Source organism: Apteryx mantelli, chromosome 34 (genome assembly GCF_036417845.1).
Source record: "Apteryx mantelli isolate bAptMan1 chromosome 34, bAptMan1.hap1, whole genome shotgun sequence".
Lineage (NCBI taxonomy): Eukaryota > Metazoa > Chordata > Aves > Apterygiformes > Apterygidae > Apteryx > Apteryx mantelli.
The window spans coordinates 1,036,180-1,106,272 of NC_090011.1; the positions used below are offsets into that span (position 1 = coordinate 1,036,180).

At 49.5% G+C, this 70,093-nt stretch overlaps 1 protein-coding gene across 1 annotated transcript; it reads left to right on the forward strand.

The window, feature by feature from the left end:
- The first annotated feature begins 21,463 nt into the window (after positions 1 to 21,463).
- Positions 21,464 to 49,325, forward strand: LOC136994871 (E3 ubiquitin-protein ligase TRIM39-like). Its single transcript, XM_067314266.1, has 13 exons — positions 21,464 to 21,515; positions 22,282 to 22,572; positions 34,937 to 34,957; positions 35,627 to 35,647; positions 36,564 to 36,584; positions 37,257 to 37,277; positions 41,735 to 41,755; positions 42,470 to 42,490; positions 43,404 to 43,424; positions 44,096 to 44,116; positions 45,803 to 45,823; positions 46,522 to 46,542; positions 48,757 to 49,325. The coding sequence occupies exons 1-13, from the start codon at positions 21,464 to 21,466 to the stop codon at positions 49,323 to 49,325; spliced, it is 1,122 nt and encodes a 373-aa protein (XP_067170367.1).
- Positions 49,326 to 70,093: the final 20,768 nt, after the last annotated feature.

The following is a 70,093-nucleotide window of genomic DNA, read 5'->3' on the forward strand; positions in this document are numbered from 1 at the left end:
AAGAAACTGAGATTGGGAGCACTCTGAATTCTCCAGTGAGTACCACTGAGCTCGTGTGGGCTCTCTGCCTCAGCTAGGGCCTTCGTTTAGCTGTGTGAGCCCAGGTGCCAGGGGTCTTCCCCGGCCAGGGCTGCACAGCAGCACAGTGCTGGACTAGTTGCTGAAGGCTGCCGCCTTCTCCCGAGAATCATAACCCTACCAGGGTACTCCTGAGCGCTTTGTGCAATCCCTCCCCCTGCAGTTTGTAATGGCCTTTCTTCTTTCTTTTGCAGGGCAACTGCAAGCACAGCTAGGTGAGTGCTTCCTGGCATGTGAGAGAGGCTCCTTGTTGCTGGAGGGGAAGGTGGGAATGTGGAGCACTGTGTGTCCGTGGGGCCAGTGCTTCACCCTGCCAGCCATGAAGGAAGCCTGCTGCTTGCATCCCAAGCTGTCCCTTGCCCTCCTGCACTCCACTGCCATGGCAGCCCTGGCAACGTGGGCTGAGCAGGTAGCAGGGGGTGCAGACGAACTGCTGGAAGAACACAGCACGTGACCTTTCTCTTCCAATACTTCTTTGGCAACTGTGAACTGCTGAGACCTCCTTGGGGCACCTGCTCATCTCAGGAAAGTCTCCTGGCCTCACCCAGTTGTGTAGGGACACATGGTGTTGTGATAACGAAGGCCCTGTAGAAAGGGAAGGCCATTACGTCAAAGGATCTCCTTGGGCCCAAGGCTGAGAGGTTGCTCCTGGAGTCCCCGGGGTGCAGAACCCGGACCGGGAAGAGAGCTGCAAGAAGGCGAAGGGAGAAGTCAGCAAAGGCCTGGGTGGGGAGCCGTGGTGGGGTCTGAGGCACGCCTTGTCTTTTCCAAGAGCCTTTTCCCTTCCTTTTGTAGCTCAGGTGAAAGAAGAAAAAGGTAAGTGGTCTGCGCTGCCTGGGACATGGGCCTTGTGGAGAGGTCCTGTGGCGAGAGGGAGTTGCTGGTGTCCAAAGCCGCGGGGCTTCTTGGGGCAGGCAAGGAGCCCATCGTTATGAGCAGGAGTGGAGCTGCTGCCCCTGTGCAGGCTGCCCAGCGGAGGTCTTCATCTTCATCTGGAGCCTGCCCACCAGGCTTGCCTGAGGAACAGGAGCATGTGGGAAGGAGGTAGAGAGGGCCAGAAGGCAGAACTGGAATGAGGGGTGAGCGAAGGAAGGAAGGAAGGTGAGGAGAGGAGAGGAGGAAGCGATAAGCAGGGCCAGAAGGAGGGAAGGAAGCCATTAAGGCTGAGTGGAAGAGAAGGGAAGGGTGGAGGTGTGGCAGGGCATCAGGGCATGAGGAAGGGCTTGCAGAAGGCAGGCTGGAGGGAGGGAAGGAAAGGTGAAAGGAAGGACGTCAGGAAGGAAGGGCTGCCAGAAGGCTTTGGCTGTCTTGAGGGAAGTCAGGAGCAGAGGCTAGAAGGGGTAAAGATGGGAATGAGAGAAGGTAGACACGTAGTGTGGGAGGAGGAATGAAGGAAGGAAGGAAGGAAGGAAGGGAGGAAAATAACATGAAGGAAGGATGGATTTATACAAGTTTTGGGTGGATTGAAGGAAGGCAGGAGAAGAGGCTAGAAGGGGTCAAGATGGGAATGAGAGACAGGAGAAACTGAGAGCGGGAGCACTGTGAATTCTCCTGTGAGCACCCTTGAGCTCGTTTGGGCTCTCTGCCTCAGCTAGGGCATGCACAGCGGTGGCTTTGTTTAGGTGTGTGAGCCCAGGTGCCAAGGGTCTTCTCAGGTCAGTGCTGGACAGCAGCACAGTGCTGGACTAGTTGTCGAAGACTACTGCCTTCTCCCGAGAACTGTACCCCTAGCAGGGTCCTTGCCCAGCGCTTTGTGTAATCCCTCCCCCAGCAGTTTGTAACAGCCATTATGCTTTCTTTTGCAGGGCGACTGAATGGAAGGCTAGGCGAGTGCTTCCTGGCGTGTGAGAGAGGCTCCTTGTTGCTGGAGGGGAAGGTGGGAATGGGGAGCGCTGTGTGTCCGTGGGGCCAGACCTTGGCCCTGCCAGCCACGAATGAAGCCTGCTGCTTGGCTCCCAAGGTGTCCCTTGCCCTCCTCTGCCATGGCAGCCCTGGCAACGTGGGCTGAGCAGGTAGCAGGGGGTGCAGACAAACTGCTGGAAGAACACAGTAAGTGGCCTTTCCTTTCTGATACTTCTTTGGCGACCAGGAACTGCTGGGATGTCTTGGGGCACCTGCTGAGCTCAGGAAAGCCTCCTGGCCTCACCCAGTTGTGCAGGGACACATCATGCTGTGATCATCAAGGCCCTGTAGAAAGGGAAGGCCATTACGTCAAAGGATCTCCTTGGGCCCAAGGCTGAGAGGTTGCTCCTGGAGTCCCCGGGGTGCAGAACCCGGACCGGGAAGAGAGCTGCAAGAAGGCGAAGGGAGAAGTCAGCAAAGGCCTGTGTGGGGAGCCGTGGTGGGCTCTGAGCGCAGTGGCCTGTCTTTGCTAAGTGCCTTTTCCCTTCCTTTTGTAGCTCAGGTGAAAGAAGAAAACAGTAAGTGGTCTGCGCTGCCTGGGACATGGCCCTTGTGGAGAGGTCGCGTGGTGAGAGGGAGTTGCTGGCGTCCAAAGCCGCGGGGCTTCTTGGGGCAGGCAAGGAGCCCCTTGTTGTGAGCAGGAGTGGAGCTGCTGCCCCTGTGCAGGCTGCCCAGCGGAGGTCTTCCTCTTTAGCTGCAGCCTGCCCACCAGGCTTGCCTGTGGAACGGGAGCATGTGGGAGGCAGGCAGAGAGGGCCAGAAGGCAGACCTGGAATGAGGGGTGAGGGAAGGAAGGAAGAAGGTGAGGAGAGGAGGAAGCGATAAGCAGAGCCAGAAGGAGGGAAGGAAGCCATTAAGGCTGAGTGGAAGGGAAGGGAAGGGTGGACGCGTGGCAGGGCATGAGGGCTTGGGGAAGGGCTTGCAGAAGGCAGGCTGGAGGGAGGGACGGAAGGGTGGAAGGAAAGAAGGCAGGAAGGAAGGGCTGCCAGAAGGCTTTAGATGGCTTGAGGGAAGGCGGAAGCAGAGGCTAGAAGGGATAAAGAGGGAAAGGAGAGAAGGGAGACACATAGTGTGGGAGGCTGAAGGAAGGAAGGAAGAATTTAAAGAAGGTTTTGGCTGGATTGAAGGAAGGCAGGAGAAGAGGATAGAAGGGGTAAAGATGGGAATGAGAGACAGGAGAGACTGAGAGTGGGAGCACTCTGAATTCTCCTGTGAACACCACTGAGCTCGTGTGGGCTCTCTGCCTCAGCTAGGGCATGCACAGCGCTGGCCTTTGTTTAGGTGTGTGAGCCCAGGTGCCAAGGGTCTTCCCAGGGCAGGGCTGCACAGCAGCACAGTGCTGGACTAGTTGCCGAAGGCTGCTGCCTTCTCCCAAGAATCGTAACCCGACAAGGGTACTTGCTCAGAGCACTTTGTGCATGCAATGCCTCCCCCTGCAGTTTGTAATGGCCCTTCTGCTTTCTTTTGCAGGGCGACTGCAAGCACAGCTAGGTGAGTGCTTCCTGGCGTGTGAGAGAGGCTCCTTGTTGCTGGAGGGGTAGGTGGGAATGGGGAGCACTGTGTGTCCGTGGGGCCAGCCCTTTGCTCTGCCACCAAGGAAGAGCACCGGCTGCTTGCCTCCCAAGTTGTCCCTTGTCCTCGTGCCCTCTGCTGCCGCGATTGCTGTGGTGGGCTGGAGTGAGCAGGCAGCAGGAAAGGAGGAGGGAAGGAAATGTACGAGGTGGAATGGCAGGGCAGGGCAGGGCTGAGGAGTAGAAGTGAGGAACAGTAGGATGGAAGGAAGCCAGTAAGGTGATGGCTTAATGGAAGGGAGGGGGGAAGGGAGGGGGGAAGGAAAGAAGTAAGGAAAGAAGGGCAGAGTGAAGGACGGGAAGTATGAAGGGAAAGAAGGAGGGGAGAGGTCAAGGAGGTGTGAAGGAAGGGAGGAACAGAGGGTGATAGAAGTGAGGAAGTTGGGAAGGAGAGAATGGAGGAAGGGAGGGCGGTGGGAATATGAACTTTGCTATGAAGAAAAGCCAGCCCGTGTGAGCTCTCTTAGGGGGTCTCTACAGCGGTGTCCTTTGCCTGGCTGTGTGAACCCAGTCACCAAGGGGTTTTGCAGGGCAGGCCTTGGTGTCAGCACAGTCCTGCACTAGTCGATGGAGGCGGTTGTCTTCTCAGGGCAATCAAAACCTTATCACAGTGCCCACTGCAGAGCTCCATGCAATCCATCCCCAGGCAGGCTGTGAGCACACTTCTCCTTTGTTTTGCAGGGCAAGCTGAGGAGAAGATAGGTGAGTGCTCTCTGGCGTGTGAGAGGCTCCTTGTGCCTAGAAGAAAAAAAGACAGGAATGGGGTGCGCTCTGTGTCCGTGGCGCTAGCCTTTGGCTCTGCCACGCAGCAAGAGAGCTGGCTGCTTGCCTCCAAACACGTCCCTTGCCCTCCTGCCCTCCGCTGCCACGGCAGCCCTGGCAAGGTGGAATGAGCAGGCAGCAGTGGCTGGAAGCCGTAAGAGCTGCCATTCTTCAGAAGGCTCTCTTGCCAAAAGACTCACACCTCTCTCTCTCCTTTCCACTTCCCTTTGCCTTTTACAGACCGACTGCTGAAAGAACACAGTAAGTGACCTTTGCTTTCTGGTACTTCTTTGGCAACCGTGACCTGCTGAGACCTCCTTGGGGTACCTGCTCAGCTCAGGAAAGCCTCCTGGCCACAAACAGTTCTGTAGGGACACATGGTGTTGTGATCATCACGGCCCTGTAGAAAGGGAAGGCCATGATGTCAAAGGATCTCCTTGGGCCCAAGGCTGAGAAGTTGCTCCTGGGCCCAAGGCTGAGAGGTTGCTCCTGGGGTCCCCTTGGTGCAGAGCCCGGACCAGGAAGAGAGCTGCAACAAGGGGAAGGGAGAAGTCACCAAACACCTGGGTGGGGAGCCGTGGTGGGCTCTGAGCGCAGTGGCCTGTCTTTGCTAAGTGCCTTTTCCCTTCCTTTTGTAGCTCAGGTGAAAGAAGAAAACGGTAAGTGGTCTGCGCTGCCTGGGACATGGGCCTTGTGGAGAGGTCGCGTGGCGGGAGGGAGTTGCTGGTGTCCAAAGCCGCGGGGCTTCTTGGGGCAGGCAAGGAGCCCCTTGTTGTGAGCAGGAGTGGAGCTGCTGCCCCTGTGCAGGCTGCCCAGCGGAGGTCTTCCTCTTTAGCTGCAGCCTGCCCGGCGGGCTTGCCTGAGGAAGAAGAGCATGTGGGAGGCAGGCAGAGAGGGACAGAAGGCAGACCTGGAATGAGGGGTAAGTGAAGGAAGGAAGAAGGTGAGGAGAGCAGGTAGTGATAAACAGGGAGATGGGATGAAGGGAAAAGGTGATACGAAGGAGAGGAAATAGATGAAAGGTCGTGAAGGTTTGAACGAAGGAAGAGAAGATGGAAGGCAGAAACATGGAGTTTAGAGAAAGTGAAAGTGTGGGCTATGTCAATATTCACATTCCTGCAAAGAAAAGTCAGCCCGTGTGAGCTGTCTTCGGCTTGGGTGGGTCTCCACATTGTTTTCCTTTGCTTCGCTGCATGACTCCTGCTGACAAGAGGTTTTTGCAGTGTAGGTCTTGGCTTCAGCAGAGTCCTGGACTAGTTGATGGAGGCTGTCATCTTTCTAGACTAATAGAAAGCTTTGCAGAGTGCTCCCCCAGTGCTTCATGTGGTCCATCTACCAGCAGTTTGTTTCCACACTTCCCCTTTGCTTTGCAGGTCAACTTCACAGAGAGATAAGTGAGTGCTCTCCAGTGTACAAGAGGCTCCACATTCCTTGAACTTAGAGTGGGAATGTGGAGAAACAGGAGTGTTAAGGAGCTTTGTAGTTAATTAGATGAAGGGATCTCATTGGGCATGTGGATGAGTTGTCAATACTGAGTCCTCAAGTCACTGTTGTCCTTCAGAGGACAACATCTTTGCAGCAATAATTGTTTCTTGAGCCTTCCCTTCTTCACGTGCTGCCCAAGACCCCTCACAAGCCTGTGTTATAGCAGCTGGCATTCCAAGCAGCATTATGTCTTCTCAGAAGAAAAGACAGGTTTTAGGAAGAATGAGAGGCTCATTTCAGGGAGGTCAGCTGGAACATTTCTACTGGATCTGTTGCTGAGCATTCCTTGCTGAGCAGTGCACAGCTGAGGATGGGCAGGGATCAGCAGCTGGCACTCTGCTGCCTGCAAAGGCTGATTCAAGAAGTATCCCAGCAGCCCCCTGGCCTGCTTAGGCCATGCAGGCTTCGCCAGCCTGACTTATCCCCAAACTCATGCAAACAGCTGATGTGATTCTGGTTTTGCGCAAAGAGGTTGTGTGTGCGGAGGCATGGTTCTTTTGCTCAGCTCACCTCTGCAGAGTCTCAGTGATGAAGGAAAAGGCTAGCAATCCCCTTACATTCCTTCTTGGTACTACTTGCATTTCCAGCAGAGTGTCTCTGAGTAGCCATGTGTTTGATGCATGCTGGCTGCCCTCTCAGCACAACATAGACGAGAGCAAGGGACATGAGAGATCTGGGAGGGCAATGTTTGGAGGTGTCCTGTAACAGGAGGCCAAGTAGGGAGCATGGAAGAGGAGGCAGAGGAAGGGCAAGGGAAGAGGCATGTGGGGACACAGGGTCAAAAGTTTCAGAAAAGCAGCCCTCATGGTTTTTGATACTGAAGGAATGACTTGGTCTTTGCAGTGGATGTCTCCCTGGATGCTGACACAGCTCATCCAAGGCTGGAGGTGTCTCCAGATGGGAAGAGTGTGAAAGATACTGGCACTGCCAGAAATGTGCCCAGGACAGAGAAGAGATTTGACTCCCACACTTTCCTTTTGGCAAAGGAAGGCTACACATCTGGGAAATGCTATTGGGAAGTGGATGTTGGAAAGAGAAGAAACTGGGACGTGGGTGTTGCCCGGGAGCCTGTGACTCGCAAAGGGACACTGACTGTGTCCCCAGAGAAGGGCTTCTGGGTCATAGGGTTAGCAGATGGGCAAGACTATTGGGCCCGCACAGAGCCTTGGACCCGTTTGGTTGTGAGTGGGAAACCCAGAAAGACTGGGATCTTCCTGGATGTCTCAGCCAAGAAGCTGTCATTCTTTAATGCCAACAATGGAACACATTTGCACACTTTCACCCTTGGTGGAGACAGCAGCCAGGGAGGGAAGTTCTTTCCCTTCTTCTCAACAGGGTCCACTTCTGCAAAGCTTGACACTGAGCCACTGAAAATAGTCCTGGGGTTTGAGGAGAACCATGATGATGAGTAAATGGATTACTGAGAGGGAGATGCAGGAGGAGACTGCACTCCTGTCAGGCAGCCCCCACATTTGTGTCACTTGTCTAATGCTCCCCTTTTTGATTCAGCACTCAGCACTGAACCTGGACACTGACTCTACAAAGTGAACCACTTAATGGGCTGTGAGAGGGAAACCAAGCAAGACTGCAGCGCATTTGCACGCATCCACAAGAACACTGTCACTTGGCAAACGCCATGCAAAGTCTCCCTCGCACAGTTTTCCAAAGAGTCTCTGGCAGAATGAGATTGTCTTTCCCTCCCTCTCCGTTGGGGGTGACTGCTGCACTGGGACACCAGCTCCCAGTGTGCTGGCAGTATGGCAATCAACAGAGGAGGCACCGGACACACAGTCAGATTCTTGGCAGAAAAAGCTGGCAGAGTGAGATCCATTTCATTAACCTCTTATTTTATAGTGAAAGGCAGCTGTAGCCCAGCATGCTCTCTAGCAAGCTCTGGTTGGCATGATAAAGCAACTGGCACAGAGACATCAGACGAAGTATGAAACTCTGTTCTCCTTTCTGATTTTGCTAATGCTGATTGTCAAAAATCCAGCTGTAATAATTATACTAAGTGCATCCATGTAACCGGGATTATAAACAGCAATGGATGTGGGAATTTTGTTGTTGTTTTTCTTTGACAACTTCTCCAGGTCCTTTAATTCTGAAGCAACTAAAGCACTCAGAATCAGCTGTAGCTGTCATACAGATGAGGAAGCCAAGCAGGGGCCAGCTCCTCTCATCCCCGTGATCCAGAGTGCAGGATGCAGTGGAGCTGGGTTCCCATCCACTTACCACATCCAGCCGAGGAAGACTTTATGGGGTGTATTTACAAGCCCTACAGAGACATCTGCAAGACCTGATCAGCAGTCTTTTTCTAGAGTCATCTTCCCAAGAGCGGGTCAAGGAGATGTTGAGGGATGGAAGCCTTTCTCCTTGAAAACTCCATGACTAAATCAACAAAGGCAGATCATGAAGCTGAGTTTTGAAGCAAATAGCAAATCGCAAAGCATTATGTCATGTAACCTGCTGAATTTTAAAAGGCTGGGCTTTTTTTTTTTTAATCCATTTCCCTTCATTGGCTTTCTAATACACAGGCATGCAGGGCATGGCAGCTTCCTCAGGGCACCTGGCAGCTTCCACACCCTCCCTGGTAACACCCCTGAAGGTCTTGGCAGCAGGGCTTCACCCTCTCTTGACCTTCCCATTAAGAGTGGTAGTCAGGGTCTTATGCAAGGTGTCCCTGAGGCTGTGGGGAGCAGGGTCAAGAATATCTTGAGGCCTTCCCTCTGCTCTGGTGTGGAAGCTTACTGCCCCATACACACTGCTGTGCTGGTGGTCCCTGCAGAAGGTGACCTGAAATGATCTTCAGACTACATATCAATGGACTGTCTTAAGATGGTGGATATGAGGAAATACAGAATTTGGTGTGAAGTTACTTGGCTCTCATCTGCTTCTGCAGGGGTGATGCTTCTAATGCAGTAGAATTAGCCTAGTTGAACTACGTGAGTTTGCAAGTCATATATACATTGTATGAATTCTTCCATCATTCCGCCATTGACTTTGGTCATCTGAGCAGGAGATCCATGAGGTAGCAGGGTGGCAGGCCAGCAGCGCACCAAGCGATAACCTGTAGGCATCAGGCAGAAATGGCAACACCGACAGTTGTGTGTGAGAGAGATGTATGAGTGTTCAGAACCTGTTGCAGGATGGGACTGGGGAGGACTTTGCCCTGCCACTTAAGTTGGCAGAGTTCTTCCCAGCTGGTAGCTTTGTTTACTTTTTTCTGATTCAAAGTGGCAACAATCAATATTAAAAAATGTCTTTTAATTTTCAGTGTGACCCTTTTTAATGAGACTGTAAGTTGTCGCAAGATGACCAACTACCTTACAGTCCCGGACTGTGTGGGTTTCGTGTGGCGCAAGGGAGGGTAGGAGGGGGAGAAGGAGATTTACTGCATGACTCCACAACTTGTTTCAAAGACCAAAATTAACAGAAACTTAGCTCAACTAGAATACTTATTTCTAATTACACTAAAAGTTATGCTAACAGTAACTACTTAGTAAACAGAAAAGGATAGCTAATTTATACTAACTGTAAATACCCAAATGAATGAACTAGGCAAACCAATTATGATTGATCTTACCCATGCATTGCCTCAGCAGCCAATGTACACTCAATCCCAGGGAAGTAACTGCGGGAGGGCGTCCCTGTCCCGAGGGGTTCCGCAAGTTGGCAGACCCGCTGTCACCCACAAAGAGCCAAAGACAGCCTCCAGGGCCAACCTATTTATACCCTTCAGGGGAAGGTGGAGGTGGAGTCACTAGGCCAGTCAGAGTTCTCTTCTCGCAGGCGCAGTCCCTAGCTCTTGGCTGCTACAGGGTTCAACTCTCCTCCATCATTATTATGGTGATCGCACCCACGGTCATGGGATGGGGGGGGGGTGCAGCTGAACACCCCCAATGGCAGGCTAGCTGCCTTGCGCACTCTTCAGCACTGAAGAAAGGAGTTTGAGTGACTGTGAATGACTGCTTTACTCTTGCAGTGGGGGTCTCAAGGAGACATCCCATAGCTGGGGTAAGAAGGAGTTAATTCCAGTCCGCAGTGGGGCCCCAGCTGTGAAAGCAGGTGTTATCTCTCAAGGTCCTGATGAGGAGGAGACAGTCCTGACCACTGCAATTAACACTGCCCCAGCAGTGAGAGGAGGCTTTTGTTTCTCAAGGTCCTGGGGCCCAAGCAGGCCTTATCTCAAAGTCTTGACATCCTCCCTTTTGGAGTGTAAAACACAGGAATTCAGGCTACTTGTAACTGGCACCAAATGTGTGTGTGTGGGAAGCTGGGAGCATCCCGCCACATAACTGTTCCTTTCTCTTTACAAATCAGCCCTCAATAAGCATGTTTAAAGATGTGGGCTCATTCCGTCTGGCACTCTGCACTAGGATGGAGTGGGTTGTTTCCCATCCACTGTGGGAGCACAGGGAAGTTGTTTATGCTAATGTGGCATTTTAAGGTTACCTGAAACTGGTAAATAGGTCAGGTGTAATCCCTAGAAGAGAGGGTAAAACTTTGGGAAGAAAGGCAATTTCTGAAGTCTCCATGAGACTTCCTTCAGACAAGCTGCAAGCACTGTTAGAAAGGGGGGAAGTTTTAGACTGTTAGTGACCAGTTTTGGTGGATAACTCGGGTCAGATGCATAAGAGAGGACATGAGTGAAGAGGCTTTCACAAAGAAGCATCCATGAAGGATTCAGGGGCGTTCTTCAGGGATTAAAGTAACATCTGGTTACCCAATATAAAGGTCTCTATATATGTTCTTTTTTCCTAATCAAGAAAATCAGTGAGCATGATTACTGATCATATGCTATTCAACAGAGGCGCACTGAGAAAGTAAATTCTTTCCATGTTCTTCTTACTGCTCATTTTATCAGGTTTCTCCAGTGCCAAGGTCTGTGCTGATTGTCAGAAGACCAGGTGCCATTCTGTGAGGAAATAAACAAAGTCCACAAACTGAGACTAAACCCTGTTCAAAGAATTGCCATAGATGTCACATTAGGACAAAGAGAAAAAGACTGAAAAGGGCAGGAAGGAAGGAAGCAAGCAAGGTAGGGAGAGAGGAAGGAAGGGAGAAAGAGAATGAGAGAGGGGAGGAAGGGATGAAAGGAAGCAATAAGAGAAGGAAGTCAGGGAAGTGACCTCTCTCAAGAAGTGAGCTCTCTTTGGCTTGCCTAGGTATCCCTGGAGACTGCTTTTCTTCTGCTGTGAGACACCATCCCCAGTGAGGTTTCCTAGGGCAGGGCTTGGCATCAGCACAGACTTGGCCTAGTCAATGGAATCTGTCCTCTTCTGAGGAGAATCAAGACTCTAGAGGAGTAAGCATACAGAGCTTCGTGCAACACATCCACCAGCAGTTTGTAACCACAGTTATCCTTTGTTTTGCAGGGAATCCAGAAGGGAAGTTAGGCGAGTGCTCTCCAGAGTGTGGGAGAGGCTCCTTGTCCCTGTCAGATTGCACATAGCTCTGGACTAGCCATGCTGCATGCTGGTGCTTAGACATAGTTAATTGGCATAACTATATTTTTGTCATGTTAGTCTAATAGATTGACTGTCTTTAGTTGGCAAAATGTCCTCTTTTGCCTTGTGTTTACCCTAAGAAACGAGACCTTCAGGAAAAGAAATGTCACATGCAGAAACCAGAACTAGAAATAAAATGATTACAGTAGTGATTAACAGGAACATCTAACATGAAAAACTGTGAGAAAGAAGCAGGTCTGCACTCAGACACATCAATCTTGCCAAAAAGGAGAACAGGAGTCATATTCCCTATGGGTACATAGTATAGAATCCAAAGGCAGATGAGAAGAAAAGGGACTAGAGGTTACCCTGAAGAATACTGGACAGAGAACAAAACATCACAGTTTATCTCCTATTATGACAAATGTGCTGGTAATTTGTGCTAGTATCAAAATTTGGCTGAATAATCTTGAAAAAAAAAAAAGTTGATTAGAAACTGGGAAATCCTGAGTATTTCTGGTACTGGTTGACTTTCTTACTCTAATGTATCCACCTGCCTGGGTGAAATCAACAGCAAATGACTGAAAAGCCTTCTCATCATTAACTTTCTCAAACGGTCAACATTTCTGTGGCTTACAAATGTCATTTTAAATTGACAGAAAGCTTAAATAGCCTAGAAATAAATGAATAAATAAAAGGTCCATCAGCAAGATGGTGCATTTCCTTCATCTTCATTAAGTCGTGAATGCTTTTAGACATTAAAAAAAAAACAACCTCTAATTCTTGAAGTCAAAGCCTTACTTTCCGACATAAACCATTTTCATTCAGCCTCCCCTTTAATTCCCAAAATAAGCCTGTAGACGTTCCACATTAGACACAATTTTAAATGTTTGTTCTCACATCTCTATATTCCAAGTTACATCTCTATATTCCAGTTACAAATGCGTATTTTATTCAAACTTACAGGGGTATGGGCCCTATCAGTGCCACATGCAGAGCATGCTGGTGCTTTCTGCAGTACTAATGACTTCAGACTTCCACAAAGTTTCACGTTTGCCCTCCTGCCCATCAGGATTCGTAACCTGCTCCATGCAGTTGAAGAAATGCACCTGACAGCTTTTTCAGACTTCATGAGGTATATCATCCACATTTTGTGTCAGATTGAAAGTGACTTTTCATTCCTCCTGTGACATAGAAGTGTGCCATATGCATATCACTTCCATGACCCTTTTAAAAGTGCATTGAAGTCAAGACATATAAAGGGCTCAGAATTTGCAAGGCAAATTCCACATTTCAAAGATTTCTCTGCCAAGCTGATCAAGAAAAAAGGCTTAACTACACATAGAAGTGAAACTCAAAAGTTTGTCTCTGATGGAGATAAGTGTCGGAAGAAAAAGGAGGAAGGACATTAAATTCCATTCTTCTCATGGGCAAATGTAGGAAATGAGCAGGGAGAAATATTTTGTGTCTGCACAAACACGACAGGCAGGTGATGTGCCACCAGGGAAGGGGAGAGACAGAGCTGGCACAGTGTAGACATGAGGCACAGCTGGCTGTGACATGAAGGATGTGTCCAGGGGGTTAGCTCTCAAGCCACCTTCAATATTTGGGTTTTCCCAGCCTGCAATGTGACCAAGCCATCAGAAACTACACAGAGGTACTTGATATTGTTTTTTTTTTAACTTCCCTTTTCAGTGACTGACATGACACAAATACTCAAGCCATCATTGATTTACAATGTATGCAACACTGTGCAACCAAAACAGTATTTCCCATCAGGTAAGAGCAATTGGACTGTCATACCCCATTCCTTCAGACTGTGAAAAACCTGATCAGCAGTGACCTTTATTTAACATTCCTAATGCATGAGGGCATTGTTAGGAAATGGGGAAGAGAAGGCAGAAGAAATAAACGGATCTTGATTTCTACTTACGTTTACAGGGGGTGACATGGTACAAAAACTCAGGCCTGCCATGATTCTTGATGAATGCAGTAGTGCACTACCAAGCCAGTATTTGCCATCAGGTAAGGGTAATGTACATTTTGACATTCCTTGGGCAATCCCAATACTGCAAGTGTGGAAAGGTTAGTCTATCTGGGGTAAGCATGAGTGTGTGAGCAGAGTGTATGGATGGGAGTTGAAGCACAGTGTTGAAGGAAACCAGCACATTCGTGGCAAGAAGAGGGGTGGAGGGGAGGGAAAGGGGCACTCCCGGTGACTTGGTTTCTTGGATGGAAGTCATGCTGGAGATTTGGGTTACGTGCAGAAAGAAGCGAGGAGATTGTCTTGGAATGAGGCAGTGCATGAGTTCATGGGACAGAAGTGAGAGGCTGTGATGAGCACCCAGGGAGCCAGTTTGAGTGTCTGCGTGTTTCCCTGACTGCAACATGACCAGGCCAGGAAGAGCTGCTCAGCAGGCCTTCACACTCTGTTCATTTCCACTTCCATTTCCAGTGGGTGACGTGGTAGAAAAACTGATGTTCTCAGTGATTCTTGATGCATGCAGTAGTGCGCTACCAAACCAGTACTTTCCATCAGGTAAGGGCAACTCTGCTGCCAGACCATTTCCCACGGGTGTGCCAAAGCATCTAGTTTCAAGGTCTGAGTGGACATAGGCATTGTTAGGAGAAGGGGAAGAGAAGAGTTAAGAAAATGAAGTTGTTAGGGGCAAAGTTGTTAGGGGCACTCTTTGCTCAAAGAGTAAGAGTGGAGAGTTAGCTCACCAGCCACATCATTGACTCTCTGGGGCTTGCCCTGCCTACCGGGTGACCAGCCCATGAAAAGCCATAAGGTCGTCCTTTTCTTTGCCTTCACTTTTACTCCCATTTTCAGTGACTGACTTGGCACAAAAACTCCGTCCCTTGGTCATTTATGAAGATTGGAGCGGTGTGCTAAAAAGAACCCTTTTCCCATCAGGTAAGGGCACTTACACTGCCAAGCCATGTTCCCTTGAATTGCCAAAGAGCTGATCAGCAGCCCCCTGTCAATTGCTGAGGGGCCAGGGGCTTTGCTGGGAGAAGTCATGCTAGTGAGCATGATCGTGTGAGCAGATTGTGTGCATGGGGGAAAAGAAGGGGCTGATGTAAACCACGGCATTCATGACAAGATCCGTGATGCTCCCAGGGGCTTGGTTCTTAGATAAAAATGGTGCTGGAGACCAGTTTTTTTTTCTCAGAAAGAGCAGAGGGGATGTTTCTAGGATAGGAGGAGTGGGTGAGTTCCAGGGTTGAAAGTGGGAATCTCCACTGAGAACCAAGCATTGAAGGGGTTTTGAGGCTGAAGCATCATGTGTGGATTCAGGAGTGAGGAGGAGATGGAGCAGGGAAACTCCATTCCAGATGATGACCCCAACAGGGTACTTGAGTTCTAATGGAGACAGCAGCATTTGGATGAGAGGTGCTTTTGCCGGAGAGGCAGCTCTTGTCCTTCCCTGAGTTTTAGTGTCTCCTGCTTGGCCTCAAGCAGATGCTTCACAAGGGAGGCTAGTAGGTGGTTCACCTGTGGGTCCTGTGTCTTTTTGGAATACTCCATGTTGATTTCTCATGTCTTAGGAGTAATTTGAGCATAGACAGGATGCAGTGCCAGGTCTTGGTCTTAAGGATGTGTCTGGGGGATTAGCTCTCAAGCCACATTGAACCTCCGGGTGTTTCCCTGCTTCTGTTCATTTGTACTTCCCTTTTCAGTGACTAAAATGGCAGATAAACTTGTGACCTCAGGGACTGATTATCTGCTCAGACGCGGACTACTACATCAGTTTTTCCCATCAGGTAATCTTAATTTGACTGCCAAACTATTTTCCTTTGTTCTTCCAAAGACTTGATCAGCATCGTCCTTTGTGGAGGACATGGGCATTGCTGGGAGAATGAGAAGAGAAGGGAGAAGATACAGAGGGAGGTTTGTGGGGGGCAGCTGTAAGCAATCACTGAAGTGACAGGACTGTGAAGGACCTTCTCCACGGGCATTTAAAAGCCACTGTTAGAAAGGTGCTGGTGAGTGACAGCGTATGGCTGCGAGTTGCAGTATAAATTTTCTCCTTTCCCCTGTATGAGCATGTATTGCAGTGAAATCTGTGTCAAGAGAGTCAGTTTAATCAAGAATCTATGATCTAGGAGTCCCAGTAAGGGAGAAATACAAGAACTGAATTGGAGTACAGCTCCTTTATCAGCAGGACAAGGGGAATAAAAATGGCCCTAGGCAGTTAAATGTACACAACTCAATTGAGTATCTATTGCACACCTTCACTTAAAATGAATTGTCTTCATCTGCAGGTTAAATCCCACCTACGGTGCCTACAATGACACTGTCTCCATTTTAAGTGGGTGTCTAAGCTCCCAAGAGAATCAACATAGATGTAGAGCAGGAGTCAGCTGACACTGCTCTCTCATAAGATTTCTCTCCTATTTGCCATCTCCACGCAATTAATTTGAATATCCTATGTGTTGAACATCTTCGAAAATGCAGATTTTATATCCATTGACAATTAAAACAGAAGTAAAATATCTGAGAGTGGTATTACTCAGCTTTAGTCCCAGAATTTTTTTTTTTTTTTTTACTTTTTTAGAAGTCCAGTTGGAGAATGGTTAAGTTTCTTATTTATTCAGTATTGTGAATATCACATACAGCAACTTCTCTCTGGATCAGCTAGTGCAGTTCCCTCTGAATCCACTTCCTCTCAGGCAATTTGATGTTTACATGGTGAAAGTAATGGAAATAATAACTTTTTTTGTTGCCAGTGGAGCGAGAGAATTAATAAAAAAGATGCACAGAACCATTCCTATAAATGTCTGATCACAACAAGGACAAAAAATACAGCACAAGAAAAAGTTCTCTCTAAACTGTTTCAAGGGGATGGAGGGTTATGGTAATTGATAATGGGGCCACTCTGCACAACACAAGCTGTACAAAACATGTAAAATGGATATTTGTATGGAAGTTGCTCTTTCCTGAGCTTATTTTGGAATTCTGCTATCACAAATTGTCTCCAGACTGTATGCTAGAATCTAGAAATAAGATCCTCTGATGGAAATTCCGGCTTTAATTCTGGGGACCACTAAAGAGTAGCAGCTGCCTACTCCAGGGAATTTCCTTTTCCTCCTTTGAATGCTTGTCCAAACAGGTATTGACTGGAGTGCTGAGCTCACCACTGATTAACTCACATGGAGGTAAACGATTGCCAGCAGGTGTCTGAGCACATTCCTGATAATCTCCCTAGATGTCATCAGGTGTGTTTATTACTGGCTTACACCAGCATCTCTGGTAGTTATATATGCTTTGGAGAAGGAGAGAATATAGGGAGGTTTTCCAGGAAACAAAATCTTCACATGCCTTGTGCTCTACTTGCCCATATCCATTAAGATGAATGGCCCCCACGTACACCTGACCATCTTTTCCCATGTCTATGTTAGTCTTTTACCTGAGTCAGGAAATTAAACCTCTCTCGGCTCTCCTGAGGCACTTCTGCAGCGAGATTGGAGCCCAGTACCCCATGCCCAGGGAGTCACAAACTCATCATTTTCTTCTCTCTTACAGATTATGACCAACTGAAGACTGAATTAGGTAAGAGGAACAGATTTCTGACTCCTGAAGTCAGGACCAATCCCCTCAGACAACCTTGTCTGTGGCCAGAATCTGTGTCCCTAAAATTATCTTTCAGGCCTCTGGGTCTGGGAGCAGAACATGCAATTATGAAAGAAGTATCTCAGCCTCCCATTGGCCACAGCAAGAACTGGAGCCTGAGAAAACTTGGGGTGGGGGATGGGAGCGGGTTTCCTAGGGCAGCCCTTTGGAGAGTTCTGTTCACATCCTGCTCCACTCTCTATTAAGGGAAAGATCCGCAAAAAGACTCAGAAGCCAAAAAGTGTAACGGGCCGTGAGCAGATTTTAAGGCACACTAGAAGAATTGCACTGGAGAAGAAGGTCCAAGTGCTACTAGGTGATATCAGGGAAGAGGCTGGGCTCCTGGTGAGGAAAGTGCATCCCTATCTGCACATGGGCCCAGGAGTGTAGTCCTGGGTGAGAAAGAGCACTGCAGCTCAAACTCCATTCCTCCCGCTCAGGACAAACCAGAGGTGTTTCCCTCTGGCAAACTGGTTTCCCGTGTTCCCCATTCCTCTCTCCTCTCACTGACCTTAAGCTCTTCCCTCTTCTGTTCAGAAATTCCTAGCTTAATTTCAGGTTGGGTTAGAGACCTTGCTAAAAGCATGCTGCTGGCAACATGGGCTGCAGGTTAGCACCTTGGGGAGCAGGTCTCCTTGACACACCTACTTACTGCCTGCTTTGTTGCTTTTCCTACAGAGTTTGTGAAACTGCAGCGCTACAAAGGTGAGAGTAAAACACCTGCAGACTGAGTTCTTCAGTCCTAAATGCAACTCAGGAAAATGTATCTGCCCTATTCAGAGAGCAGTTCAGACAACATCTCCTTCAGAGGAAAGATTGTTTCTTACTACTAACAAGCCTGGGTTACAGCTAAGGGGATTTAAATTTGCATTTCTTTCTCCTTAGGAGGTCATAGTTTCTGAAATCCTTAACAGGAATTACTGGCTTGTTTCAGAGACTTCAGTTGGAGCAACTCCACTGAGTCTGTTCTTTATCACTTCTTGCTGACCAGTGCATACCTGAGTATCGTCAGGCATCTCCAGTTGAGTTTCAGCTCCCTGTTCTGTTCATGTCATATGGTGCTTTCTTTGGCCGTGATGATTTGATCCCTGCACTCATAAAAAAGGTTGCTGTGATTTTGGTTTACCAAAGGAGGAGGTGCTCAGCTGAGACCTCGTTCTTTTCCTCAGGTCACCTTTGCAGAGTTTCAAAGACGAAGAAACAAGGTCATAAGTCCTCATGCTCCTTCTCTGTGCTGCACATTGGAGTCACAGCAGCATCTGTTAGGTGCCTTGCATTTGGTGCATGCTGGCTCATCTCTGTCTGTCAGCAGCCCCAAGTTGGGAGACATGGGAAGCATGAAAGTGCAAAAGCTGGAGGTAGCCTGGGGCAGAAGGTTGCCTACTGCACATCACAAGAGAGGTGGGGGGATGACAAGTGAAGGAGTCTATGGCAACACAGATAGAAAATCTCCCAAAAGAAGATTTCATGTTTACTATTACTTATGGCATGACTTGATTGTTGCAGTTGATGTCACCCTGGATGCTGACACAGCTCATCCAAGGCTGGAACTCTCTCAAGATGGGAAGAGTGTGAAAGATACTGGCACTGCCAGAAATGTGCCCAGGACAGAGAAGAGATTTGATTCCCACACTTTTCTTTTGGCAAAGGAAGGCTACACATCTGGGAAACGCTATTGGGAAGTGGATGTTGGAAAGAGAAGAAACTGGGACGTGGGCATTGCCCAGGAGCCTGTGACTCGCAAAGGGACACTGACTGTGTCCCCAGAGAAGGGCTTCTGGGTCATAGGGTTAGCAGATGGGCAAGACTATTGGGCCCGCACAGAGCCTTGGACCCGTTTGGTTGTGAGTGGGAATCCCAGAAAGATTGGGATCTTCCTGGATGTCTCAGCCAAGAAGCTGTCATTTTATAATGTCAGCAAGAAAACAGCTGTGTACACTTTCACCCTTGGTGGAGACAGCAGCCAGGAAGGGAAGTTCTTTCCCTTCTTCTCAACAGGCAGAGAGAACCTTCAGTTGTATTTAAACACTTAGGCAAGGAGTGAAGTGTCTCCTCAGGGCAGGAAGTGAATGGACTTGTTTTAATAGTGCAGAGCACCTTTCATCTTGAGTTTAGAGACCCAGCTCACATGTAGAAATATACATTCAGACACCTACATCTAGAGGTCTTACTCTTGAAATGATCCCTTCTCCTTAAATGCAGCCATTTAGAGTAGGGGGTCTCAACCTGTAAGCTGAATCCTCCTTGAGGTTAATCACAATTAAGCCATCTTCAGGATTCTGCTTCCAATCAGGATGTGGTCCACCTGATGCTGCTTGATATTTCCATGGTGAGTAGTGGTTAGAACAGCCCTTGAGCTTCAAGAGGTTCAGTGTCCGGCTCAGGGAGTTGGGAGCTGAATGAGCTCTTCTCTAGGGAATGGCTATTGCACAACTATCATGGGGCTGCCTCCTATGAGAATGCTGGTGACCTCTCCTCTTGACGTGGGACATCCTGGAAGTGATTTGGGACCATTACTTTAAAAAGAAGGGAGTCTGTCAGTTGGAATAAAGAGTAGGATTTATCTCACCTACCTTCACATGTCAGAGCTAACTGTTTATACCCACATTAGGATTATGGGATAGAAATGGGCACTTCTAAGACAAGGTTGACCTCTCCTGTTTCCAGCACCTACTTTATGACGTGATGATACGTTCGACAGAGGGGCCTGCTTCTTTCCATTGGCTGCAGAAAGGGTGTAGGTGAATAACTCTGAGGAAGTTTTCTGTAGCACAGGAACCAAAGGTCCCATGAAATCACTCTTTCTGAAGTCACAGGCATTACTTTGTTCCTTAGGATTAAACAAAGAAATAAAACACTGTTCCTTGTGGGCAGGTGACCTGAATGCAATGGTCAAGAGCCATGCTGTAATGAATCACAAGGAAGGTTGTCTCCAAAAGTCTTCAGAAGATGAATTACAAGGGCCTTCTTCCAGTCTGGTAACCCAACATGAAAGGCTGACTCAGAGTCAGACCACCATTGGCCAACCGATTTCACAAAAAGCAGAAAAAAACAAGGAAACATTGGTCAAACTAGACCTCACCAACAGCAGTAAGCAACAAGAACTTGAAAAGCCTCTGAAAATGGAACTGCCAGTGTCACAAATAAAAGAGCTGTATTGGTCAGAGGAAGAAGCAAAAAAAAAGGAAACTTAGGTAAAGGGAAACATCGACGTGATTGATATGGTTTTGGTTGCCCCTTTCTTCCTTTTCTTTTTTTTAATGTAAGAAAAATGCCTATGGTAGAAAATGGGTGCATAAGGGCTGGATGCCCTATTTTGTATTAAGATCTTCTTAGATAATGAATAGAAAGGAACATGAAATGTTGACTGGTATGGTGAAGGCATTTCTTGAGGTGAAAAATACATGGACTTTGAGCCTCTGGGGACAGTATCACAGCACAATAGTAGCCCTAGTGTTTTCCTTGGAAATGCATACTTGTGGTCTGAAATGAGATATTCCTACAAGCGCCGCGAAGTGGCTTTTCTTTTGTATCCGGTATAAAAGAAGGCATGAATTCCTGGTGTAAAACTTTCCCTTCTCAAAGATGAATCTGGAAATCACTTGTTTAGAACTGGAATTGTCACAGAGATCATTTAAGGAAGACAAAACATAGGCTTTGGGGGAATGTGTATGTCAAAAATTCAGAGTGTTCAAATCTGATACAGGGCCTACAAAATGCAGCTTTGCTGAATGCAGAGGAAAAGCTTTTGAGATCAGTGTATTATCACAGAGCATTGTTTCACTTTTTAATTTTTATTTCAATAAGAATAGAGAGAAACAAAGTAACCTAGTTCCTTTCTTCTTCTTGTTTATCTGTCACAAAGAATAAAATGCAACTAACTGGAAGTTGAAATGGTGGCGGCAAAACTAAGCACATAGAAATGGTAGCACACTTCAGTCATAAGGGTGAAAGCAGCATCTGCATGTGAATGTAGTTTTGAGCTAGACATACTTGATTATTTGAATGATCATCTGGTGACTATTTCTTTGCATGTTAATTTGGTGGTGTTTGGCTTGCAATTGCAATTGCTTGCATTTGTTAACCTGTTCTGTTTCCAAGAGTAAATCATATTTGCTAAGAACTTGTGAAGCATTTAGCTCTCCAACCCCTTGAATTCATTAAGTGAGAGCTAGAATAATCCATCTTCAGAGGGACAGAAAACAGTTTGCTGACCTAGTGAAAACTGAGGAATTCAGCTAGATTTTTTTTAAATTATTAGGGGGAGAAAATTAAAAAAAAAAAACTCTTTAAGTATTATGCAAGTATATGAAGCAAGATGGTTTCTTCTTCTTCTCTTCCCCCCTGGGAAACAAAAGCACCTCTTCTCTGACATGTAAAATTAGCAGAAGAAATTTAATATGTTGTTTTTTCAATGTTAGAAATTAATAATTAATGTGGAAGAACACATGAAGCAGCTGATCAGATTGAGTGAGATGGAGATAAAGACTTTATTGAATCAGAAGATAGAAAGTGTCCAAAAGTATTGAACAACTGAGCTGCAAAATGAGCTGCAACAGTTGGAATTGCTTCTGGAAAACAAACTTCATGGGATGCAGACTATGGCAGAAATCAGCATCTTGGAGAGGAAACTGGAATATCTTGCAAACCAGGGTAAGGACAGCATTTCAATATTTCTCTACAGCATTTGTGTGCATGGGAGGAATAGCAGCAGGTTGTGCTTTCTGAACTTGTATGAAAACCACCATTCATTTGGAAAGAGACTGGGGAAGGAGAAACACAGTAACGTGCCTCTTCTGTTTCTTTTCAGATTGAAAGGAGGAGTGTATCACTCCCTTTTATAAAGATCTTTATGAAGCAGGTCTGAATTTGCAAACTGAGATTCAGACCATGCTTAATGATAGATACTTTGATACAGGCACTACAGAATGTAAATAAAGGGATGCCTTAAAAAGAAGGGCACGGATGAGCAACTGAGAGGGGAAGCATATCATCTATGAATGTAGCGTCAGATCAGCTGCAGTACCTTGTCTTGCCTCCAGAGGAAACAGCATGAAGTTTTATTTGTGGACTTACCATGTCATCTAGCTTCCAGGAAACTTCAAATAGTTAATGTTTTGGAGAAATCATAGGAATGGATTCAACTCCCTTTTAATTAAAACTCAGAGGTAGTAATTATCCTTTGTGACCAAAAGAATTGTTTGTTAAGCACTATATTCATTCATGTCTTTCCCAAGCTCTAATAATTGTATTTTGTGTGTTCAGTTGGCCCATCACACTGGTTGCCTTTTGAGAATGGTATTCACGAACTTCTGATCTAATGCTGTCTTTCTATCCTTTATTTGCAAAGCATATTTCTAATCACTAGTAATAATCAGAGGGTTACAAACTCTTAAGCGTGTTTTCTTATTTACTCTAGGAAAGGAGATGGAAGAATGGCTGAAGGCTGAGATTAGATCCAGTCAAGAGGAAATGAAGGCTTCATTGGACCAGCAGTTTATAAGTATCCAACAACATCTAGAAAAGCAGCTCCAAGGTCCTCTTTCAGAGTTGAAAACAGAGGTGAAGGCAGCTGTCAACAGTTTGACCTCCCTCAGAAAAATTGTTGTCTGTGGATTTGAAAAGCAAGAAGGAGCTCTAGCAGATGCACAGCAAATGAGTAGAGACCAGCAGAATCAATTGGAAGATCATTTAGCAAAATATTCTCTGGGTTGGAGATAAACCAGGGACTGGGCCCTCAGTGGGGAAAACTAGATAACTAGAAAGTGTAGGTAAGAGATGACCTCTTTTGAAAGTTTCATCTCCTGTCCCACTGAAGCCTTTATGACAGAGGTCAGCCTGTTCGAGAGGTATAATGAGACCTCTAGTGTTCAGGTCTACCTAAGCCGAGATATCAAATTACCTGTATGAGCTGAAACTTAAACTTAAGTGGAAGTTGTGTCTCCACAGATCAAACAAAATGAACAAACAGGCAAACAAATCTCAGCTAAAACCAACAAACTTCTGCATAGGCATTCGCACGGAACTTTCTTTTCCTTCTAAAAATCACATAACCCAAAGCACCCAGAAGAGCTCCTCCCTTTTTGGACACCTATATGCCTCTCTCCTGCTAGCCAAATAGGTCCTCTCCAGCTTCGAAAGAACTGAAAAACGAGCTGTGTGTAAATCCTAGCTTATCAAATAGCAGATAATCAGAGCCCCTTTAATACTGAACCACAAATGCTTCTGCTGTCTGCCTTGTGCACAGTAGTCTAGTGAAAGAAGCACTTGTGTAGGCTAAAGAGGTTAGCTAGGAATTCAAGAACAAATAATGAAACCTAAAGTTGACCACCTGAAACCAAGTCTGCTTAGCTTATGAGGGATACCTTCCAGTTGCAAAGGAATGAACCATGGGTTTAGTTCCTTCTCCCAAGCTTGTGTTGATATTTTTGCTATAGGCATATAGAATGGGTGTATACATATCCCTAGCCCTGTATATCCTAGAACCTACCTGATGATCAGGCTTCTAACATTAGCTACAGAATGAGCATCAAGAAGGCATACACAAAACTCACTTTGCTAAATGTGAGTGCATATGCTCCTTCAGGGACTTCAGTGGGGGTAGATGGTTAAAGACACCAGCCTCCTCTCTGGTCTGATGAGTAAAGTCAGGTATGACTTCCAAGTCTATAGTTACTCCATTTGAGAGACTGAATAACATGAAGCAGTCCTACTCAACATATCAACAAAGGACCTGACTAATGTCAAATGACAATGTCTTACTGTTGTGTCATGACTGGAAAATATCCTTCCGCGTCCATCTTACATGTTTAAATACACTGTTGCTTATCTAGAAAATATTCACATTACTGTGTTCATCATCACTATCAGTTGGAATTGCTGCTGGTTTTCCACCAGGGCTCTGTTCCCATGATCAATATCATGGCATGCCTACTAGATCACTTCCAGGATCCCTACTCCCAGGTACCCTGGACCAAGAAAAATGGGCACAGGTCTGCAAGGCTTTATTCTGAGGAGCTGCAGCACAGTGCTTTCCAGTGCTACCCAAAACAAGCAAGCAAATTAAAAATGTTTACCTTAAAGGCCTATGATAAGAACTGGTGGGTTCTGTGAGTATCCGGAGAAAGTAGTTCCCAGCAGCTGCCAGGCAAAATTTAACTCTGCTACAGGGTACAGATCACATGATCTATATGCCGTAACAACCTAACATCAATTAAGGCTATTTAAAATGCTGAGCATTTTTTATATAATTGCCTTTGTGTCCTGTGGAATTCACTAAAATTGTCTTTACAAGTTTGCCTATGCAACTCCAAAGACCCTGAAACTCAAAGTTTTCATGTATGACTTTGTATTTTAATGAAAACTGCTAATACTGTGCAATTCAGAACAAAGTCAGCAAGACCAGTAATAGTTTGCAAACTGAATTTATTTTTAATAGCAACCACGAAAGAATGTACTTCCAATAATTGAAAAAATGTTAATAATAAGGGCAGCAAGAATTCCAGTGTCATGCATGCTATCTTTTTTCTATTAATTTCTATTAATAGTCAAGCTTTTTTTCACAGAAAGGAGGGAAAGGTGGCAGGGGCCATCTGATACTTCCCCATCTCAAGAAGCAGCCATTAGGTACACCTCAGACCAGGCAGGATGTCAGCGGAGTTAATTTTTGCCCAAGCTGTAGCTCACTCTTGAGCCACGACCCTTCCAGCTACAAACCAATGTTAAAATGTGGGTCTCTGCACATAGTCAGTCACACACACATCCATTCTCCACCTGGAGGAATCACACAATAGGCACCCCGACTCACTGTCAATGAGGTCCTGGCTAACAAGCCTTTGGAAAGACAGGAGGCAGCTGTCAGCACCCAGAGCACCAGCACCTCTTCCTGGCGTTCAGCTTTCTCTGAAGAGAGAGCTGTTTGAGAGGCTTCAGCCAGCCTTGGACTGCTTCCACAAAAAGCCAGGAGCAGCCTCTGCAGGGGCTTGTGTCGCTCCACTCGGCAGCTGCCTTTCAGCTCACGCCCTCACCCTTGCCTGAGCTATCTTGTAGCCGTTCCAATGCCTGGTCATGTACCTCGCTGATTTGCACCCACAGACTTGACTTCCCAGTTTGAGCTTGTTCATGTGGCCACTGCCTCTGCCTGCCTTGTTATCACGCTCAACACCCAGCTTCCCTTCACTTTCAGACCAGCCCCTTGCTCCTCCCTAACACCTGCTCTCAGGATTGCACACAGCTGGAATCTGTGCCTGGGGTTCACTCCCTTCAAGGAGGAGGGCACGAGCAGGTGTCATTTCCTGGAACACAGATTATTGTTGGGATTTTCCCAGACTGGTATGAATGCTTCAGCCAGTTAGGGAACAGCAGTGTGCTAAAGGCCCAACCCCATCTTTTATGAGCACTCTTTCCTGGAACTGCGTAAAGTCCAGCGACCCTGAACACTGCCTGCCCATAGCTCTGCGCCATTGTGCTGTAAGTGAAACCCAGCTCTTCTCTGGAGAAACAGCGTGGGAAGTGCCTTCTCCCAAGGTACGTGATTGCATTTCTCCATCTATTCCCTTTGATTCTTTAGGAGTTCACAGCTCTGCCACTCTGTTGCAAGGGGAAAACATCCTGAAGATGGGTATTTGCCTTGGTTTCGTACGCTCTCGCTTCACATGACCGGTTTGTTGGGAGACACTTCATAGATGACAGAAATCTCGTCACTGTAGGCAGTGGCACGTCGCATGACAGGACATGATTCCCTTCACTCTAGGGTAGATGTTGATGCGGAAACTCAAGGGATGGCACCAGCTCTGTCCCTGCACACCAACATTTCAGCCTCCAAGGTGGGGGTGGTCTACATGTGTACTGGGTGTCTAGGTTCACCTTATGGTTTGTGTGAAGCTAGCAAAGATGTGCAGTGAGGGATTTAGACCACCTTGAAGCAGATGCCGGTTTTTGTCGGTTTCTCTTCAGGGTGTCTCTCCCTCCCTTTGTTTAAGCTGCCTTCCTTGGCTGCTGCTCTCTGCCCTCCTCTCAGGGTTTTTCCCAGAGCTGTTCTTCAGCAAGCATGAAGCATGAAGAGGGTGCTTTTATAGCTGCCTTTTCATTGATATACATATGCACTTAAGTGTTTACTTATATGCATGCATGACACATGAACAATCACAGGATTGTTCTTCACATCCTGTGAAGCTTCTCAAGCCATGTCCTCTGGGATGGGATTGCCTTCTGGGACTGGATTGCTTTGCAGCTCAGGCTTTGGAAGTGCTCTTTTGAAATGCCTCCCCACACCAACATTCACACACACACAGAGGCACACACACACCTTTTTATGGCCATTGGGAGCACAGCTAAGATGACAAGAGTGGAGCAAAGGGCAACTCAGCTGAGTCAAGAGAAAGAGGTATGAACAACAGAGCAGAAGAGGTAGGAGTGCCTTGAGCAGAACTCCTTCCCTGTAACAAGCAGAGCAGTTAGCGTTTCTTACTTCTCATGCGAGCCTCACATCCCTTCTCTAAAAGATCTTGTCAGAGCTGGCAGACTCCTCTGTTGGAAAGCCTGATAAAGCAACTGCGGTTGCCTCAGGTAAACCTGAGTGTCTTCAGCCATCAGGTCACATTCCTGGCTCATGTTGGTAGAGAAAGAAAGAGAGGCTCCATCGTCACGCTCTTCAGAGGACCTCTTTAGGCTGCTGCTCTGAATCTCCGGCTGGAGATGCCTTTCTCTGTTAACTCTGAAGAAACCTTGGTCTGGTCAACCTCCAGGAGTGGAGTTAATCTCATGGAGTTTCCACTTGGACAAGGTTTGCATCACTCTGTCCCTGTGGAAAAATGAGGCTGGGGTCAAGTACCTTCTGCATTCTGCAGACACAAGAAATACCCTGATTCAATTTGACTAAGGAAAACATTGGTGCACAGCTGAATTGTCAGGGAGCTACACTGCAGCCAAGGTGCCCCACAAGATAGGAGAGTGGCCAGTTCTCAGTCCATCAGATCATCCTGCAGCCATGGTCTTCCATTCACTACTATGGTGCACACAAGACAACTTTTGCTGGGAGGAGTGGGCCTGGCTTGCACTATGTTGCCAGCCAGTAAGCAGCATGCCAGGAGGAAACATCACTCCTAGAAAAGGGCTGACTTTTGTCCTTGCATTGCAGACTGAACTTGGAGAAAGGGCCGAGGAAAGCAGAAGACCTGAGGACATGTCTCGGCAACATGGTAAGAGTGGGGTGTCTTCTCCTCAGTTGGGGGCTAGAATGACAGTGGATATTCTATAAAGCCTGAATGCCTGGGAGGAATCAGGAGGCCATGGGAGACAAGTACTCCATGGCTTGAGGGTCAGAAACAAGTCCTCCTTCTCTTCTGTGTTGCCCCTTCAGTCTACAAGAACATCCTTCCCTGTAATCTCAGTCACAGGGAAAACAACTCCTCTGCATTCAGGGCACACCTGTCTTTCATTGGAAGGTCTGTTTTGTAGAATAGATGTGCTCAGGGATGGGTGCAGGGAGGAGCAGCCAGCTGGGCTGTGAGTTGCACTAACTGTGGAGAGGCAAGTAAGAAGGCACTCTGCCTAGGTGACAGGAAACCTGTAGCTAGCAGCCACACGGAGAGCAAGGCCTTGGGGTCTTCAGCACCCAGCAGTCCTTCTGCACAGACGCAAGGCAAGGGAAAGGTCTTAACTAGGCTTCCTCTTGTTCTCCTCCTTCTCTGCTCATACGAACGCAATGTCCAGGACACCAGGACCCTCTGCAGGACTTCCAAGGACAAAGAAGTATCTCTGAACGTGCAAGTAAGTATGCTGCATGCAATTCCTGTTGCGTGCGGTCAGTTACATGTGAAAAGCGCTGGAGTGTCTGGAGAAGTCCAATTTTGGTTTTACGGGGTTTGGGAAGGGTGTCAGAGGAAAGCCCTGCACTGGGACAAAGCCCACAGCCTTAGCAATACTAGGGCTACTCCTAATTGTGCACAATAAGAAGGCAACTGTTAGCTTAGTAGTTAACTTAGACGGTTTCTACTGCGAACAGAGGAGTATGGTAAAAGAGCTTGACCTTTGTCAGGGTGCTGAGAGCAGTCAGCCACAGCGCTGACTGTATCCCTGATCCTCATGGCTCTGTTCACCGTTAACTCACTGGAGATACTTCCATCACTACGGCCTCTGCATTGTGGTGGGGTGGCTCATTTGACCAAGTGTGAGGATAGCATTTAGATCAGAGATTACAGATCCCCAGGTCGGGCCAACTAGTGCCATTGGCAGCATTGTGGTGGTCTAGCCTGGCCTCCAAATGCCGTGCCAGAAGGACACGGATCTGCAGCAGGTCTTGTGTCGCTCCTGCCAGCCTGGTGTGAAGATCTCAGATACCCTGCCCCTTTGGTTCTTTTCCTTTGCTTTTTGCATTCCAGAAGGTCCACCCCATGTAAGCACTCTACGAAATGTTGAGAGAGCTCAGAATTACGTGGAGGGTCTCTCTAATGCTGATGGACTGTGACAGCACAGTGTAGACGGCTGCGATGCACTCTGTGCAAGAGTCGTGAGCTCAAATGAGCTTACCTGTAGTGTTTTGCTTTTTGAACAGTCCCCACTCCAAAATGAAAACAGCATCCTATCTCTTTGAATGAGGATTCTCTTGAAAGACCGGCATTTTCAGACCCCGCTCCAGTACACCCAAACTCGGAATCCTGCCCATCAAGCCATCTTCTGCCTGCCTTTTGCAGGCAATCGGGGCAAGCCCAGAAATCTAGCATGTCACCAGTGTCCCAAAAGGAACCGCTCCCTCTCAGCCGACAGAAGTAACGGCTCCACTTGTCTTTTACGCCTAGCTCCATTGCCCCACAAGACAAGTCTGCAGCTCTAATTGGACGTTAACGCCACCATTCTACCAGAAACTCGGTCCAGTAGTTCCCAGAGCAACCTAACAGGGGAAGAGGCAGGAAAGTCAGGGAATGCATAACTAATGCTGACAGAGGATGTGTATCAGCAATGCTGCCTCTGCATCCCTGTGTTAGCTCTGCTCATTTTCCCTGTGCTACACGCCCTCTCTGCTGACCATTCTTATGCGTCTAACTAGTGTCTCATTACCCACACGCAAAGGGCACAAGATCCTGCTTTCCTCTCTTCACCATACAAAATGCAGCTGGAACCTCGGCTTTCAGATGCACACACGCACACACACACAGAGCCTTTTGCTGGAATCCTCCCCACTTCCCTGCCGTCAGCTTCCCTGCTGGGGCTCATAGTTGGCCGAGTCTGGAGCTACCTGTGGGCTTTCCTTGCTGCAGCAGCACTAAGAGGCACAAACCTGAACTCTATGCGCCTGGGGGTTTCCAGAGCCACCAGGACAAACCCCCGAGCAGCATGCCTGGACCTCAGCGCACACTCTGCTTTGAGCAGGAGGTGCCCCTGCAGAACTCCTGAGGTCCCTTCCACGCAGCAGCATTGTGTCGTTTGAGGAGAGAGGCCGGCCAAAATCCCAAGCCACAGACAAGATTCTTCCGAGACGATAAACATTCCGATGACTTTTTCAGGAACAACAAGTGCATGATGGATGGCTCTGATGAGTATTGTGTGAGGAGAAGGGAGGGAGCAGAGCAAGGCCCTGGTGAGGTGGGAGGAGGCGAGGGGCAGAGTGAGGCGGTGATTCCCCTCAGGGAAAAGAATGTGCAGCGCTGCACATCTCAGGAGGGACTTCTGGGCACAGGAGAGCATTTGAAGTTGGGCTGGGTAGGCTAAGGAGCAGTGTGCACTCTGGGAGCTAGGCCTTTGTGTCCTTTGAAGCCAAAAGCCCTTTCGGCAGGAGGGCAGGGAAAGGGAAACAACCTAATGAAGCTTCCTCTTTTGTCTTCCCTTCCTATGTGACATAACGTCCAGAAAGTCAGGAGCATCTATTATGTGTCAAACAACACACAGGACACTTTGAGGATCTGAGTAAGTGTTCTAGGTCCCATTCCGATTGGCACGGTTTCTTGTGCCCAAGCTGGGTGCTTTGGGGCAGGATGTCTCATTCCAGAGGAAAACGTGGCCTGTGGAGGCCTGTCCCCCTGAGGCGGATAGCCACAGCTCCACTTAGAGTCAACAGCAGAAAGCATGCCCTGCAGGATGGTGGCATTCCTCTCTTCAGTAGGGCACATGACTTTGGTGTCAGGCTGCTCATGCTCTCGTGGCCTGCTCTGCTCTCCATTGCCAACGGAAGGCCTGCAAAAGTCAGGCTCAGATGTTGAAGTTGAAGGAGAAGCAGGCCAGTCATGCTGTTGCCCTGCCCTCCTGCACCACAAAGGAGCAGAATGGTCCTCACATGCTGTAGCAGTGCAGGATGTCACACTGCCCAGGTTGAGAGGGAATACCTTGGATTGAGGGCAATCTCATCCTCCTGATGAGCTAAGGAGAACCATTCTCCTGTCGTTGCTCGTTCAAGTGGCACGGCTGGAGGTGAACATCAATCACCTCCTCAGGGAATGCTTGCCAATGACCATGCCCTGTCCTTGGCATTAGGGTCCCTCCTGTGGCCATCAAAAAGGTGGGCTGCAAACCAGGTGGCTGTGGCTAAGGCCTTACCATAGCGCTTGGGCTTTCTTTTTGCAGACACCAGCCAAAACAAGGCACAATCCACAGCCAAACAGGGAGGGGGGGAGTCGCCAGAGGCAGCTCAGGGACACCACTCAGAGGACATTGCATGGGAAGGAGGGCGAGATGTCAGGCATAAAGCAGAACATTCCATCCTGCAAGGAGGAAGGGTGGACTCACATGAGAGAGCCCTGAGTCTCCACTCACAGCAGACCAACAGGGAAAGAAGACCAGAAAGACAGGGAAGAGGTAAGTAATGGTGACAGTAGGTCTGTCAGCAATGTCTGTCATTCTCCTCAGCTGGCTGTATACCACAGCCTTGAAAAAAGGTATTCCTGGAGCAGGTCCTTGCTTGAGCAAGGAGAAGAGCAGACCTTTTAGCAACAAGGCATCACAGGGAAAGCAACTAATAGTGACTTCATTGGGAAGAAGGGAACTTCGTGAAAGCTTTCTTCACTCCTCCCCCATGAAGTTCAAAGTTCTCCCTTCTGCCTCCAATTGCCCTTTGCAACATGCTGCAGTAAGAGGAGGACCCACCTTTGGATGGGCTTGCAGGCTTTTCGTTAGTCTTGTGCATGACTGCCAAGGCTGCCCGCATGCTTCCGCCTTTGCTCACCAGACAATGTTCACGCTCGTCCACCAGTCCCAAGCAGCAGGCATCCCTGCCACTTTATTTCCTGGTGCCCAGCAACACCTTCCTGACTCCCCTGTTGAGCTGTGCAATCACCAAGGAGCCCCTGGGGGGGTGGTGAGGGGGCAGATGTGGCGTGGCATGCTACTGGTAGTGATCTGTATACATAGCACTAATGTGAGAAGGGAGCTCACCTGAGACTTTCACCCTTTTTATCCTGAAGATGACAAAACAGGAGGAGGAGGACCACCACCCAAAGAGGGAGAGGGGATGCCTCTGAGCACAGGTGAGTGCTGGGAAGACCTCTGTTCAAAGGAGACATGGCTGGCAAGGCAAAGAAGTCAGATGACATGCTGTTTCCTCTAAGCAAATGTGGTGATAGAGAGCAATAGGAAGCTTTCCCTGCAAGTTCAAAGTACAGAGAAAGCTTTGGAGAAACTGAAGGGGTCTCCCAGAGTGATTTGCAGCACCTGAGAAAGGGCATACCACAGAAAGGAGGCCCTGGTCTGAGGAGAGCTTTGGAAGACGCTGACTGGCTAAAATCTGAAATATCAAACTCTTCTTGTCAGTGGTGAATGCTTAAAGCAGAAGAGGCAAAAAAGCAAATAGGTTCAGGAACCGAAATCAAAGCACAGTTGCTGTGCTAACGATCAGTAGGTTGTGGGGTTCTTTAGCATTTGGGGGGAAATAAGGTTTATATGAGGGTAGTCTTTTCCTCTGCAGCACCATACATCTTCATGCATGGCCACATGTCCCCTCATAGGTCTACATGATCTTAAGTTACTGCAGGCCTTAAGCATTTAAAGCTATATCCTAACAAGAGTTCAGTGCGACTTAGGGTCTAAGTCTACATTTACAGACCATGAGCAATCCTTCATGCAGCTCCTAAGGAAGCCTGTGGGCACTCAAACACTTTAGGCACATTATTTTTTAAATGTTAGAGCTCCCAGGTCACTCAAAGTTATGTCTCTGAAAGCTCCTTGGAATTTTAAGGTTAAAAAAAAAAAAAAAAAGCCATGTGTCCCCGTGAGCTATTGGGGAAGGTAGGTTCATGCAGTGCTTTATAGGCTTTCAGCATGAAATGTTCCCAGTACCTCAGGCACACTTAGTTTATCATGTAATTCCCTAATTCCCTGTGTATCCAGCAAGCAGATAGAAACACATACATTCCTCCTATTCATATTTTCTCTTTTCCTTTTTCAGCCTCACAGAAGAGCATGGCTTTCAAATGTAAGTCTATGACCATTTCACAAGGAGGGGGAAGAGGATGGGGAGGAAAAAGAAAAGCAGAGGTAACAGCCAGAAAAGCCATTGCAGTGACAGAAAAAGGGATGACTCAGAACCCATTCACCAGCTGAAAAGAAACAAATGCTTTAGCATGATTTCACTGCAAACAGAGAGAGTGAATTTTAGCCTGGGTCCTTTCATATGGGATGCCACAATGAGACTTGTAGAAGCATGCTGTCTGCTAGAATGCTTCTCTGCCTCTCTGTGTGCCTGCCTCTCTACCCTTCCAAGTGTTCCTTGTAAGACTGACAGGAGTAGTCACCTGGAAAGAAGAGGAGGACTGTATTCGTGCCTGGATGTGGGCAAAGGCTGAAGCATGACGTTGGCTTTGCGTCTTCTGGCATCAGACCGTTCCAGAGACATTCAGGCTTTATTAGTTCTGCTGCTAAGGGACACATGCTTTTGGCTGTCTGTTTCACTTGTGCTGCCTCTCCTTCATCTCCTTTTCCTTTTCCTCCTGCTTTCTTTGCATCAGCTTAACAACAGCTCTTTGCCTCTTCCTGTTGATTACTCGGGGGTCAGCTCTTCAGGTTCTCCTAGTTTTTAATGCCAGCAAACCACCAGTGTTAGCTCATGTCCAGAGGGATATGAGAGTGTCAGGGGAGATGGGAGACAACAGCATGCAAAACACCTCAGCTCTCTGATGAAGCTGCAAGGTCACAGATATCATATCCAGCAGGGGAACACTGTCTATAGCTCCTACTGTTGTGGGTCAGATCAAAGGTCTGGCTACAGAATAGTACCTTAGGTGCTAAGGAAACCTTTCCCAGGTCTGTAGAACACGCTGGATGGAGATGGGCGAACAGGGAGCCTAAACACAGCGAAGTATCAAAGGTGACAGACCGAGAAAAGCTTTTACCAAGGGATCCAGAGGGGAAAATCTAGGTTTGCACTATTCAGTTAGAGATACAGGGACTCACACTTTTTTAACATGTTCTTTTCAAGTCTTTGGAGGTGTTCCTTTCCATGAATGGGAAAAAAATTGTGCCATGATTGCTGGAGGAATTGCTGCTATTTCCTGTGTCACATCGTTTCTCCTTTGGAAACGTGCAGGTGAGGCTCTCTGCAATTAAAAGGCCTCCTTTCCCCAAGCAAAGAAAATTGTTTTTCTCAAAGAGACTATTCATCCAAACACGGAAAAGAAAGACCCAGCCAAAAAAATTTTGGAGCAAAGGGCTTCTACACAGGTCCCAGGAACATGTTGTCCTGAGGGTCATTAAAGCAGATGCCGTTCTTCAGGCAACCCATCTGAGGCTTAAATCTGTGCATGCAATCCATCCCCAGGCAGGCTGTGAGCACACTTCTCCTTTGTTTTGCCAAAGCTACGTCCAAAGATGCGGGGCTTCTTGAGGCAGGCAAGGAACCCCTTGTTGTGAGCAGGAGTGCAGCTGCTGCCCCTGTGCAGGCTGCCCAACGGAGGTTTTCCTCTTAAGCTGCAGACTGCCCGGCAGGCTTGCCTGAGGAACAGGAGCATGTGGGAGGCAGGCAGAGAGGGATGGAAGGCAGAACTGGAATGAAGGGTGAGTGAAGGAAGGAAGAAGGTGAGGAGAGCAGGAAGCGATAAGCAGGGCCAGAAGGAGGGAAGGAAGCCACTAAGGCTGAGTAGAAGGGAAGGGAAGGGTGGACGTGTGGCAGGGCATCAGGGCTTGGGGAAGGACTTGCAGAAGGCAGGCTGGAGGGAGGGAAGGAAGGGTGGAAGGAAGGAAGGCAGGAAGGAAGGGCTGCCAGAAGGCTTTGGCTGACTTGAGGGAAGGGAGGAGCCAGAGGCTAGGAGGGGGAAGGAGGGGAATGAGAGAAGGGAGACAAATAGCATGGGAAGAGGAAGGAAGGAAGGAAAGGAAGGAAGGATTTAAAGAAGGTTTTGGCTGGACTGAGGGAAGGCAGGAGAAGAGGATAGATGGGGTCAAAACGGGAATGACAGAGAGAAGAAACTAAGAGCAGGAGCCAGCCCTTTGCCCTGCCAGCCACGAAGGAAGCCTGCTGCTTGCCTCCCAAGGTCTCCCTTGCCCTCCTGTCCTCTGCTTCAACACAAGGAGCAGGCAGCCGGAAAGGAGGAGGGAAGGAAGTGTATGAGGTGGACTGTCAGGGCAGGGCAGGGCAGGGCTGATGGGTGGAAATGAGGAAGGTAGGATGGAGGGAAGCCATTAAGGTGGTGGATGAATGGAAGGGAGGATGGTAGGAGGGAAGGGAGGTAAGTGGGATGGAAGGGAGGGGAGAAGGAAGAGGGGTGGGAGGAATGAAGGGAAAGAAGGAGGAGAAAGGTGCATCAGCCTTGAAGGAAGGGAGGAATAGAGGATGGGAGTGGGAAGCCCAGATATGAGAGAATGGAGGAAGGGAGGGCGGTAGGCATATGAAGTTTCCTGTGAAGAAAAGGGAGCCCGTGTAAGCTCTCTTTGGCCTGGGTGGCTCTCCACAGTGGTGTCCTTTGCTTGGCTGTATGACCCCAGCCGCCAAGGGATTTCCCAGGGCAGGCCTTCGTGTCAGCACAGTCCTAGACTAGTTGACGGAAGCGGTTGTCTTCTCAGGGCAATCAAAACCTTGCCACCATGCCCATTGCAGGAATTCATGCAATCCATCTCCAGGCAGGCTGTGAGCAGACTTCTCCTTTGTTTTTCAGGGCAAGTTGAAGAGAAGCTAGGTGAGTGCTTTCTGGCGTGAGAGAGGCTCCTTGTGCCTGGAAGAAAAGAAGATGGGAATGGGGCACGCTCTGTGTCCGTGGACAGAGCCCTTAACTCTGTCATGCAGGAAGAGAGCCTGCTGCTTGCCTCCAAACATGTCCCTTGCCCTCCTGCCCTCTGCTGCCGCGGCAGCCCTGGCAAGGTGGACTGAGCAGGCAGCAGGGGCTGGAAGCCATAAGAGCTGATATTCTTCAGAAGGCTCTCTTGCCAGAAGACTCACACCTCTCTCTCTCTCTCTCCTTTCCACTTCCCTTTGCCTTTTACAGACCAACTGCTGAAAGAAAACAGTAAGTGACCTTTGCTTTCTGGTACTTCTTTGGCAACCGTGACCTGCTGAGACCTCCTTGGGGCACCTGCTCATCTCAGGAAAGCCGCCTGGCCTCCCCCAGTTGTGCAGGGACACATCATGCTGTGATCATCAAGGCCCTGTAGAAAGGGAAGGCCAGGACGTCAAAGGATCTGCTTGGGCCCAAGGCTGAGAGGTTGCTCCTAGGGTCCCCAGCGTGGACCAGGAAGAGAGCTGCAAGAAGGGGAAGGGAGAAGTCAGCAAACGCCTGGGTGGGGAGCCGTGGCGGGGTGTGAGCGCAGCGCCTTGTCTTTGCTAAGTGCCTTTTGCCTTCCTTTTGTAGCTCAGGTGAAAGAAGAAAAGGGTAAGTGGTCTGTGCTGCCTGGGACGTGGTGCTTGTGGAGAGGTCCCGTGGCAAGAGGGAGGTGCTGGTGTCCAAAGCCCTGGGACTTCTTGGGGCAGGCAAGGAGCCCCTTGTTGTGAGCAGGAGCGCAGCTGCTGCCCCTGTGCAGGCTGCCCAGCGGAGGTCTTCATCTTCATCTGGAGCCTGCCCGGCAGGCTTGCCTGAGGAACAGGAGCATGTGGAAGGGAGGTAGAGAGGGCCGGAAGGCAGAACTGGAATGAGGGGTGAGCGAAGGAAGGAAGGAAGGTGAGCAGAGCAGAGCAGAGCAGAGGAGGAAGCGATAAGCAGGGCAAGAAGGAGGGAAGGAAGCCATTAAGGCTGAGTGGAAGGGAAGGGAAGGGTGGAGGTGTGGCAGGGCATCAGGGCTTGGGGAAGGACTTGCAGAAGGCAGGCTGGAGGGAGGGAGGGAAGGAAGGGTGGAAGGAAGTGTGGAAGGAAAGGACGAAGGAAGAATGAAAGGAAGGAAGGAAGGAAGCAAGCAAGCTAGGAAAGACATGAAGGAAGGAGGGATTTGAAAAGGTTTTGTATGGATTGAAGGAAGGCAGGAGAAGAGGCTAGAAGGGGTCAAGACGGCAATGAGAGACAGGAGAAACTGAGAACGGGAGCACTCTGAATTCTCCTGTGAACACCACTGAGCTCGTGTGGGCTCTCTGCCTCAGGTAGGGCATGCACAGCGCTGGCCTTTGTTTAGCTGTGTGAGCCCAGGTGCCAAGCGTCTTCCCAGGGCAGGGCTGCACAGCAGCACAGTGCTGGACTAGTTGCCGAAGGCTGCCGCCTTCTCCCGAGAATCATAACCCAACCAGGGTACTCGCCCAGCGCTGTGTGCAATGCCTCCCCCTGCAGTTTGTAACAACAGCCCTTCTGCTTTCTTTTGCAGGGCAACTGCAAGCACAGCTAGGTGAGTGCTTCCTGGCGTGTGAGAGAGGCTCCTTGTTGCTGGCGGGGAAGGTGGGGAATGGGGAGCGCTGTGTGTCCGTGGGGCCAGCCCTTCACCCGGGCGGCCAGGAAGGAAGCCTGCTGCTTGCCTCCCAAGGTGTCCCTTGCCCTCCTGCCCTCTGCTGCCGCGGCACTTCTGGCAAGGTGGACTGAGCAGGCAGCAGGGGCTGGAAGCCATAAGAGCTGACATTCTTCAGAAGGCTCTCTTGCCAAAAGACTCACACCTCTCTCTCTCCTTTCCACTTCCCTTTGCCTTTTACAGAGCAACTGCAGAAAGAACACAGTAAGTGGCCTTTCCTTTCTGATACTTCTTTGGTGACCATGAACTGCTGGGATGTCTTGGGGCACCTGCTGAGCTCAGGAAAGCCTCCTGGCCTCACCCAGTTGTGCAGGGACACATCACGCTGTGATCATCAAGGCCCTGTAGAAAGGGAAGGCCATTACGTCAAAGGATCTGCTTGGGCCCGAGGCTGAGAGGTTGCTCCTGGAGTGCCCGGGGTGCAGAACGTGGACCGGGAAGAGAGCTGCAATGAGGGGAAGGGAGAAGTCAGCAAACGCCTGTGTGGGGAGCCGTGGTGGGCTCTGAGGCGCAGTGGGCTGTCTTTGCTAATTGCCTTTTCCCTTCCTTTTGTAGCTCAGGTGAAAGAAGAAAAAGGTAAGTGGTCTGCGCTGCCTGGGACATGGGCCTTGTGGAGAGGTCGCGTGGCGAGAGGGAGGTGCTGGCGTCCAAAGCCGCGGGGCTTCTTGGGGCAGGCAAGGAGCCCCTTGTTGTGGGCAGGAGTGGAGCTGCTGCCCCTGTGCAGGCTGCCCAGCAGAGGTCTTCCTCTTTAGCTGCAGCCTGCCCGGCAGGCTTGCCTGAGGAACAGGAGCATGTGGGCGGCAGGCAGAGAGGGCCAGAAGGCAGACCTGGAATGAGGTGCGAGCAAAGGAAGCAAGGAAGAAGGTGAGGAGAGCAGGAAGCGATAAGCAGGGCCAGAAGGAGGGAAGGAAGCCACTAAGGCTGAGTGGAAGAGAAGGGAAGGGTGGAGGTGTGGCAGGGCATGAGGGCATGAGGAAGGGCTTGCAGAAGGCAGGCTGGAGGGAGGGAAGGATGGTTGATAGGACGGAAGGAAGGGTGGAAAGAAGAACAGAATGAAGAATGGAAGGAAGGAGGGAAGCAAGCAAGCAAGCAAGGAAGCTAGGAAAAAGCATGAAGGAAGGAAGGAAGGTTTTAAAAAGGTTTTGTATGGATTGAGGGAAGGAGGGAGAAGGGGATTAGACGGGCTAAAGATGGGAATGACAGAGAGGAGAAACTGAGAGCAGGAGCACTCTGAATGCTCCTGTGAGCACCCTTGAGCTCGTGTGGGCTCTCTGCCTCAGCTAGGGCATGCACAGCGGTGGCCTTTGTTTAGGTGTGTGAGCCCAGGTGCCAGGGGTCTTCCCCGGCCAGGGCTGCACAGCAGCACAGTGCTGGACTAGTTGCCGAAGGCTGCCGCCTTCTCCTGAGAATCATAACCCTACCAGGGTACTCCTGAGCGCTTTGTGCAATCCCTCCCCCAGCAGTTTGTAATGGCCCTTCTGCTTTCTTTTGCAGGGCAACTGCAAGGACAGCTAGGTGAGTGCTTCCTCGCGTGTGAGAGAGGCTCCTTGTTGCTGGAGGGGAAGGTGGGAATGGGGAGCACTGTGTGTCCGTGGGGCCAGCCCTTGGCCCTGCCAGCCACGAAGGAAGCCTGCTGCTTGCCTCCCAAGCTGTCCCTTGCCCGCCTGCCCTCCGCTGCCGCGATGGTCCTTGCGGGCTGGCGTGAGCAGGCAGCAGGAAAGGAGGAGGGAAGGAAGTGTATGAGGTGGACTGTCAGGGCAGGGCAGGGCAGGGCTGAAGGGTGGAAATGAGGAAGGTAGGATGGAGGGAAGCCATTAAGGTGGTGGATGAATGGAAGGGAGGAAGGAAAGAAGAAATAAAGGATGCAGGAATGAAAGGGGGAGGGAGTTAAGAAAGGAGGGGAAAGGTCAAAGCGGCTTGAAGGAAGGGAGAAAGAGAAGATGGAAGTGAGAAAGCCTAGGAATGAAAGAAGGGAGGCAAGGAGGACGACAGGAATATAAACATTCCTGTGAAGAAAAGTCAGCCCGTGTGAACTCTCTTTGGCTCGGGTGGGGATCCACACACTGTTGTTTGTGTCTCTGTGTGACCCCAACTGCCAAAGGCTTTTACAGAATCACAGAATCGCTGAGGTTGGAAGGGACCTCTGGAGATCATCTAGTCCAACCCCCCTGCTCAAGCAGGGTCACCTAGAGCACATTGCACAGGATTGCATCCAGGCGCGTTTTGAATATCTCCAGAGAAGGAGACTCCACCACCTCTCTGGGCAACCTGTGCCAGTGCTCTGTCACCCTCACAGTGAAAAAGTTTTTCCTCATGTTCAGATGGAAGTGTCTGTGTTTCAGTTTGTTCCCGTTGCCTCGCGTCCTGTCGCTCGGCACCACTGAGAAGAGTCTGGTCCCATCCTCTCGACACCCTCCCTTCAGATACTTGTACACGTTGATAAGATCTCCTCTCAGCCTTCTCTTCTCCAAGCTAAACAGGCCAAGCTCTCTCAGCCTTTCCTCATAAGAGAGATGCTCCAGTCCCCTAATCATCTTTGTGGCCCTCCGGTGCACTTGCTCCAGTAGTGCCACATCTCTCTTGTACTGGGGAGCCCAGAACTGGACGCAGTACTCCAGACGTGGCCTCACCTGGGCTGAGGGGAGGGGGAGGATCACCTCCCTCGACCTGCTGGCAACACTCTTCCTGATGCACGCCAGCATACCATTGGCCTTCTTGGCCACAAGGGCACATTGCTTCCTCATGCTTAACTTGGTGTCCACCAGCACTCCCAGGCCCTTCTCAGCAGAGCTGCTTTCCAGCAGCTCAACCCCCAACCTGTACTGGTGACTGGCGTGATTCCTCCCCAGGTGCAGGACCCTGCACTTGCCTTTGTTGAACTTCATGAGGTTCCTCTCCGCCCACCTCTCCAGCCTGTCCAAGTCTCTTTGAATGGCAGCACAGCCCTCTGGTGTATCAGCCACTCCTCCCAGTTTGGTATCGTCAGCAAACTTGCTGAGGGTGCACTCTGTCCCTTCATCCAGATCATTGATGAAGAAGTTGAACAAGACTGGACCCAGTACTGACCCCTGGGGGACACCGCTAGCTACAGGCCTCCACCTAGACTCTGTGCCACTGATCACAACTCTCTGAGCTCTGCCATTCAGCCAGTTCTCAAGCCACCAATTCACTGTCCACTCATCTAACCCACACTTCCTGAGCTTGTCTATGAGGATGCTATGGGAGACAGTGTCAAAAGCCTTGCTGAAGTCTAGGTAGACAACATCCACTGCTCTCCCTTCATCTACCCAGCCAGTCATTCCATCATAGGAGACTATCAGATTGGTTAAGCATGATTTCCCGATGGTGAAGCCATGCTGACTACTCCTGATCACCTTCTTTTCCTCCACATGCTTGGAGATGGCTTCCAGGATGAGCTGCTCCATCACCTTTGCAGGGATGGAGGTGAGGCTGACTGGCCTGTAGTTCCCTGGGTCCTCCTTCTTGCCCTTTTTGAAGACTGGCGTGACATTGGCTTTCTTCCAGTCCTCAGGCACCTCTCCTGTCCTCCATGACCTTTCAAGGATGATGGAGAGTGGCTTAGCAATAATGTCCGCCAGCTCCCTCAGCACTTGTGGGTGCATCCCATCGGGGCCCATGGATTTGTGGGTGTCAAGTTTGCTTAAATGATCTCTAACCCACTCCTCCTCCACCAAGGGAAAGTCTTCCTTCCTCCAGACTTTCTCTCTTGCCTCCAGGGTCTGGGGTTCCTGAGGGCTGGCCTGAGCAGTAAAGACTGAAGCAAAGAAGGCATTCAGTAACTCTGCCTTCTCTGTATCCTTTGTCACCAGGGCACCCACCCCATTCAGCAAAGGGCCCACATTTTCCCTAGTCTTCCTCTTGCTGCTGATGTATTTGAAGAAGCCCTTCTTGCTGTCCTTGACATCTCTAGCCAGATTTAATTCCAAACGGGCCTTAGCCTTCCTTGTCGCATCCCTGCATACTCTGACAACGTTCCTATATTCCTCCCAAGTGGCCTGTCCCCCTTTCCACTTTCTGTAGACTTCCTTCTTCTGGTTGAGTTTTGCCAGGAGCTCCTTGCTCATCCATGCAGGTCTCCTGCCTCCTTTGCTTGACTTCCTACTCATAGGGATGCACCGCTCTTGAGCCTGGAGGAAGTGATGTTTGAATATCAGCCAGCTCTCTTGAACACCCCTTCCTTCTAGGGCCCTCACCCATGGGATTCCTCCAAGTAGGTCCCTGAAGAGGCCAAAGTTTGCTCTCCTGAAGTCCAGGGTTGCGATCCTACTTGGTGCCCTGCTGCCTCCTCGCAGGATCCTGAACTCCACCATCTCATGGTCACTGCAGCCAAGGCAGCCCCCGACCTTCACATCTTCCACCAGTCCTTCTTTGTTTGTTAGTACGAGGTCCAGCAGCACACCTCTCCTTGTTGGCTCCTCCACCACCTGTGTCAAGAAGTTGTCACCAATGCTCTGCAGGAACCTCCAGGACTGTTTGAGCCTAGCTGTGTTGTCTCTCCAGCAGATATCGGGGTGGTTGAAATCCCCCATGAGAACCAGGGCCTGGGATCGTGAGGCTACTTCCAGCTGTCTGTAGAAGGCCTCATCGACTTCCTCTTCCTGATCAGGTGGCCTGTAGTAAACACCCACAACAGTGTCACCCATGCTAGCCTGCCCTTTAACACTTACCCAGAAGCTCTCAACTCACTCTTCGTCCACCCCTAGGCACAGCTCGATACATTCCAGTTGCTCTCTCACATAAAGAGCAACTCCACCACCTCGCTTTCCTGGCCTGCCTTTCCTAAAAAGCACATAGCCATCCATGACAGCACTCCAGTCATGCGAGCCATCCCACCATGTCTCTGTAAGCTCTTGGTCTCCGAGGCAGGTCTTGGTATCAGCACAGACTTGGCTTATAAGACGGAGGCTGTTGTCTTCTCAGGGGATACAAATGCTTGGCAGAATGCTCCCTTCAGTGCTTCACACGATCCACACACCAGCACTTTGTAACCGCCCGTCTGCTTTCTTTTGCAGGGCAAACTAAAGGACAGCTAGGTGAGTGCTCACTGGCGTGTGAGAGAGGTTCCTTGTTGCTAAAGGGAAATATGGGAATGGGGCGCGCTCTGTGTCCGTGGCTCTAGCCCTTGGCTCTGAAACGCAGGAAGAGAGATGGCTGCTTGCCTCCAAACACGTCCCTTGCCCTCCTGCCCTCTGCTGCCACGGCAGCCCTGGCAAGGTGGACTGAGCAGGGAGCAGGGGCTGGAAGCCATAAGAGCTGCAAGTCTTCAGAAGGCTCTCTCACCAAAACACTGACACCTCTCTCTCTCTCTCTCTCTCTCTCTCTCTCTCTCTCTCTCTCTCTCTCTCTCCTTTCCACTTCCCTTTGCCTTTTACAGACCAACTGCTGAAAGAACACAGTAAGTGACCTTTGCTTTCTGGTACTCCTTTGGCAACCGTGACCTGCTGAGACCTCCTTGGGGCACCTGCACAGCTTAGGAAAGCTGCCTGGCCTCCTCCAACTGTGCAGGGACACATGATGTTGTGATAATCCAGGCCCTGTAGAAAGGAAAGGCCATTACGTCAAAGGATCTGCTTGGGCCCGAGGCTGAGAGGTTGCTCCTGGAGTGCCCGGGGTGCAGAACGTGGACCGGGAAGAGAGCTGCAATGAGGGGAAGGGAGAAGTCAGCAAAGGCCTGTGTGGGGAGCCGTGGTGGGCTCTGAGGCGCAGTGGGCTGTCTTTGCTAAGTGCCTTTTCCCTTCCTTTTGTAGCTCAGGGAAACGAGGAGAAGGGTAAGTGGTCTGCGCTGCCTGGGACGTGGTCCTTGTGGAGAGGTCCCGTGGCAAGAGGGAGGTGCTGGTGTCCAAAGCCCTGGGACTTCTTGGGGCAGGCAAGGAGCCCCTTGTTGTGAGCAGGAGCGCAGCTGCTGGCCCTGTGCAGGCTGCCCAGCGGAGGTCTTCATCTTCATCTGGAGCCTGCCCGGCAGGCTTGCCTGAGGAACAGGAGCATGTGGAAGGGAGGTAGAGAGGGCCGGAAGGCAGAACTGGAATGAGGGGTGAGCGAAGGAAGGAAGGAAGGTGAGCAGAGCAGAGCAGAGCAGAGCAGAGGAGGAAGCGATAAGCAGGGCAAGAAGGAGGGAAGGAAGCCATTAAGGCTGAGTGGAAGGGAAGGGAAGGGTGGACGTGTGGCAGGGCATCAGGGCTTGGGGAAGGACTTGCAGAAGGCAGGCTGGAGGGAGGGAGGGAAGGAAGGGTGGAAGGAAGTGTGGAAGGAAAGGACGAAGGAAGAATGAAAGGAAGCAAGCAAGCAAGCTAGGAAAGACATGAAGGAAGGAGGGATTTGAAAAGGTTTTGGCTGGATTGAAGGAAGGCAGGAGAAGAGGCTAGAAGGGGTCAAGACGGCAATGAGAGACAGGAGAAACTGAGAACGCGAGCACTCTGAATTCTCCTGTGAACACCACTGAGCTCGTGTGGGCTCTCTGCCTCAGGTAGGGCATGCACAGCGCTGGCCTTTGTTTAGCTGTGTGAGCCCAGGTGCCAAGGGTCTTCCCAGGGCAGGGCTGCACAGCAGCACAGTGCTGGACTAGTTGCCGAAGGCTGCCGCCTTCTCCCGAGAATCATAACCCGACCAGGGTACTCGCCCAGCGCTGTGTGCAATGCCTCCCCCTGCAGTTTGTAACAACAGCCCTTCTGCTTTCTTTTGCAGGGCAACTGCAAGCACAGCTAGGTGAGTGCTTCCTGGCGTGTGAGAGAGGCTCCTTGTTGCTGGCGAGGAAGGTGGGAATGGGGAGCGCTGTGTGTCCGTGGGGCCAGCCCTTCACCCGGGCGGCCAGGAAGGAAGCCTGCTGCTTGCCTCCCAAGGTGTCCCTTGCCCTCCTGCCCTCTGCTGCCGCGGCACTTCTGGCAAGGTGGACTGAGCAGGCAGCAGGGGCTGGAAGCCATAAGAGCTGACATTCTTCAGAAGGCTCTCTTGCCAAAAGACTCACACCTCTCTCTCTCCTTTCCACTTCCCTTTGCCTTTTACAGAGCAACTGCAGAAAGAACACAGTAAGTGGCCTTTCCTTTCTGATACTTCTTTGGTGACCATGAACTGCTGGGATGTCTTGGGGCACCTGCTGAGCTCAGGAAAGCCTCCTGGCCTCACCCAGTTGTGCAGGGACACATCACGCTGTGATCATCAAGGCCCTGTAGAAAGGGAAGGCCATTACGTCAAAGGATCTGCTTGGGCCCGAGGCTGAGAGGTTGCTCCTGGAGTGCCCGGGGTGCAGAACGTGGACCGGGAAGAGAGCTGCAATGAGGGGAAGGGAGAAGTCAGCAAACGCCTGTGTGGGGAGCCGTGGTGGGCTCTGAGGCGCAGTGGGCTGTCTTTGCTAATTGCCTTTTCCCTTCCTTTTGTAGCTCAGGTGAAAGAAGAAAAAGGTAAGTGGTCTGCGCTGCCTGGGACATGGGCCTTGTGGAGAGGTCGCATGGCGAGAGGGAGTTGCTGGTGTCCAAAGCCGCGGGGCTTCTTGGGGCAGGCAAGGAGCCCCTTGTTGTGAGCAGGAGTGGAGCTGCTGCCCCTGTGCAGGCTGCCCAGCGGAGGTCTTCCTCTTTAGCTGCAGCCTGCCCGGCGGGCTTGCCTGAGGAACAGGAGCATGTGGGAGGCAGGCAGAGAGGGCCAGAAGGCAGACCTGGAATGAGGCGTGAGCAAAGGAAGCAAGGAAGAAGGTGAGGAGAGCAGGAAGCGATAAGCAGGGCCAGAAGGAGGGAAGGAAGCCACTAAGGCTGAGTGGAAGAGAAGGGAATGGTGGAGGTGTGGCAGGGCATCAGGGCATGAGGAAGGGCTTGCAGAAGGCAGGCTGGAGGGAGGGAAGGATGGGTGATAGGACGGAAGGAAGGGTGGAAAGAAGAACAGAATGAAGAATGGAAGGAAGGAGGGAAGCAAGCAAGCAAGCAAGGAAGCTAGGAAAAAGCATGAAGGAAGGAAGGAAGGTTTTAAAAAGGTTTTGTATGGATTGAGGGAAGGAGGGAGAAGGGGATTAGACGGGCTAAAGATGGGAATGACAGAGAGGAGAAACTGAGAGCAGGAGCACTCTGAATGCTCCTGTGAGCACCCTTGAGCTCGTGTGGGCTCTCTGCCTCAGCTAGGGCATGCACAGCGGTGGCCTTTGTTTAGGTGTGTGAGCCCAGGTGCCAGGGGTCTTCCCAGGGCAGGGCTGCACAGCAGCACAGTGCTGGACTAGTTGCCGAAGGCTGCCGCCTTCTCCTGAGAATCATAACCCTACCAGGGTACTCCTGAGCGCTTTGTGCAATCCCTCCCCCAGCAGTTTGTAATGGCCCTTCTGCTTTCTTTTGCAGGGCAACTGCAAGGACAGCTAGGTGAGTGCTTCCTGGCGTGTGAGAGAGGCTCCTTGTTGCTGGAGGGGAATGTGGGAATGGGGAGCGCTGTGTGTCTGTGGGGCCAGCCCTTGGCCCTGCCAGCCACGAAGGAAGCCTGCTGCTTGCCTCCCAAGCTGTCCCTTGCCCGCCTGCCCTCCGCTGCCGCGATGGTCCTTGCGGGCTGGCGTGAGCAGGCAGCAGGAAAGGAGGAGGGAAGGAAGTGTATGAGGTGGACTGTCAGGGCAGGGCAGGGCAGGGCTGAAGGGTGGAAATGAGGAAGGTAGGATGGAGGGAAGCCATTAAGGTGGTGGATGAATGGAAGGGAGGAAGGAAAGAAGAAATAAAGGATGCAGGAATGAAAGGGGGAGGGAGTTAAGAAAGGAGGGGAAAGGTCAAAGCGGCTTGAAGGAAGGGAGAAAGAGAAGATGGAAGTGAGAAAGCCTAGGAATGAAAGAAGGGAGGCAAGGAGGACGACAGGAATATAAACATTCCTGTGAAGAAAAGTCAGCCCGTGTGAACTCCCTTTGGCTCGGGTGGGGATCCACACACTGTTGTTTGTGTCTCTGTGTGACCCCAACTGCCAAAGGCTTTTCCGAGGCAGGTCTTGGTATCAGCACAGACTTGGCTTATAAGACGGAGGCTGTTGTCTTCTCAGGGGATACAAATGCTTGGCAGAATGCTCCCTTCAGTGCTTCACACGATCCACACACCAGCACTTTGTAACCGCCCGTCTGCTTTCTTTTGCAGGGCAAACTAAAGGACAGCTAGGTGAGTGCTCACTGGCGTGTGAGAGAGGTTCCTTGTTGCTAAAGGGAAATATGGGAATGGGGCGCGCTCTGTGTCCGTGGCTCTAGCCCTTGGCTCTGAAACGCAGGAAGAGAGATGGCTGCTTGCCTCCAAACACGTCCCTTGCCCTCCTGCCCTCCGCTGCCACGGCAGCCCTGGCAAGGTGGACTGAGCAGGCAGCAGTGGCTGGAAGCCATAAGAGCTGCCGTTCTTCAGAAGGCTCTCTCACCAAAACACTGACACCTCTCTCTCTCTCTCTCTCTCTCTCTCTCTCTCTCTCCTTTCCACTTCCCTTTGCCTTTTACAGACCAACTGCTGAAAGAAAACAGTAAGTGACCTTTGCTTTCTGGTACTCCTTTGGCAACCGTGACCTGCTGAGACCTCCTTGGGGCACCTGCACAGCTTAGGAAAGCTGCCTGGCCTCCTCCAACTGTGCAGGGACACATGATGTTGTGATAATCCAGGCCCTGTAGAAAGGAAAGGCCATTACGTCAAAGGATCTGCTTGGGCCCAAGGCTGAGAGGTTGCTCCTGGAGTGCCCGGGGTGCAGAACGTGGACCGGGAAGAGAGCTGCAATGAGGGGAAGGGAGAAGTCAGCAAAGGCCTGGGTGGGGAGCCGTGGTGGGCTCTGAGGCGCAGTGGGCTGTCTTTGCTAAGTGCCTTTTCCCTTCCTTTTGTAGCTCAGGTGAAAGAAGAAAAAGGTAAGTGGTCTGCGCTGCCTGGGACATGGGCCTTGTGGAGAGGTCCCGTGGCGAGAGGGAGTTGCTGGTGTCCAAAGCCGTGGGGCTTCTTGGGGCAGGCAAGGAGCCCCTTGTTGTGAGCAGGAGTGGAGCTGCTGCCCCTGTGCAGGCTGCCCAGCGGAGGTCTTCCTCTTTAGCTGCAGCCTGCCCGGCGGGCTTGCCTGAGGAACAGGAGCATGTGGGAGGCAGGCAGAGAGGGCCAGAAGGCAGACCTGGAATGAGGCGTGAGCAAAGGAAGCAAGGAAGAAGGTGAGGAGAGCAGGAAGCGATAAGCAGGTAGGAGGGAGGGTGTCAAGACGGAAGATATGATAGAGAGGAAAGAGAAGAAATTTTATGAAGGTTTTAAGGAAGGAAGACAAGATGGAAGGCGGAAAGATGGAATTGAGAGAATAGGGGAAGTGAGGGATATGTCAATGTTCACATTCCTGTGAGGAAAAGTTAGCTCATGTGAGCCCTCTTTGGCTCAAGTGTGTCTCCACATTTATGTCCTTTTTCTTAGCTGCATGATCCCAGGTGACAAGGGGTTTTGCAGTTTAGGGCTTGGTATCAGCCTAGTGCTGCACTAGTCAATGGAGGCTGTCATCTTTCTAGACTAATAAAAAGCTTTACAGAGTGCCCCCCGCAGTGCTTCACACCATCCATCTACCAGCAGTTTGTTTCCACACTTCTCCTTTTTTTTGCTGGGCAACTTCAGGAATGGAATGGTGAGTGCTCTCTGGTGTGCAAGAGGCTCCATGTGCCTAGAACCAAGAATGGGAATGTGGAGAAATGGGAATGCTAAGAGAACTTTATAGTTAATCAGATCAAAGGATCTCCTTGGGCGTGTGGATGAGTGGTCAATCCTGAGTCCTCAAGGGTCATTTAAATGGGAGTGGGAACGTGATTTGCTACAATGTGGTTTTTGGTCTGGAAGGCCATTTTGATTGCCCCTTTTTGGACAGACTGAAGGTTCTCTCTCCAGAGACAGTTTTTTGCCTCCCTTTTTCTCTGTCTGCTCTCTGTTCTGCCGGGGACCACGTCCTCTCTTCTCTTCGTCCTCCTCCTCCTCCTCCTTTTCAGGGGTCATGTGTGTGTGAAAGGTTTCTCAAAGAGCAATCTCCCAAGTGACCCAAAGGATTTCCCTCTCTGGAGGATGACAGGGGCTTCTGATTTGTTGCCTCACCTGCAGAACCAAGATGTTTCTGCAGAAGAGCATGCTCTTCTGATCGGCAGCATGGATTATGCATTAGCTCACTGCAGACAAGGCTTTCTTCTCTACATCCACTTATTGCCTCCTTTATTCATTTTCCTACAGAGTTTTTGAAAATACAGCGTCACAAAGGTAAGAGAGAAACAAAGAGGCTGATTCCCAGCTCTCAGGGCCTGGACGTATATTTGGAAGTGTGTTTGTCCTACACAGAGAACAATTCAGAGGACAACATCTTTGCTCCAAGAATTGTTGCTTGAGTTTTCCCTTCTTCACATGCTGCCCAAGACCCTTCACAAGCCTGTGTTACAGCAGCTGGCATTTCAAGCAGCATTATGTCTTCTCAGAAGAAAAGACAGGTTTTAGGAAGAATGAGAGGCTCATTTCAGGGAGGTCAACTGGAACATTTCTACTGGATCTGTTGCTGAGCATTCCTTGCTGAGCAGTGCACAGCTGAGGGTGGGCAGGGATCAGCAGCTGGCACTCTGCTGCCTGCAAAGCCTGATTCAAGAAGTATCCCAGCAGCCCCCTGGCCTGCTTAGGCCATGCAGGCTTGGCCAGCCTGATTTATCCCCAAACTCAGGCAAATAGCTGATGTGATTCTGGTTTTGCGCAAAGAGGTTGTGTGTGTGGAGGCATGGTTCTTTTGCTCAGCTCACCTCTGCAGAGTCTCAGTGATGAAGGAAAAGGCTGGCAATCCCCTTACATTCCTTCTTGGTACTACTTGCATTTCCAGCAGAATGTCTCTGAGTAGCCATGCGTTTGATGCCTGCTGGCTGCTCTCTCACAACATAGACGAGAGCAAGGGACATGAGAGATCTGGGAGGGCAATGGTTGGAGGTTTCCTGTACCAGGAGGCCAACTAGGGAGCATGGAAGAGGAGGCAGAGGGAGGGCAAGGGAAGAGGCACATGGGGACACAGGGTCGAAAGTTTCAGAAAAGCAGCCCTCATGGTTTTTGATACTGAAGGAATGACTTGGCCTTTGCAGTGGATGTCTCCCTGGATGCTGACACAGCTCATCCAAGGCTGGAGGTGTCTCCAGATGGGAAGAGTGTGAAAGATACTGGCACTGCCAGAAATGTGCCCAGGACAGAGAAGAGATTTGACTCCCACACTTTCCTTTTGGCAAAGGAAGGCTACACATCTGGGAAATGCTATTGGGAAGTGGATGTTGGAAAGAGAAGAAACTGGGACGTGGGCATTGCCCAGGAGCCTGTGACTCGCAAAGGGACACTGACTCTGTCCCCAGAGAAGGGCTTCTGGGTCATAGGGTTAGCAGATGGGCAAGATTATTGGGCCCGCACAGAGCCTTGGACCCGTTTGGTTGTGAGTGGGAAACCCAGAAAGATTGGGATCTTCCTGGATGTCTCAGCCAAGAAGCTGTCATTCTTTAATGTCAGCAAGAAAACAGCCGTGTACACTTTCACCCTTGGTGGAGACAGCAGCCAGGAAGGGAAGTTCTTTCCCTTCTTCTCAACAGGGTCCCCTTCTGCAAAGCCTGACACTGAGCCACTGAAAATAGTCCTGGGGTTTGAGGAGGACCATGATGATGAGTAAATGGATTACTGAGAGGGAAATGCAGGAGGAGACTGCACTCCTGTCAGGCAGCCCCCACGTTTGTGCCCTGCAATCCAAGCTATACAGCAAATTCCTACCAGACACTCCCATCTTTGCTTGCTAGTCCTTCAGTGAGCCAGTCAAGAAGGAGAAGCCTCAGAGTTCAGGCTGCCAGTCAGGGGGTGGAGTTTACCTTCACTTTTACTAAGGACCCACACAAGGGAAGGAAATGTATCTGCTGCCTAGGAAGTGAGAATAAGATTGACTTACTAGTATACAGCAGCTTTCGTTTTGAATTCTTCTGAGCATGTGAAGTATTTACATGCCAGTGACTGAAAATAGCAGGAAACATCCGTGAGGTGTATTTGTCCCAAAAGAGAGTCCTCTTCTGGGATGGGAAAGCTTTGTGAGGAGCTTCCAACCACACTTCTCAGCAACACCTCAGACTTGTATGCCTGGAGCATCACATGTCACACCAGGTCCCTTCTGTGCCAGGTCGGAGAAGCAGGCACCTCCTAAAAGCAGCTTGCCTCACCTCTCATCCACGCTGCAGAAACCCCCTTCATTTGGGAAGGATGTGAAAGCCATTTCCAGAGATTCTCAGAGACTGAATATCCTTCCCTTTGAGGTGAGAAAGGGCTGACCTCACACATCAAAAGCAAGGTGTGCGAGCTTTCCAGGTCGATTAGTGCTCTGCCCAGCTCTCCTGCCTTCCTGATGTTTCTGGCTGCACATTGTCAGTCACTTGCCTAATGCTCTCCTTTTTGATTCAGTACTCAGCACTGAACCTAGACGCTGACTCTACAAAGTGAACCACTTAGTGGGCTGTGAGAGGGAAACCAAGCAAGACTGCAGGGCATTTATGCACATCCACAAGAACACTGTCATTTGGCAAAGGCCACGCAAAGTCTCCCTCACACAGTTTTCCAAAGAGTTTCTGGTAGAATGAGATTGTCTTTCCCTCCCTCTCCGTTGGGGGTGACTGCTGCACTGGGACACCAGGTCCCAGTGTGCTGGCAGTATGGCAATCATCAGAGGAGGCACCAGACACATGGTCAAACTCCTGGCAGAAAAAGCTGGCAGAATGAGATCCATTTCATTGACCTCTTATTTTATAGCGAAAGGCAGCTGTAGCCCAACATGCTCTCTAGTAAGCTCTGGTTGGCATGATAAAGCAACAGAGACATCAGACCAAGTATGAAACTCTGCTCTTCTTTCTGATTTTGCTAATGTTGATTGTCAAAAATCCAGCTGTAATAATTATACTAAGTGCATTCCATGTAACCAAGGTTATAAACAGCAATGGATGTGGGAATTTTGTTGTTGTTTTTCTTTGACAACTTCTCAGTGTCCTTTAATTCTGAAGCAACTGAAGCACTCGGAATCAGCCGTAGCTGTCATACAGATGAGGAAGCCAAGCAGGGGCCAGCTCCTCTCATCCCCGTGATCCAGAGTGCAGGATGCAGGGGAGCTGGGTTCCCATCCACTTACCACATCCAGCCGAGGAAAACTTTATGGGTTGTATTTACAAGCCTTACAGAGACATCTGCAAGACCAGATCAGCAGTCTTTTTCTGGAGTCATCTTCCCAAGAGAGCATCGAGGGGATGTTAAGGGATAGAAGCCTTTCTCCTTGAAAACTCCATGACTAAATCAACAAAGGCAGATCATGAAGCTGAGTTTTGAAGGAAATAGCAAATTGCAGAGCGTTAAGTCATGTAACCTGCTGAATTTTAGAAGGCTGGGCATATATTTTTTAATCCATTTCCCTTCCTTGGCTTTCCAGGACACAGGCATGCAGGGCATGGCAGCCTCTGCAGGGCATTCAGCAGCTTCCACACCCTCCCTGGTAACACCCCTGAAGGTCTTGGCAGCAGGGCTTCACCCTCTCTTGACCCTTGCATATAAGAGTGGTAGTCAGGGCCCTATCCAAGGTGTCCCTGAGGCTGCGGGGTACAGGGTCAAGAATATCTTGGGGTGTTCCCTCTGCACTGGTGTGGAAGCCAACTGTCCCATACACACTGCTCTGCTGGTGGTCCCTGCAGAACTGTCTCCTCCCTTTCCTGCCTCAGTCATGCTTTGTCCCTACAGAGGAGCACAGAGCATATGGCAGGACGCCCTGCCCACTACACCTCCTCTACCCCCTAAACGTGAGCAGCATGCCCTGGAGTTTACTCACTACCTGTCCCCACCTCTACCACTGGAAACTCCTGTCCCTCAGGCTTGCTCCCAGGGTGGGTGAAATTTCAGTGTCAACCTTGGTCTTTTTTTTAAAGGCAACATGAATCTTGGAAGGAAAAGAACGCCACTTTGCGCACATGATTTCCTTCAGTGCTGCACCTTGGTCTCTCTGTAAGTCCACAAAAGTTTTCTTTGCTCTACTGGAGATATTGTTAAGGAAGTACTGAAGGTGCGGATGCTGCAAAGGAGTCTCTTGTTGCTCCAACCTCTGGAAGAGCTAGGCTTTTAAGTGGCCTTTCCCCATCTTTCGTCCTTTCTCTCCTACAGCCTTTGTCTGCCCTTTGGAGGTGGGCACCCCCCATGGAGTGGGAAGCAGAGAGGAGGCACATACCTATGTCAGGGTTCCTGCTAGCAGCAGGCTTTCTGCCTCCTTTCCTGGGTCCAGTGGGTTACTCCCTGTAGGTCTGGGAAGGAGAGACCCCTGATTGTAAAAGGACACACCATCGCTTCTGCTTCCTTCCTCCAAAGAAGACAAAGTGAGACAGAATCCCACCAGCACATTACCTGATATTGTTCTTCGTCCTTCCATTTTCTCCCAAGTTGGAAACCTGGTTAAATTTCCTTTTACACCAGCAGACAACTCCCCTCTTACATGTTTCCTCTCTTATCACCCACCTGCCTGGGAGGCAGTTGGTTGAGGTTTACAACACCTGCTTTCACACCCAGCCTCAGCTCCCCTCATCTCTAGAATGGACTGAGGACTCTGTGATCTTTGTGCAGGAAGCAGCCTGCCCGCAGTGTATTAACACTGTGTATTAGTCTCATTAACTAGAAAGTGCTGTAAAACTGAAGAACATTTTGCACTCTGAAGGGATGAAGGTTACCTAAATCTGAAGCTCACCATCAACTCCTGAAGATCCAGCCTCCAAAAGTGAGTCTAAATGGCACTTGTTTCAATTATTGTTCCTTGCATTTTTTTTGCTTGGGAATAGCAAAGAAAGAAAGAAACAAACAAACAATATTGCTGTGGTGCCACTTGCAGTAGTAGTCCACCTGGAGCACAATGGGGACATGTCTATGTATTACATCAGGTTTCTGTGTACACTTATTGTATCGAATTGAGGTATTTCTCATGGGGATTAAGCATTGTGCAGGTTCATTCACTGTAACTCTTATGAAGCATTTTCAGTAGGACTGCTAGTTAATTCTCCCCCACACACATCTTGTGTACTCTAGAACTACCTCCTTTCTTCTGCAAATTTCAAAATTGTTCTGCCTGTACAAGAAGCTTCGATACATGAATGTCTCTCCGCATACTGTAACATGTTTCTGCAGTTGTAAAATGTGCTTTGGGAGTTAAGAATTTGCATTCCTACCTGCTTTCTTTTTTCTTTTTTCTTTTGTAAGTGTGACGTTAGACACCTATGTTCAAATACATTGCCTTTGTCCATGCTAGTGCCTTTAGCTGAAAGGTCCTCTCAAATCTCCTCTGAGATAAATTCACTTTGTTAAAATTGTAAGGCACAACCCTGAGGACTTCAGAAGGCTTCTAAACTGTTTAAAATACATTCCCCTATAGTGTTGCTGCAGCTGACAGGCTAAAATCTGAAATATCAAACTCTTCTTGTCAGTGGTGAATGCTTAAAGCAGGAGAGGCAAAAAAACCAAATAGGTTCAGCCACCAAAATCAAAGCACAGGTGCTGTGCCAATGATCAGTTGGTTGTGGGGTTCTTTAGCATTTTGGGGGAAATAAGGTTTATATGAGGGTAGTCTTTTCCTCTGCAGCACCATACATCTTCATGCATGGCCACATGTCCCCTCATAGGTCTACATGATCTTAAGTTACTGCAGGCCTTAAGCATTTAAAGCTATATCCTAACAAGAGTTCAGTGCGACTTAGGGTCTAAGTCCACATTTACAGACCATGAGCAATCCTTCATGCAGATCCTAAGGAAGCCTGTGGGCACTCAAACACTTTAGGCACATTATTTTTTAAATGTTAGAGCTCCCAGATCACTCAAAGTTATGTCTCTGGATGCACGCAGAGTCAGAACTACAAGCTCCTTGGAATTTTAAGGTTAAAAAAAAAAAAAAAAGCCATGTGTCTCCGTGAGCTATTGGTGTAGGTAGGTTCATGCAGTGCTTTATAGGCTTTCAGCATGAAATGTTCCCAGTACCTCAGGCACACGTTGTTTATCATGCAATGCCCTAATTCCCTGTGTATTCAGCAAGCAGATAGAAACACATACATTCCTCCTATTCATATTTTCTCTTTTCCTTTTTCAGCCTCACAGAAGAGCATGGCTTTCAAACGTAAGTCTATGACCATTTCACAAGGAGGGGGAAGAGGATGGGGAGGAAAAAGAAAAGCAGAGGTAATAGCCAGAAAAGCCATTGCAGTGACAGAAAAAGGGATGACTCAGAACCCATTCACCAGCTGAAAAGAAACAAATGCTTTAGCATGATTTCACTGCAAACAGAGAGAGAGTGATTTTTAGCCTAGGTCCTTTCATATGGGATGCCACAATGAGACTTGTAGAAGCATGCTGTCTGCTAGAATGCTTCTCTGCCTCTCTGTGTGCCTGCCTCTCTACCCTTCCAAGTGTTCCCTGTAAAACTGATGGGAGTAGTCACCTGGAAGGAAGAGGAGGGCTGTATTCGTGCCTGGATGTGGGAAAAGGCTGAAGTGTGACCTTGGCTTTGTGTCTTCTGGCATCAGACCGTTCCAGAGACATTCAGGCTTTATTAATTCTGCTGCTAAGGGACACATGCTTTTGGCTAACTGTCTATTTCACTTGTGCTGCCTCTCCTTCATCTCCTTTTCTTTTTCCTCCTGCTTTCTTTGCATCAGCTTAACAACAGTTCTTTGCCTCTTCCTGTTGATTGCTTGAGGGTCAGCTCTTCAGGTTCTTCTAACTTTTAATGTCAGCAAGCCACCAGTGTTAGCTCATGTCCAGAGGGATATGAGAGTGTCAGGGGAGATGGGAGACAACAGCATGCAAAACACCTCACAGAATCACAGAATCACAGAATGGTTGAGGTTGGAAGGGATCTCTGCAGATCATCTAGTCCGACCCCCCTGCTCAAGCAGGGTCACCTAGAGCACATTGCACAGGATCGCGTCCAGGAGGGTTTTGAAAATCTCCAGAGAAGGAGACTCCACAACCTCTCTGGGCAACCTGTTCCAGTGCTCTGTCACCCTCACAGTGAAGAAGTTTTTTCGCATATTCGGGTGGAACTGTCTGTGTTTCAGTTTGTGCCCATTGCCTCGCGTCCTGTCACTGGGCACCACTCAAAAGAGTCTGGTCCCATCCTCTTGACACCCTTCCTCCTGATATTTGTATACATTGATAAGATCTCCTCTCAGCCTTCTCTTCTCTAGGCTAAACAGGCCCAGCTCTCTCAGTCTTTCCTCATGATAGAGATGCTCCAGTCCCCTCATCATCTTTGTAGCCCTTCGCTGGACTTGCTCCAGTAGTGCCACATCCCTCTTGTACTGGGGAGCCCAGAACTGGACGCAGTACTCCAGATGCAACCTCACCTGGGCTGAGGGGAGGGGCACAATCACCTCCCTCCACCTGCTGGCAACACTCTTCCTGATGCACCCCAGGCTACCATTGGCCTTCTTAGCCACAAGGGCACATTGCTGGCTCATGGTTAACTTGGTGTCTGCCAGCTTTCCCAGGTCCTTCTTCGCAGAGCTGCTTTCCAGCAGGTCAGCCCCTGTAAGGGAAAATGCAGAAGAATGTCAAGGAGATAGGCGATGGAAGCTAGCCAGACTGTTCCATGGGAAAAGTAGCATCAACAGGGCATGTTGACCCATAGCCATGTAGCTGGGCCTATGCCAGTGTGATGCTGCACCTGGGCTTTGACTTGAGATTAGTGATGAGCTCAGTGTGCTTACTGTGCATGTGTATAGCACACAAAAACCACGTATAGTGCCCCCCCCCCACCGTTTCTCGCCATGGACCAATGCTCAGCGGTGCCAGGGACTCTCCCGCTCCTTTATTGCCTCAATTGGGAAATCGCTGGGGAACCCCCACACAGATGCAGAGGTAATAAACGGTCAGTATCGACCTTAGTGTGCCTTGTGTTTGTGTATCTGTTCCTGCCGAGAGTCCAGGTGTCGCCCCTGCCGGACCCTTGCAGCCCCCAACCTGTACTGATGCATGGGGTTATTCCTCCCTAGGTGCAGGACCCTGCACTTGCCTTTGTTGAACTTCAGGAGGTTCCTCTCCGCCCACCTCTCCAGCCTGTCCAAGTCTCTCTGAATGGCAGCACAGCCCTCTGGCGTATCAGCCACTCCTCCCAGTTTGGTATCATCAGCAACCTTGCTGAGAGTGTGCTCTGTCCCTTCATCCAGGACATTGATGAAGAAGTTGAACAAGACTGGACCCAGGACTGACCCCTGGGGGACACCGCTAGCTACAGGCCTCTAACTAGACTCTGCACCAATGATCACAACCCTCTGAGCTCTGCCATTCAGCCAGGTCTCTATCCACCTCACTGTCCACTCATCTAGCCCACACTTCCTGAGCTTGTCTATGAGGATGTTATGGGAGGCAGCGTCAAAAGCTTTGCTGAAGTCAAGGTAGACAACATCCACTGCTCTCCCCTCATCTACCCAGCCAGTCATTCCATCATAGGAGGCTATCAGGTTGGTTAGGCATGATTTCCCCTTGGTGAAGCCATGCTGACTACTCCTGATCACTTTCTTGTCCTCCACATGCTTGGAGAAGCTCCATCACCTTTGCAGGGATGGAGGGGAGGCTGACTGGCCTGTAGTTCCCTGGGTCCTCCTTCTTGCCCTTTTTGAAGACTGCGGTGACATTGCCTTTCTTCCAGTCTTCAGGCACCTCTCCTGTTCTCCATGACCTTTCAAAGATGATGGAGAGTGGCCTAGCAAGAACATCTGCCAGCTCCCTCAGCACTCGTGGGTGCATCCCATCGGGGCCCATGGATTTGTGGGTGTCAAGTTTGCTTAAATGATCTCTAACCCGATCCTCCTCAACCAAGGGAAAGTCTTTCTTTCTCCAGACTCTCTCTCTTGCCTCCAGCATCTGGGATTCCTGAGGACTGGCCTGAGCAGTAAAGACTGAAGCAAAGAAGGCATTCAGTAACTCTGCCTTCTCTGCATCCTTTGTCACCAGGGCACCCACCCCATTCAGCAAAGGGCCCACATTCTCTCTAGTCTTCCTTTTGCTACTGATGGATTTGAAAAACACCTTCTTGTTGTCCTTGACATCTCTCGCCAGATTTAATTCCAAACGGGCCTTAGCCTTCCTTCTCGCATCCCTGCATACTCTCACAATGTTCCTATATTCCTCCCAAGTGAAGGAAGAAGGTGAGGAGAGGAGGAAGCGATAAGCAGGGCAAGAAGGAGGGAAGGAAGCCATTAAGGCTGAGTGGAAGAGAAGGGAAGGGTGGACGTGTGGCAGGGCATGAGGGCATGAGGAAGGACTTGCAGAAGGCAGTCTAGAGGGAGGGAGGGACGGAAGGGTGAAAGGAAGGAAGGCAGGAAGGAAGGGCTGCCAAAAGGCTTTGGGTGGCTTGAGGGAAGGCAGGAGCAGAGGCTAGAAGCGGAGGGGAACGGGAGAAGGGAGACACGAAGTGTGGGAGGAGGAAGGAAGGAAGGAAGGAATGAAGGAAGGAAGGAAGGAAGGAAGGATTTAAAGAAGGTTTTGGCTGGACTGAGGGAAGGCAGGAGAAGAGGATAGACGGGGTCAAGACAGGTACGACAGAGAGGAGAAACTGAGAGCGGGAGCACTCTGAATTCTCCTGTGAGCACCCTTGAGCTCGTGTGGGCTCTCTGCCTCAGCTAGGGCATGCACAGCGATGGCCTTTGTTTCGGTGTGTGAGCCCAGGTGCCCAGGGTCTTCCCAGGGCAGGGCTGCACAGCAGCACAGTGCTGGACTCGTTGCCAAAGGCTGCCACCTTCTCCTGAGAATCATAACCCTAGCAGGGTACTCCCCAAGCGCTTTGTGCAATCCCTCCCCCAGCAGTTTGTAACAGCCCTTCTGCTTTCTTTTGCAGGGCGACTGCATGGAAAGCTAGGTGAGTGCTTCCTGGCGTGTGAGAGAGGATCCTTGTTGCTGGAGGGGAAGGTGGGAATGGGGAGCGCTGTGTGTCTGTGGGGCCAGCCATTTGGCCTGCCAGCCACGAAGGAAGCCTGTCCCTTGCCCTCCTGTCCTCCGCTGCTGCGATGGCCCTTGTGGGCTGGAGTGAGCAGGAAGCAGGGAAGGAGGAGGGAAGGAAGTGTATGAGGTGGACTCGCAGGGCAAGGAAGGTCTGAAGGTTGGAAGTGCAGAAGGGTGGGATGCAAGGAAGTTGATAAGGTGATGGTTGAATGGAAGGGAGGATGGTAGGAAGGTAGGAAGGGAGGAAGGAAGGAAGGATGCCAGATGGAGGGGTGGGGGGGACACCCTGGAGCCCTATGGGGGGCAGGTATGGAGGGAGCAAGGGGCAGAAGAGGTCACTTTCCCTTTCATTTTGCTTCCATGGTTTTGTCTGTGGCAGGGGGCCCTGATGCCGGGGTCCGCCATCCGTCGGGTGGGGGTGGGGGTCCAGGGCGAGGGCACTCTGCCAGGATGTGGGGCTGCTGAGGGGGTTCCTGGCTTGGCCCCTGCTCCCTCCCCCTTTGTGTCCCCCCCAGGAGCTGAGAGCATCTCCAGCATCATGCAGATTGGGGGCCACCCTGCTGCGGGGGTGAGTGCAGACTGGGCCCCCCGCCCTGCCCCCTGAGCCTGGGAGCTGAGAACGGATTGGCCACCCCCCTGCTCCAGGGGGGTGAGAGCGGATCGGGGCCTCCCTCAACCTGCTCCGTGGGGCGGGTGTAGATTGGCCCCCCCGACCCCTCGCCGGCACCCACAGGTTCATCCGTTCCCTGCTGGAGGGGGCCCCTGGGGCTTGGCGCTGGAGGCGGTGGAGGCGGCCCTGCAGCCGGAGAAGTCAGTGAACCAGGCGCTGCTGGACTTGCACTGCCTGGCGGTGGAGAAGGGGGACCCCCATGTGAGTGACCCCAGGCCCCAGTGGACCTGCCCCAGGCTCCCAGCCCTCCCAGTCCCTGTCCCATCATGGTATCTCCTCCCTCTTCTGAGGTCCCCATCCCACCATGAGGTCCCTGTCTTGTCCCACAGGTCCCTATCGTGTTGTGTTGTCTCCTCCCTGTCCTGTTGTGAGGTCCCTGTCCTGCTGTGGGGGCTCTTCTGGGGAGGCTGCTCGGGCTCCCCCGCCCTGTCCCCATCCCTTCCTGCCTCCCCGGCTCGCTGACCCCCACCCTGGTGTCCTGCAGCTCTGCGACTTCCTCGAGTCCCACTACCTGGACTAGCAGGTCAAGGCCATCAAGGCGCTGGGAGACCATGCCACCAACCTGCGGCGCCTGGTGGTGGGCATTGGGGGGCCAGCAGGAGCCGCAGGAGGGCTCAGTGAGCACCTCTTTGACCTCCTGAGACTGGAGGAGCGCAGCTGAGCCCCGGCCGCAGACCCGCAACCCCCTGCCCTGTCCAAGGGGGCCAGCCTGCCGTGGCCGCGCGCCCCGGCATGACTGCAATAAAGGGTCCGTTCTGCCCCTCGCCGTCTGCCTGCTGCTGCGCAGGGCCGGGGCTGGGTGCTGCCGCCAGGGAGGGCCCAGGTATCTGGCATGGGGCAGGGGCAGCGTGGGAGGTCTGGGGCTGGGGTGGGGTGTCCAGGGAGGCCTGGCCCCCCCATGCAGTGACTCAGCACAAGGCTGTGGGGGGGGGGGACTGTGACTCAGCAATCCACAACCCTGACACAGCAAAAATGTGCCTGAGGTGGGGGGGGCAGGCTGAGGGGGTCCCAGGTGGACTGAGACCTGCAGCCACCGGGGGGGCGGGGGGCAGCGCCGGCTGGGGCGGCCGCGAGGGCGACCTAGCACAGATGTCTGCGTGTCTGTGTGTCTGTCTGCCGTGTGTTCGTGTGGGGGTGTCGGTGTCCCTCCATCATGTGTGTGGGGGGGCTGTCTGTCTGCTTGTGCCCACTGCTGCCCTCACTCGATTGACTGCCCGTACTGCAACCCCCGGATCACGCATGCGCACGGCTGCCTGCCACCATCCAGGCATACAGCAGCACAACAGCCGGCGGATCGCGCATGCGCACTGAAGCCCGTCCGGTCACCGCCGCCCTCACCTGATTAGCTGTGAGTACTGCAGTCGCTGCTATCACGCATGCGCACTACTGTCCGCACGGCTCATTGCTGCCCTCACCTGATCACGCAACGGTACTGCAGACTGTCGCTTAACGCATGGGCACAGCGGGCGGCTGTACTCAGTACCGCCTCCATTGGCTCACTCACCCAAACTGCAGCCGGCCGGCTCACGCATGCGCAAATCACTCTGTGGTGCTCACTTCTGCCCTCCTCTGCGCACACGCCGGTACTGCAGCTGCCCGACACGCATGCACAGTGCTGGCAGCCGATGAGCTCACCACGGCCGGCGCGCGCATGCGCACTACTGTGTCCGAGGAGGGTGGCGGGCTGTGCTCGGCAGCTCTCTCCGCTGCTCAGACTGGAGGTGCAGCCCGTGTTTGCGCAGTGCTGCTGGGTGATGTTGCGGGGATGAGGCCGTGGTGCTCGCACGAAGTCGCCCTGCTCACTGATTCCCTGCCGGGCATGGACAGAGCAGCCCCGGTGCACTTGCCGGGGTGAGCATGGTGGGCTGCAGCACCAGGCGGCGGCGGTGATCCTGGTTGCAGTACTGAGATCTGAGCTCCGCCAGACCTGGGGAGCCGTTTCCGGCCCCCCCCCCCCGTCACTGCCTGGCTCCTCGGAACCCCAGTGCATGCGTGGTGCTAGGGTTCCATCCCCTGCTGCCCCGCCCGTTCCTTTGGCAGACAGCACACGCGCGCTACTGACACAGCCCTGCCCCTTGGCGTCCGGCGCGTGCGCTCTGCCCAGAGCAGCATGGTGGCGGCTGGGCACGGTCCCGCGCAGGGTGGCAGCTAGGCCCAGAGACACGATTGTGCATGTCAGGCTTCTTCCTGGGGGTAAGCGTCCCAATACAGAAGGAGCCTAGGCGAAGTATCAAAAAGGTGATAGGTTTGAAACAGAGGGAGCAAATGAAGTGCTCTCACTCTTCTGTGTAGTTGAAGATTGATAGAACTGTGGCTTAAGCGCGTGCATATGAAGGTTTGAGGGAGAACACTGAACAACAGAAATAATTGAACCAGAATAAAAATACTGTTTTATGGAAGATGGTATAGGTAAGTGTCAGGGGATGCTCCCACCTGTCTAATAACGAAAGTTTAACCACTGCATTTAATTTTTCCATAAGTTTGCCCTGTAGTGTATGATGGTAAGTGATATATTAGGATCTTTCCTTTAAGGAAAGCAAACAAACAAATAGAACATGGTAAAGAGAGAAATATGACGCATAAATTTAACAGCTTCTCATTTCAAGCAACATGCAAAATTTTTCTGTTTGTTATAGAGATGGAACCAATGACAGCAAATGCTGACAGATAACAGAAGATCAGTAAACAGATTTTTTTGTGAATAATACCTAAGGGACAGGATGAAACATGGAAGCAAAACTGCAATTTAGGGGACTCTTGATATCACCATAACCAGAGAAGGAGGTGTTCTGGCCTGGGTAACTAAGGTAACTGTCGCTAACAGATGTTTGTTAATTCTGTCTCCTAGGGGCAGTGCTGAGGACTAAGTAACCCATTCCTGCCCTGTGGATATCGTTAACTATATGTCGCTTAGCTTTGCTTTGTTTGTTTCTGTTTTTTTGTTATCATATCTGCATATGTGAAAAGGGAAAGATGTAATACTTACCAGATTAATTGCCATGGCTGAAGTACAAAAGGCCAGAAAAATGTGAAGAAGCTGAAGTAGTAAAACCAAATGAACACAACTGAAAGCTGTTTCTATCTCCAAACAAGAGAAACCTCATTTTTCCTTGTGAGGAAGGATCGCTCTTAACAGTGATCAGGATAATAGATCACCAACATATAATGTGTAATATATAGCATATGTGTAACAAAAAGAACATTGCATACATATATTTGTACATATATGATTGTATATATGAAGCATTATATTTTATGAGCTGCAAGACACCAAGTTATTGTCTTAAGTGAATGATTGTCAAGTGACCAGAGTTACAGAAGACCAAATGAGGGAAATATCGGAAATGTAAAATTACGAGATCAGTTTCAGTAAAGCTCAATTAGTGCAGAACAAAAATTCTCCAGCTATGAGAAAAACTGTTTAGCAGTGATCTGGGCTGTAACAGTGTTTGAGGCTTTCATCTTTGATTGCGCGGTTGCAATCCAATCTGCTCAAACCCCTCTAAAGTTTGGGGGTTGACCTGCTGGAAAGCAGCTCTGCTGAGAAGGACCTGGGAGTGCTGGTGGACACCAAGTTAAGCCTGAGGCAGCAATGTGCCCTTGTGGCCAAGAAGGCCAATGGTATGCTGGGGTGCATGAGGAAGAATGTTGCCAGCAGGTCGAGGGAGGTGATCCTCCCCCTCTCATCAGCCCTGGTGAGGCCCCATCTGGAGTAGTGTGTCCAGTTCTGGGCTCCCCAGTACAAGAGAGATGTGGCACTACTGGAGCAAGTCCAGCGAAGGGCTACAAAGATGATGAGGGGACTGGAGCATCTCTCTTATGAGGAAAGGCTGAGAGAGCTTGGCCTGTTTAGCTTGGAGAAGAGAAGGCTGAGAGGAGATCTTATCAACGTGTACAAGTATCTGAAGGGAGGGTGTCGAGAGGATGGAGCCAGACTCTTTTCAGTGGTGCCCAGTGACAGGACGCGAGGCAACGGGCACAAACTGAAATACAGACAGTTCCATCTGAACATGAGAAAAAACTTCTTCACTGTGAGGGTGACAGAGCACTGGAAGAGGTTGCCCAGAGAGGTTGTGGAGTCTCCTTTTCTGGAGATATTCAAAACCCTCCTGGATGAGATCCTGTGCATCGTGCTCTAGGTGACCCTGCTTGAGCAGGGGGGTCGGACTAGATGATCTGCAGAGGTCCCTTCCAACCTCAACCATTCTGTGATTCTGTAAAGTAGCTAATTTCAGGGAAATGAGTAGGCAGCAGTATCACCTATCCAGGTGGCACAGTGAGCACTAATATTAATGAACAGGGGGCCAATAAAGTGGATGCAAAAAGCTCCATTAAGATAAGTCTCCAGCGACTACTTAGTCTAACGTCCCTCTCACAGCAAGCCTGAATGTCATTATAGCCTGCAGAATGGGAGGAGGGGTGCTTGTGGCTTGCGTATTCTCACTTACCTTGTTTGTGTTATTAGGTCAGCTTTTATGTTGATTACTGACTTTGGTTTCTTATGCTTTTCTGCAGAGCTTTGATTTTTGCTTTGCTTTGTGTTTTTGCAGGGTGGTGGATTTTCACTATGCCTCCATCAACAAGTGCTGGCTGACAAAGTTATAATGTCACAACGGAGACTCCTGAGCTGGGACCGTGGAGCTGACATACGCGGCCTGCCAGAAGCACGTCACTTGGGAGCAGTTGCGGCCCTGCACAGCATGCATTTGTTTCCCCATTCTTTTAACAAGATTATCTCTGTTCTTCAATTGTTTCTTCCGAGGGGGGAGTTGCTGCAGGAATTGCTGGGGAGGCCCTGACAGTGGGACGTGAAAAGGACACCTTTGACTATGTCCAGCAGAAGAGATGTAAGGCTAAGGATCAGAATAAATAACTGCTTGTCTAGGTTTGTTACCTAGCGACACATTGTCAAAATTTTTTCTGACCAATCATACCTGATCAAGTGCCTATTCTATCCGTGAATATTAGTGCAAAAATGTGTACATTACCGATCCTTTAAAGCAAGTCCATGGCACTCAGGTAGCATGTGTCGTGAAGACTAAATCCCATAATAACGCATTTTGATGTTGTTCTCTTATATGAAAGCACTTAGAGCAGATTAAAACATTTATCGTACTCTTTTTATTGAATGGACCACTATAGTAAGAAAAACCTGCAGTGAAGGAGACATAGTAGCCAGCTTCCTTAGAGAAGGTGTCTTGTCCTGTACTTTAGGGCTTACTGTACATTTTGAGAGATAGTAGTGAATGACAGGTTTCCTTTTAACCCCTGGGGAGCAGAAAGTTCTGACTTGAAGGCAAAATGTTTCTTGCAGTTGGGTTAGAAGAAGCTGGCTACCAGTCAAAAGTAATGACAATTCTGTGGAGTCACTGGAAGTTTTTAAAAGACAGTATTTAACTTTTATAGAAGGCTGTGCACTTTCATTACTAATACCTATAGTAATCAAGACAGGTAAGTGATACATAGGTGATCCAGCCATTAGTCTTTTTCACATAGTAATAGCCTTTAGGCTGTGATCACTGTTATAAAGTCCAGCTATTTTAAAAATGGAACAGACTTTTTAGCTTGTTTCCTGTAGTACCACAAAAGGTGATCAGAATACTAATGTTTTCATGCTTTAATGTGGTAGATGTACTCTGTGCAAACATCTCTTACTGTTTAGTAATGAAAACTGAGCAGTCTGTCAAGAAAATAGTGCAGCTTTCTTTTGGCTAGTTATTTTGTTTAACAACTAATAAAGGCAAGAGGTTGAAAGTCCTGAAGAAGACCACTGCTTGTTTAATGGTTGCAGATTGTCCTATTAAGTAGTGTGTGGGTGTTTTTTTTTTAATGCAGCCTGTGCATATGTTTTGTCTGTAGAGTATTTTGCAATGTTCAAATGAAAGCTTTGGTACTAAAGCCTCTAGTAGAAATGGCTTGAGTGTGAAATAGAATCTGCAGCAGGCACTGTAAATGACGGTAGATCAGATTAGGCAGTGGCAGTGAAATACCTCCAAAGGCCAGTGCTGAAGCTCAGGTTCCTCTTTGTAGCACCACTTTAGAGTAGTAAAATGGAGGGGACAGTATGTCAAAATAACAAGCATAAGTGCAGAGAGAAGTCAACATAATAGTGAAAAATGAGAATAAACTTAAGGATAAGGGGTTTGGTACTGTCAAAGGCAAAGAGGATTGCAAAGCATCTTTTCTTTCTACATCTTCCTACCAATTTTTTCTACATACAGTGTGTGGGGCAGAAGACATATACTTTGCCTGCTCTGTTCACCTGTCCATACTTACCTCTGTCTTCCATGAAATCTCCATTACCTTCGCTGGCAATTTTCTCCTTTCAGTGAAGAGTTAAAAGTATCTCATCTTCTCTATCAATATTACCAGGCTGCTGTTTCTTTTTTTCCTTTCTTAATGAAAAAAAAACCTCATGGATAAATTCCTAGGATGTTACTGTACTGATCTCCCTGTTGGCTTACATCAGTGATTTAAAGAGAAACTTGTAGCTTAACAAATGTGAAGCTTTCAAACTTCCACCCAAGATCTTGGCTCTCAAAATCACTATTGAGCTAGTCCTAGAGCATACTCCCAGTAAAGGTTTGTAACTTGAACTAAGCAGTGAATTGAAATGGCATAACATAACTAAATTAAGGACTGCACTTTCAAAATTATTATTACCAGGGCTTTCTTTCTGTAAAAGGTGTTGCTGATTTTTTTCCCATGCTAATACTTACCAGTGAGCCTGTAAAAATGACACAGTATGAAATGTAAGCACCTTTTTCCATTTTCTACTGAACAATACTGTTTCAGTTAAAAATCTATGCTGATACAATATTTAAACACAGCTTCTTCTATCCCAGGACATGCATTCTCTGGAGTCTGGCAGCTATAGAAGCGTAGAAATTTTGGCTGCTAGGGATTTGAACTACAATTTTCCTGATAGTTTTTAACAGGCTCTTAAAAGCCTCTGTTAATAGAGTTTCTGTAGGCATACATCTGTTCCAGGATTTAAGTATCATTATGCTGAGAAAACTCTCCTATGGCCATGACTTCTCACATTCATTTAAACATGGAGAACAGCATATTCACTTTCCTTTCTGAAGATGACTTTTCTGTACTTACTTTTATCAAAAGTATTCCGCAGTCCTCTTTAACCTCCCCCCACACACACCAAGAAAAAAACAACCCACCCTCATGATTTCCTCAGCCTTTCTGTTCAGGGTTTTTTGTTTGTTTGTTTTTATTTTTTCCCCCTCACATCTCCAGTTACTGGATAAGTTCAAGTGCTCTCAGAGAGAGGTATACCCATCTAAAAACAGCAATAATGCAACCCCAGCAGGCAGGTTCATTTCCATCAGTGCAACCCATTAAATCCATATGAATTAATTGAAATTTCATAGTAAATGCACTGTTTTTTATTTATGGATTTAGCAAAAGTATGATTTCTTACCTGAACAGTAAGAACCGTAAGACTTCTATATGGAATATGGTTGTGGTGAACCTTTGTCCTCATATCTTTATTGCCACTGAAGTTTGTGACTGTATATTCAGGATCCAATAGGGCTGGAGAGGCTTGAACAATCTGATCAGGGGAAAAAGTACTTGTCAAGATCTTTGCCGCAAGGCCAAAATAACTTCCTGTTTCCCACTTCATCTCTCTCTATATTCCTCAGTAGAACAATGTAGGGATATTCCTCCTCATCCTCTTGTGCAGAGTGTTTCTCTGTTCAACCGGTATTCAGCCAGCAAACACAAAGATAAGACTTAAAAGCATGTAATGAACAACTTGATAGGGTGTTTTTTGTCTATCACACATATGAGTGTCCCCCTCTATTTGCAAGCATATCTGGATATTGATAACATTTTTTTCATATTTTTCTTTTTATGTTCAGTTGAAGACCAGCAAAAAAATTCAGTCAAGCTTTCCTCTAAGTTCTATACTTCAGCTTGTCTGACTCCTAGCTGTTCTGTCAGCAAGCATTTAGTGCACTTGGGAAACTGCGGCCTCTCTTTCCCACATCCTGATTTTACCAAAGTTTCTTGAAATAGAGATGCCCCAGACCCTCTTTGTTTGCCTTTATAATGCAATGCTTTGTGTGTTTTGTTCTTTTGTCCAGTTTCCCTTTTTTTCAATCATGCCACTACAAAAGCTATTGTTGACTGAAAGTCACAGCCAAAATGTCCATTAGGAGCTTTGCCAGCTTTGTTTATATTCCTTTAAACAAAGGTGCCATTCTGGAAATGAAGATGATGAAGACACATCCCATCCTGTGCCCATCCCTCCCATCCTACTAACTTTTGGGGCCAATTCTGTCAATTTTATCCAAATGTGGTGGAGCAGTGGAGTTTCTCAGAGCTATCAAGTTTCTGTAAGGTCTGTGAGAACAGTTACTTTGTTGTCTAGGGAAATTCAAGGATTTGTGCTGTACCAAGGGAATTAGACTCAGTGGGTAAGACTACAGTCATAATCTATTCCTCTGTAGTAACTACGTAGCTGGAGCTCTTGAGCTAGCTGGAAATGCTGTCTGGGAAAACAAAAACAAGAACAGAAAGGAAAGACTAGGAACCTCCATTGGCACATTTCATAGGAAGATAAGGGACAAAAGAGTATCCTTTCATTCAAGGCTGGGTTTTTCTCAACACCCAGTCCAAGAAAAGTAAGACCCACAGAGCCAAGGGTAAGACAAACTATAGCATGATCAGGGTCAGATTTGGACCCACTCTCAAACTTCCTCCAAGAATAACTTATAAAAAATTATCTTTACTGCAGATATGCAGTAAATCTCAAAGAAGATTTCTGAAGGAGCATGAGACAGTTTTGCAAATGTTGATTTAGGCATTCTTTCCAGAGGCAGAACTGGAGAATGCACAGAGGCACTTGCCTGAAAATGATCCTGATGAGTGATGGAGCCCAAAATGAGATCAAGAAAGCAAAATGAGATCAAGACAGCTTATGAAAAAAGGTGGGGGTCCGGGAAGGTGGGAAGGGTCACTTGTGGAAACAAGTGTTGTATGTGTGAAGTACTAGATGAAAGGAAACAGTGGATATGTGTTTTGGGAGGAGGGTGTCCTAAGCATCATAGGAAACATTGGAAGGAGATGACCCTTGTGCATTTGTATAGATGTTCTGCACCTAGCACTCCTGGTAGAAAGGCTTCTGGAGAAGTCTTCTAAGAGAAACTCCTTTCTGGAGAAAGGAAGACTTTCTCTTGGTCGAGTAGGATCGGGTTAGAGATCATTTAGGCAAACTTAACACCCACAAATCCATGGGCCCTGATGGGATGCACCCACGAGTGCTGAGGGAGCTGGCGGATGTTCTTGCTAGGCCACTCTCCATCATCTTTGAGAGGTCATGGAGAACAGGAGAGGTGCCTGAAGACTGGAAGAAAGCCAGTGTCACCCCAGTCTTCAAAAAGGGCAAGAAGGAGCACCCAGGAAACTACAGGCCAGTCAGCCTCACCTGCATCCCTGCATAGGTGATGGAGCAGCTCATCCTGGAGGCCATCTCCAAGCATGTGGAGGAAAAGAAGGTGATCAGTAGTCAGCATGGCTTCACCAAGGGGAAATCATGCTTAACCAGTCTGATAGCCTTCTATGATGGAATGACTGGCTGGGTAGATGAGGGGAGAGCAGTGGATGTTGTCTCCCTTAACTTCAGCAAGGCTTTCGACACTGTCTCCCATAACATCCTCATAGGGAAGTGCAGGAAATTTGGGCTTGATGAGTGAGGTGGATTGAGAACAGGCTGAATGGCAGAGCTCCGAGGGTTGTGATCAGTGTCACAGAGTCTAGCTGGAGGCCTGTAACTAGCGGTGTCCCCCAGGGGTCAGGACTGAGTCCAGTCTTGTTCAGCTTCTTCATCAATGACCTGGGTGAAGGGACAGAGTGCACCCTCAGCAAGTCTGCTGCTGAGACAAAACTGGGAGGAGTGGCTGATACGCCAGAGGGCTGTGCTGCCATTCAGAGAGTTGGACAGGCTGGAGAGGTGGGCAGAGAGGAACCTCCTGAAGTTCAACAAAGGCAAGTGCAGGGTCCTGCACCTGGGGAGGAATAACCCCATGCACCAGTACAGGTTGGGGGTTGACCTGCTGGAAAGCAGCTCTGCGGAGAAGGACCTGGGAGTGCTGGTGGACACCAAGTTAAGCATGAGGCAGCAATGTGCCCTTGTGGCCAAGAAGGCCAATGGTATCCTGGGCTGCATCAGGAAGAGTGTTGCCAGCAGGTCGAGGGAGGTGATCCCCCCCCCTCTCCTCAGCCCTGGTGAGGCCACATCTGGAGTAGTGTGTCCAGTTCTGGGCTCCCCAGTACAAGAGGGATGTGGCACTACTGGAGCAAGTCCAGCGAAGGGCTACAAAGGTGATTAGGGGACTGGAGCATCTCTCTTATGAGGAAAGGCTGAGAGAGCTGGGCCTGTTTAGCCTAGAGAAGAGAAGGCTGAGAGGAGATCTTATTAATGTGTACAAGTATCTGAAGGGAGAGTGTCAAGAGGATGGAGCCAGACTCTTTTCAGTGGTGCCCAGCGACAGGACGTGAGGCAACAGGCACAAACTGAAACACAGACAGTTCCATCTGAACATGAGGAGAAACTTCTTCACTGTGAGGGTGACAGAGCACTGGAAGAGGTTGCCCAGAGAGGTTGTGGAGTCTCCTTCTCTGGAGATTTTCAAAACCCTCCTGGACGTGATCCTGTGCAACATGCTCTAGGTAACCCTGCTTGATCAGGGGGGTCGGACTAGATGATCTGCAGAGGTCCCTTCCAACCTCAACCATTCTGTGATTGGGTGAGATTCTGCTCACCAAGATCTACTTCCCTTAATGTTGCACAACACTGTATCTCTCTGGCTTTTTTAGTTGCCAGAAAAGTCACTTCATCTTATCTATTTCTCTGCAAGGATCCTAATGTGTTTCATTAACTCATGTAGGGAAGATGAATACCACTCATCGCTGTTTCCACTGAGCATATGGGCCTGAAATAATCCCTTGAAAGCAAACGTGGGATACTTAGGTCAAGAATATCCCAAGTTAAATGACTGGTTTCAAAGAACGTGAGACCTTGCACCTTCTAATTTTATAAATGTGTAACCATTTTATTAAAAACAGAAATGAAGTGGAAAGGTCTTTTTTGTCTTCTGGTGCTTTTACAGACCCTTTCTAGAGATGTTAATTCCTTCCTCCGTGAGGAAACTAAAAAAGACAGTAGAAGTTTTTACCAAGTAAGAAAAAAAATGCATATAGAGCTTCAGTGCAGAATAGATTCTTTCTAGGGGGACTTGGAAATGAAGATGCCTTTCAAAGATCTCAGCCTGCCTCATGATCTCACCTGCCTAAGCTTAGGTATTTTAAATGTCCTGTTGGATTTTGATATAACCTTACATCATGCAGAGAACTTTTGGCATCCAAGCTGAAAGGTTCCCATACACAGAGTGTCTTGTGGACACTTGGGGACCAGGTCTGTGAAATGCCCTAAAGAGCACAGAATACTCACAGCTATCTAAATATAATGTCCTTCTAGGGTTCTCAGAAATACCTCTCTCTTTCTCTCTTTCTGATGGATAAGCATGAATCTTAGAATCCCAGCTCAGTTGCTTGACTTCCATTAAAAACACCTTGTTTAGTCACTTTCTTGATTTCACTCAAAGGCAGGTACCTAAATACTTCTGAAGAGTTGTCATTGTATCACTTCATATACTATGATATATAGAGAAACATGTGGCTCTAGTTCCTGATTCAGTCTTCTCTTTTTTTGTTCTGTACTTGGAAAGGTTACAGGAGTCTGATAAGATTTGCCCTGGAAG

Bases quoted from the DNA above. Each gene is read 5' to 3' on its own strand.
- LOC136994871 (XM_067314266.1), top strand. From the start codon at position 21,464: ATGGCAGAAATCAGCATCTTGGAGAGGAAACTGGAATATCTTGCAAAC. The intron at 35,648-36,563 runs GTAAGTGGTCTG...TTTCTTTTGCAG, and splicing joins TCAGGTGAAAGAAGAAAAGG to GGCAACTGCAAGCACAGCTA. The intron at 46,543-48,756 runs GTAAGTGGTCTG...TGGCCTTTGCAG, and splicing joins TCAGGTGAAAGAAGAAAAAG to TGGATGTCTCCCTGGATGCT.